The sequence below is a fragment of the Dicentrarchus labrax genome, unplaced genomic scaffold, assembly GCF_905237075.1.
Source record: "Dicentrarchus labrax unplaced genomic scaffold, dlabrax2021, whole genome shotgun sequence".
Taxonomy (NCBI): domain Eukaryota; kingdom Metazoa; phylum Chordata; class Actinopteri; family Moronidae; genus Dicentrarchus; species Dicentrarchus labrax.
Window position 1 is genome coordinate 8504694 of NW_026136724.1, and position 72089 is coordinate 8576782.

A 72089-nucleotide genomic window follows, 5' to 3' on the forward strand; every position below is an offset into this window, starting at 1 on the left:
GCTAGTGTCTGACTTTTATAGTAGGAGTTTTTCTTGTGCTTGTTTTTCATCCCTCTTCCTCCCCTCACATCACCTCAGATCATTTGTGCAGAACTAACACAGGACTCTGAATTCTGACATGAAAATATAATTTTTCCTTATCTTGAATTAATATCTAATATTAAAAATCAGTAGAGAAATTAGGAAAGTTGCATCACCATTACCGCATCTCAACACTTGGTGGCAGTCTTAGAACACAGCAGGGCTTGGACAGCTTAAGATGTTCATGTGCACACATACCTGCAGACATGTATGTGCTCACAATTGCTTGTAGCAGCAGTGACTTAGGAGATCCGTTGACTGGTTTGTGGATTTATACTTTTAGCTCATAAAACTGGGAATTATGAACTCCTACATATGCCATTTTTGACCATGTTCTGTATGGATGCACATATGGACCTTGTGTGTATGCTGCAGCTCCCAGGTTCTTTCTGAACATCGCCAGATCTGTCAAATGCAGCACCGATTGGTAACATTTAAAATGTATTTGGACCTAAATATTAACCTGAAATTGAAACAACTGTAATCAAGTTTGGAGGTTACTCCACCTCACATTCACTTTGGCCTGACTACCTTTAGAAGTTTATCTAGAAAAGGCTAGTGAGTGATCGGGGCTGAACATTTGCAGAACTATTTGAAATGAAAAGAGCTGAAGTGTCAATTTAAGCGTGAGGTGCTGACTGATGTGTTGAAAGCAGCTGAAGATTTAGTTGAAATTCAAGCACTGAACAGAGTTGAAATTTCAGGTGAAGTGTAAGTGACAAATGAGCTGGAAGGCTCAGTTGAAGTGGAAGTCCTAAAAGAAGTCAATGCCAGTTCAAGTGTATTTAAACTGAAAGATGTCTGTGGAAGTGTCCGCTGACGGGTAAGCTCTTAAAGCAGTTTGAACAATTTGCGTATTCAGTTGTCACTGAGAATTTTTTTTTTTTTTTGCACATGCGCAGTACCAACTGGGCAAAATATGAAGCCCTGGAACGTAAAATTGGCAATTAAACAATCAGTTTAACCCTGCCTGGACTTACAAGTATTTGTTTATTTTACCGCTACCTACAAACACCAAACCATTGTTTCATTTGCAATGAGTGCATTTCACTAGTTAAATAATATATATTCGGACACACCACATTAACAAACGGCAAACTTTCCAGACAACCCAAGGGATAAAGTACAACATTTGTACAACATTTATTGCATTTGTTTAAAATTTGCTATTACCAAAAGTTAAAAAAAATCTACCAATCTACATTTCCTGGCTTTAAAATCTGGGCCAATTGCACTAAAAAGCCCTGGTTTAAAGTGTCAGTAGAAGTGTAATCAATATATATAAAGGTTATACAATGAATAAAAGTACAAAGAGTAAAAAGTATCCCAAATACTAAAAACAATCCAATAACCTACAGTTTCTCAAGTGAGAACTAGGTGATTGGATAGTCCCTGTACCTCTTCTTTTGGGAATTGTTTATGGTCTAGTGACGCGGTGCCACACTGATCCAATTGTAACGGACTACAACTGTCCTCTCTGTCTCTTCTGCACTCATCTGTCCTCAACATTTTCTCTCTAAATGTAAGTTTCCTTGTGGTGAGGACAGGATTCATAAACAAACACACCTTCAGCATGTGTCCATCTCTGCACTGACCATCAGGTCATTCCGGGCAATTGGCTTCCCACCAGGTCTGAGGTTACCATAGCGACATGACGTGGGCGAAAGAGCGAGCGAGTGAACCAGCGAGTGTTGAAGATGAAGATGAAAGGAGGTAGAAGGCTGTAATCAGATTGTCTCCTTCGGTCACGCCTCGGATCCATCTTCTCCCCTCCACCGGCCCACGTCCTGCACCCCCGAACCGCACCACCACATAAATCACAATCGGCCACAAGTCACCTCTCATTGCTGCACCCAACCACAGATCCACAGAAGAAGGGAGAGCGAGGGTGGGAGAGAGAGGTTCCCTCCACTCTTGGCCATGCCCAGACTATGGTTTTGGGTTGGGGAATGTTTATTGGACCTAGCCCTCGCTCCACCCCATTTCCACAGTCAACTTCGAGAAGCTTCTTTACTGATATAGTTTCTTACAGCGCAGTCAAATGAAGATGGATTTGGGGTTAACGGTGTAATGATTCTGTTTTACAGGCAGCTCGCTGCCACTTTTTCTCGGTGGAGAGCTCTGCTGGGAAGACTGCAGTTGAGGGACGGCTGCTTCTCTCTGTCTCACTGTCTTTTGTCAGCTCTCTTTACTCTGCCCACGGTTTGGTTGTACTTTTCTTTCATTCTCTCATTTCTGAACTTCTCCAGTGGTTTTCTCATTGACATTATTCGGCCTCCCCCACCATTTTCCCTACTTTCCCTTCATCCTTTCAGTTTTTGTCCTCCGTCCTGCAGGCTATAAACTAAAATAAAAAAATAAAATGAAAGTTTCAGTGGTCGAGGCAGAACCACCGAAGTGCTTCATAATTAGAAAACGGCTCATAATTACAGCGTGGTCACAGGCTGTTAGCTCGCTCACTCAGCTACCCTGCGTGGGATGGCGGCCTCCTGCGATGTGTGTTTGTATGTGTGTGTGTTTGTGTGTCAGCTTCCCTCAGAGAGGTCAGGCTGAAGTTGAGAAGGATAGCAGATGCGCTACCCCATACTGCCTATACACCAGCTGGGATGCTCTGTCAAAATACAATTAGTCACAATCAAGGAAGCGAGAACATGTGCATTTCATAGCAGAAAACCATTCTGATGAATTCTTCTGTTCCTTTTTCTGCCATTCTGTTTAGCCTTGTAACATTGAGAAGTCTTGGGCCTTTGTAAGCCATCCAGTGATTAGATTTCACTTTTGTCAAAAGCAAAATGAACACAATCTCAATGTCTGGAGTTGTATTTGTTGCTGGGCAACGTTATTTCATTATCATTGTTTTAATAAACATATTGCGTGGGAGTTTCTAACATTCTGCTGGGACTAAAAGAAGGCAATTAGGGCTTCTGAGAAATCAGTTACAGTACAATGATGACCTTTTTTTTAATTTGAATAATCCAATGGCCTACTCATCCTCATTTATCAAGAGAATAGATTTTTAACAACAAATCACTTTTGCTGTATCCTAACCCTAAGATTAGGGCAATGGTGGGCGGTTTCTTGCCAAAAGATGAGACGATGGATACCACTCTCATATCTGTACTGTAAATATAAAGCAAGCTATTGAATTTGACTCCTGTTTGGCCTTTTTCAAATGTTGTGAAATATTTCGGGGTTGCAGCGATGTGAAGTGTTTACCTGGGTCACTTGCCAGGCGGATGCAGCCGGCCCTCTCTCAGTCTCCACGGCCAGCCCCAGACACGCTGGTTTCTGTGTCTGCCATTTGGCTTTCATCCCCTCCCGTGACACCAGAGCATGTTAGTGACAATGGCCACAGGAGTGGAAAGTGGACATCTGGTGTACCTGTCCAACACCACACACACTCATACACACCCTACAACATTCGCATCTGCCTTTTTCAGGGGGTGTACATTCGGTGTGTGATTTGGCGGTCATGCGTGGTGAAGCTCGGGATCACTGAGACCCGACTACTGGCCCACCAACCAACTGGCTGACCATATGGATGGAAATCTACACTTTGCTCTGCACTCCTTCTCTCCTCCTCTTCACCCCCACCCGTCTTTTACTCTCCCCACAACCCCCACCTGCCCAAGTATCCCTCCTCGCCATAGCACTCCTGCTGACTTGCTCGTTCTCTTTAATGAATCGTTGGGTTCACCTGCACCGGAGTGGAAATTCCACCCTCGTCATCCCCCATGTGTCACACTGGGTTTTATTTCCTGCTCCTGGTGGAGATTCCGAGGGACAGGCAGGCGCATGATGCATGGAAACTATAAAATGAGATTTAAATCATATCCTTGCTGAAAAGGGGCTGTTGCATTAACAAATGGTAATGAAGGGGAAATAAGAGTTTAATACATTTCATATTTCATATACCATTTCATATAAGAGGGGTCTGAAGAGCCAAAGTCCTAGCATCAGTCGCTAGCTGCTATTATGTTATCTTGTCTAACAAAGTCTGTCTCTCATTGAGGGTTTCTTGCATCTGTCTATTTGGAAAACAACAACTGGTTCCTTGCATTTAAACACATTTTGGGGACAGCATAACCTTTTATAATGTAAGGTTATATAAGTTGATATGGTATATGTGCATCAAACAGTTGCCTGGTTACACATCAAACAGATGCAGCATACAACATAAGCATTCATGTAGAGTCTATTAGAGTGCTTTTCTTTGAGAACGGCTGCTGCGGTGAAACTGTTTGTGGGCCGTCAAACCAAAACAATGAGCTGGGAGATGCTAAAACGCCCTGTAGACCTGAGGGGAATTGAGTCTGTGCTAATTCTGTGGGTTTTGTCACTACAAACGAAACCTCAGATACTTGTTGGCGCATTCTTAATATAAAATATTGATTAGTGCAGCTTTAATTTAACTATTTTCATTTTTATAAGCATAACGTTTTTGTACTTGTCCTCAGTAGTAGACACTAATAATCCAAAATGGGATGCACCTCAGCACATTCTTGCCCTTACATCTGTAAAAGCCCCAGTTTGTTTCTTATCAGGCGATGTGAACCTAAATGAACTAACTACATAAATATCACAGTATGTTTTTCTATGTTTCAAAAGAAAAATCAATCTGTATGAGTAATCGCACCTTTTTCCTCATCTGCCTGTACATAAAATCCCTTGACATTGTGGCTGTGTCTCTACAACACCTCTCCCAGTGATTCCTCTGCCCTCTTTATGACAAAAGTAACAATTAGTCTGAGTCCCATAGAAGTGCTGGCTTCATACTTTACTATCACATCACCCTGAACCTATTCCCAGGCTACACACAGGCGGCTTTGGCACAATGCTATTATCCAGGCCAGCCCATAGGAAATAGACTGAGAAGAGAGCTTATTGATTGTCTCAGTGTGAGAGCTGGTTGATTTTCTCTCTCACCTGTATCACCTCTCTCTCCTCCCTTCTTCACGTCTGTTGCTTTCTCTGTCTCCCCATTGCATTGCAATCCAAGGCTGCATCTCAGGGAAGAAAAGCGATCCACACAATCATGCAGAAACACACAAACCATACTTTTGTGGCCATCTTTTTTCTTTTCCTGGCTACAGTATTTCTGCTGCCCCTCTGCAGCAAATGTCAAAGCACGCACGGACACACACATGCATACTCATGTGCACTCAAGTGTGCATACTTCATCTTTTCAGGCTTGTAACCACATGTCAGCAGAGAGTAATGTTAGAGAGAAGGAATGTGTGTGTGTGTGTGTGTGTGTGTGTGTGTGTGTGTGTGTGTGTGTGTGTGTGTGTGTGTGTGTGTGCGCTGAAATGATGAGATCAAACCAGCACTATAACACTCCTTGTTGTCATTATTACCCCTTATTGACAGTGTGTGTTCATTTCTATTTGAGTATGCATGTATGTGTGTAGGAAGAGAGGGAAGGAGAAAAATCGAAGCCATTAGGCCTCTCCAACACTTTACTGTGCAGTACTCTCGCTGTAGCCTATCTGTTCGCGTGGGGAGAAGCTTCTTGGCATCGGCCGTGAAAATAGAGTCAATTTATTATCTGCCCTTTCCCACCTAATTCTGTTTCAGTGCTCACTAACACACCACTGTTTGATTTACAAGAGGCCATTTAATATTCATGTGTGCCTGGGAGACATCAGCCAAACTCTCCAGAGACAGCTGGAGATTTATTGGCTTTGTGTGCTTTTCTGGTTTCTGTCTATTTGCGATCGAATTTGGTGAAACTGCAACTTGTTTCATCTCATTCTCTAACTGTTGTCTTTTGCATCTCAATTATCTCTCTTTCTCATTGTCTTTTTTTTCTGCCTCCCTTCATCTTTTTCTCCCTTTCAGGTTCTCTTTACTCCTCCATTCCCGTTCCTTGAAGCTTCTCTGAGTCACAAATACAGAAATGTATCGCTGATGATGAGACGTGGGGTCCTTCCACATCTCCTGCAGGCGTCATGCCATATGCCCTGACTTTTAATGACCCACGCACTCCTTCAGGGAGTGCAGAGGAAGAGATTAGAAACCAAAGAACATCCAATATTTCTGAATGTCATCAGCACTAAATAGCAAAGTCCTTTACGCGCCCCAAAAGGAATGTATGTCAACACCAGCACATGCCACTGTGCGTGCATGATATTAAGGAAGGAGTGTGTGTTAGGCTAGAAGGGGAGAGATTATATGTCATGTTTGCATTCATATGTGTGTGTTTATACAACCTCCTCTCTGCATGAGGATTTATTAGTGTGCTGCTATGTATATGTGTGTGTGTGTGTGTGTGTGTGTGTGTGTGTGTGTGTGTGTGTTGTGTGTCAGGAAAAATGTGTGTGTTTCTCCTTAATATGTATGTGTCTCCAAGGTGAAGTGTATTCTAGATTGGCTGGTGGTTTGCGACCAGATCCTGCACCTCTTGTTTGCACTGGCATCAGACATAACCTTTTCCATGACGTATCCTCATCCACCCACCCACCCACTCACACTCGCATGCATACACACCCTTACCTACACACACGGGACTTGGAGGAGAAGCCAACTGTCAGCAACAAGAAATCATCAGTACTATCATCTGCACTCTCCCCTGGCCCTGTGTGTGTGTGTGTGTGTGTGTGTGTGTGTGTGTCTGAATCTGTCTGCATGTGTGTGTGAACATTTGTCTTTGAATCTTGGTGTGTGTGTGTGTGTGTGTCTGTGTGTGTGCGTGTGTGTGTGTGCGCTGTCTGGCTGTGTAGAGGGGCTGAGGTGAGTGATTGCCTTGTTTCTGTGGGCAGCAAGCTGTGGCGGTTTGCTCTCACTGTAAATTTAGAAGAATTCTTAATGGAACTCCAGACCTGTCAGACCTCAAAGTGTTGCAGCTTTTTTTTTTATTCAATGATAAGAGCGATTCTTAAATCTTCCATATACAACTTTATTTTTCAGTGTCATGAGAAGGAAGACATCAGCGGATGCATATGTGTTGGGAGACATACCATAGCGCTTTTAAAAACTGTTCCATAAAGAAGCGATCACTTCACTCTGATCAAGTCTTTGCCTGCATTTCTCATAAATTTCAAATTCTTTCAACAGTCTGACGTGTTCATGATCAGACAGTTTGAATGTGTGCAGAAGATCCACACTGAAGATATCATCAGCTCATTTGTTATGTGACCATTTTCACACCACATCACAAATGTTCCCAGAGCACTACATCTGCCTCTTACTCTACTCTCTACGCTGCAAAAAAAATCACCATCTGATCAAGTCTTCTTTCAGTCCATTTCTGTCTATCTCGAGTCCTGAATATGCCAGGCCAGTGAGATTTAAACTTTTGAATAGAAAACAGCTTGTTAGTGAAACAAAGAAGAAAAGCAGGTTGCTGCATTTAAGATGGATTTATGCGTGAAACAAGGGTTTAACTACAGTTACAATTCAGCATTGGATTAAATCTGTGGGTAGTGGAGAAGGAAGTATTAATATCTGTTACTCAAGTAAAAGTACCAATACAACTATATAAAAATACTCCATTACAAGTAAAAGTCATACAATTTAAAATAAATTAAAGTGTTATCACCAAATCAAAAGTACAAGTACAAATTGTACAGTAAAATTTCCCCTGTGACTGACTTAATATATGACATTATTAAATTATTATTACTGATGCACCAATGTTTTAAAAGCATTCAACTGGGATAGCTCACCCAGTAGAGCTGCTACCCCATGTACCACAGCTGAATCCTTGCTGCACCGACTCCATTCCTTTGCTGCGTGTCATCCCCTCTCTCTTCTAAGAGCTGCCACAATCGTTTGGTACATTGGTTCCCAACCTAGGGGTCGGGCACCTCCAAAGGGTCACAAACTAAATGAGTGGGGCATGAAATGACTAGGAAAATATTTTCTTTTATCAATTATAGAAATGAAAACATGTGAGAGGGGATAGGTTTCTTTGTTGGAACTGCTTCCACTCATCTGAAAGATGTCAAGGAGCCCCACCTACACATTTATTTTAGCAAGAGATCACAAATCAAAAGGTTTGGAAACCACTGGTTTAATATTTAATGTTTGTTTTTTTTACCTTGACCTGAAAAGTAACTAGTAACTATAATATTTCCTTCTGAAATGTAGTGGAGTAGAAGTATGAGGTAGCATAAAACAGAAATACTAAAGTAAAGTACAAGTCAATTTAAATTGGAACATTACAGTACTTAAATACAGTAAATGTACCTAGTTACTTTCCATTACATACTATAGATGTGACGCACATCATCAGGCCGTATCAAATTATATTCCCCACAGCAATCGTGTATATATTACTTCACCAACACTGTAATATAGAGTACCATTTGGTAGCTTTCAATATGAGACTGCTGCTGTGCAGTCACCATTTTTTCCTTTGTTTCATTGACATTGATAGAGAGTGACCAACACATATTCCCTCATTTGACATTTTGATAATGGTGCTGGAGAGTGCTGTCTAATACATCAGTCTAAAATTTCCCATAGGGTTGAGATCTGGTTACTTTGAAGGCCACAGCAAATGGTTCACATCAATTCACTGACCTCAAGTCCTGTACGGAAGCATCTGCATTCACTGTTCCTCCACTCATTTATTCAGGTTTTTTATTTTAATTTATTTCCCATCAGTACATGGCAATAGGAGCTGGAGGGCTTAATATCTCATTCAATTCAGGTGGCTGTACCCAGAGGGACCTACCAAAAAACGGTGGATGCACCATTTTCTCCCGCTTTGTAAATCAGCCACAGATCTGAAACATGTGAGCCAAAGACGATACTTTTGAGCGGTTACTGCGGGATGATGAAGGAAGGAAGGAGGGAACAGAGACATGACAGGCGATAAAAACATGGCAGCAGATTAGTTTTTGATAGTCTGCGTGGAGCAGGAAGGCGACAGCCAAGATGGATATTTGATTGGCTAATGCGATGAGGTGGGTAGCAGCAGAGGGCACCCCGTTCTGGCCCTGCTCTCTTTCTCTCTCTTCTCTCTCTCGCTCGTTTTCTCTCAGCCTTGACGGAACAAGACCACCCATTGGGGACGTCTCTGATCAATGCAGTCATTATTCTTGCTGCACACACACACACACACACACACGTACACACACGTAGGGGACAAATGAGGGAGAGATGTGCTATGACTAGGTCAGAGTGGTAGCAAATGTAAATGTGTCCGGTGAAATATGCTGGTGAATGTCGCACCATTAACCAGGCTGCAGAGCGAGCCGACTCTCTGGCCTCAGGTACAAAAACAAGTGGAGATTTAGGTTTTGTCACTGCCTTTCCCTTGGCTTGCTATCTTTGCCATTTTCCTTACTGTGTTTCTTCTCCTTCTGTTTTTTTTCTGTTCCTGATTCTTCCTGTCTCACTGTTCCCCTTTCATGTGCAGCCGAGGCAAAGCAGTAATAATACTCGCCGACAGATACTCACTTCCTGTGTGTACCTGTATGCAAGCATTGACATGTTTGTTTTTCATTAACCTGTGCACCAGTGTGATTTAAATCTGTATTTGTGTGTGTGTGTGTGTGTGTGTGTGTGTGTGTGTGCCCCATCTGTGGGTGTGTGGAGAGTGTGGAGGCTCAGTCCCAGTGGATCAGCAGCGATCTGAGTGGAACAGTGTAATGATTCCTGTCTGTTAGCTCTGCACCACCTGTACGTACACCAGTATTTGCAGACCCGACATGTCTGTTTGCTGTTTCTTAATGGCTTCCCCCCCAACGGCGATACTCCGGGCTTTCCTCAGTCATGCAACAAAGAGAGAGGAAGTGAGAAGAAGAGGAAAGATGTTGTTGTGGTAGAGAAGGAGGAAACAAATGAGATGAGCACAAGATGAAAGAGAGGTGGACTGGAAGTGCAGAAAAGATCCTGATGGGGGCACTGGAGGACCTGCTATCACTTAATTCTCCCAGAGAGCTCAGCTATTGGACATGGCTTCATCTCACAAGCTCAAAAGATCTATTTGTGAGATGGGATGAGTGAGTTTATGGCAAATACAAATTAAGTCTAATACTTGTTTCCTTGCATTCTGCATGCTGGCAGTTTGATGTTGTCAGTGTTATGAACACCTATCAAGGAGTACTCGGGTAGCATGAGAGCCTTGAATGCAGCTCAGGGAGCTAAAGTGATGCTCGGTGTTGATCGCTCCTTTGAGATGCACAATTTTGCTGTCAGAAGCAATGACCACCTGTATGAATAAGATGCTCAAGGAGGATGTAGTAAAGCTAAGAAACAGCTCAGCAGATAAGAAACTGCATACTTGAGCAGGATCTGTTTTCCACAGTGAAGGTTTGATCAAACCAGCAATTTAACGTGATGAGTGAAGGAACTATTTACATAGTGGCTTCTCTGGACACCTACACAAATGTAGGCTGATGTATCTATCTAGTGAAGAAGAAGGTGCTGTATTTCAAGAAAAGCAGAAGCTCTGTCCAGAATGATCTTGTTCTGATGGGTTTCTGTCGTTTATAACCTGGCTATGATCCTTACATGCCAGAGCTGCATATGTTGCTCTCTGCCCTCTTCTGGGCAGGATGGATGGATGGATGGATGGATGGATGGATGGATGGATGGAGTGGTCATCATTGTGGTCACCCTCTAAGCCAATATAGTAGAACTGAAATTGCAACCGTAGTTCTAGGAAAGCAGCTGGAGACGTCGAACACATCACCCTCATTCCACTCATGGGACTGAGGACTTGAGCCGTCTGCGTGCTTCAAACAAAGCAATTGTCGAAGTGTTGACACATCTGAAACTGTCCGAACTAAAGGGGATCCGACAATATTTGTAACTTGACAACCCAACATGCACAGCGACTCAATGCTTTAATTGGCTAGGTATGAGAAGGTGAAGCTGTATTTGAACGTCTTTCTTAGCCTTTGAGGAGAGACTGGCCGAAAGTGCCCTCCATTATCCCCATCGCCCTTCTCCTTGACGAGTTTTGACCTGGCCTTCGAGTGTAGCCTTTCTAAACAGCTCATAGACACCTTTGTTTAGACGTGTTAGAGCAACACATACAGACTAGTTTGTTTCAAGATAAATCCCTGGCCTTTATGGTGAGGGCTGACTGGAAGGGATCAAATTGTGCAACACCATTTCTTCCAGTTCTCACGGTGAGCTTGTCAAGGCTTGCAAGATAGCAGGGATTGTTAGCCAATGTTGAGTTAATAAGCAACCTATGACTTCCCTCATTGTGTCATCGTGGAGGCAAGCATTGTTATAGGAGTAATTCTAGAAAATACTAGTTAGTCCAAAACACCCTGGCCTGCCATTGCATTACGTGTACTTTTTCAGCTTTTTGGCAAGTCACTACAAAGCTCCCAGGTAAATTTTGCCCTCAAAGGCAAGAGTCGACCCTCCCTTTTTCTTGTGTCACTGGACAATCCTACCTCACCTGCTATCCCACAGTGCCTACAGAAGTGATTCACTTGGGTCCTTTAGAAAACTAATAGGGGCTAAATAAAGGACTCATGTACTGTAGTCTTATAGAAAGTTGCCCACTATAACCCTTCAATGGAATAACCATAACTGGCTAAGCACATACACACATATTCTTGTTGACAAGTGCACATGTAATGAGTATATACACTTGCAGATCCATATAGTTCATAGAACTGTTTTCTTTTCTAAATTTGTACAGTATAGTAGTATACATTGGTATTTGATACCAGCACTTTATTTCCTCTGGCGGGAGTTGAGACAATTCTTGTTTTTAAAAAAAAAACAGCGACTTTACAACACTGACTCTGGATGAAAATTCTGGATGAATAGTTGTAAAGAATTGCGAGCTTTGTACAAATTGTGCTCTTACTATTTATCATGATTTATAATCCCACTGGTAGGGAAACAAAGTGTGGATTTCTGGTGTGTTGTTGAGATGAAATGAAGTGACTTGTTGCAGCGGCTTGCAACAGGAACTCTGGCTTAGAGAGGCTGGATCTCACAACCTATTCACATGTTTTGGGAAGGCTTGAACACACACTTTCTGTTTGTCCAACTATGACAGCTCGGTTTCTCACACTGCCACAGATAAACATGACATGTAAACCAGTGACAGTACTAGAATATTCTGGATGATCTTACTACAGAGGGTCTTTTTCCCCCCGTCACTCCCCTTTCTTCTTTCTCCATGTCTCCCAGAGTTGGACAGCGATGGCTGGTTGCACAGTAAAGTAGGACGCCCTATGGTCCTGTCACTGCGGGTAAATCAGAAGGTCTTGTATCCGTTCTTACCCACGGCACATCTTTGCACCGACATATTGGCCTGTTTTTCTCCCCGACGCTGCCGAGATAAGATGTCTACCCCCAGGGAGAAGTCTAAGCACACACACACACGCACACACACACACAGACATCCACACTCATCCCCCAATGTCTGTTGAACCCCTCACAGAAGGTGACAGTTTTTGTTTGTCCATGTCCTGCTGCGTTCTCCCCTGGAGCAGGGCTGACACCAAGCAACGCGCCTCAATCATCCACAGTCATAAACAGAAAACAAGTCTGTGACATCAAATGGATAAGGAAGAAGAAGAAGCGGGGAGGAAGGAGGAGAGGCGTAGACACAGGAGAAAATGACTTAAACCAAATATCCCTCAGGGGGTTTGGAGACTTGGGTCGTAAGGGTGATTGGAGACTGGAGAGAGGAGGTATCAGTTAGAATTTTCTGGAGGGCAAACTGCCTTACAGCAGCAGTCATTTCAGTCACACTGGCTGAGGTGCATTAATATTGGATTGTGCTGCATCTCGCCTCGACACAGACCAAGAGACAGATGAAAGGAGCATTTCTATCCAGTGCTGCAAGAAGGCAATATGGACACCATTATGCCATGTTAAAGCCAAGGTTAAAAGTAATACAGAGGGCATTGAAGGTGACTTACCATGAGTCTTCCAGTTTACTTAAAGCCCCTGAAAACTTGCATATACTCTATAACATTGAATGTTTGTAACTAAATAAGCAAAGTTTCTTTATTTATTTATTAAGAGTTTACCAGTCTGTAACATCAGGGCTGTGTGGGTTTGTTTTGAACTGATTTGACTGTGCTGGCAACACAAACAGCTGTCAACACAATTTATTTAAAATTCTACTAAACTGGACTCTTCAAACCAGTGAGAAGAGCACAGACCAACAAACAAAACAAAATACAACTTTGTTCAAAATTTCATTTTGTGTTATTGAACAACCCCATCATTCAAAGATCAGGGACATTTTTGCATAATTTAATCAATGTCAATTGATAACACTTGGTTATTTGGTTAATAATGTACAGCAGCCCAGAACGGACAAACCAAACCCTGACTCTTAATATTAGGCCTTCAGTGTTTTTCGGCTGTTTCGTGGCCACTGTAGTTTCTCCCACACGCTTGGAAGCCTGAACAGTATTCAAATGGTTGCAATCTGCAACTTCATCACTAGATGCCACTAAATCCTACTCACTGGTCCTTTAATTAAACTGCAAAGCATGCGCCTCGGTAGCTGAATGGTTACAGCGCACTCCATATAACTGCAATATTGCTGGTTCAGTTCACGGGACCTTTGGGGGAGAGAGAAGGGTTATGATATGCAACGGTTTACTGTCTGCCTCTTCATTTTTAAACTGTATATTAAATGCACACAAAAGACCTGCAGCTCTGTGTGAAATACATTTGATGGGTTGTGTGGATTTTTTTTTATTATTCTATTTTATATGTTAAACTGTAAAGAGTGTATTAAAGTGATGCTGCAGTTTATCGTGAGGTATTGTAATATTGTGCAAGAAAAAAGGGATGGCACATTGCTAGAATAATAACCAATTCAAACGCATAACTGGTTCTTTTGATCGAAAGCAAAATCCACAATTGCTTGTCTCCCATTCACTTATTAGTATTTGAAAAACAGAAATGTAATGTGTCTGTAGCTCTTCGATTAAAAACTTCCTTGAACAATGCAGTGCCCTCTCTCTCACATACACTCACACAGCAGCTTAAACAAACAGATTATTAGTTATGTGCATTGTATTTGCTCCCACTGACCAACTACCCTCGTAAGCTGTTGGTGGAGCATGCCTCACATTCTCGCACAAGAAGAAGCGATTGCAGATGCATTCTGGCTAATGGAGTCATTTATGTGGAGAATGGTGTGTGTGCATGGTACTTCCGAGCTACCATGCTGAGGCTTGCTGGAGAGGACTAGACGGCGAGTAACATTACAGGGTGTAATTACTTCAAGCACCATTAGGAACACAATAACATCTGTGCTTAGCAGAAAATAAAGTCCGGCATGCTCGCTGAATGTGTTTGTGCATGTGCGACTCGGTTTATGTGTGTCTGCACAAACAGGTCCTCCTATTCAAGTGATTAACAAGTAATGAGTAGATTGCTCCAGCAACAGATTCCCTGTTTGCTAACAAAGCGCCAGCTGAGGTAATGACTTGTCACTACAAAGCACTCTGCAGTAGCCCGCTGGCAGAGGCCAAAGTGCCACTGTGGATTCAGCAGGTACTAGTCCAGTAGCACTTTGGGTCCTAACCCAACTTCAAAGCGAGGTGGTTGTGGCCAGTCTTGGGGGAAGTTACTTTTAAAAGAAACTAGTATTTATGTGGCGTGTCAGTTCATCTCATTTGATACTTACTGTAAGTGTATCAAGCCATGAGGATAATGTTTGAAAGCTGTCTGACATTCCCATTTAATATATGTGAATGGGACTTCACCGTTGCTACCAAAGGAAGTGAACACTTGCACAGCAAACATACATAATTACTTGAAAATGTAGCCTATGATTAGTTCCATGCTGCATATCCATCATTCTAAAGTGCCCCTGCTTCCTTTTCAAGTTATTAGACGTGTTTGCTGCCTAATAGTAGGGTTAGTTCAGTAGCTTGAGCGCAGAAGCTTGACAAAGCCCTTGAAATAGCAGTAACGTGTCATTTCCAAAGAAATGTCCTGGTTATTTCTCGGAAAGCAGCATACTGTACCTCCCTGCATGCAATTCACTGGAATCAGTTTTGAGTGTCACGGCAATCCCTGGACTATGTTACCTTCAATAAAAATAAGTTGGCTGCCCAATATGGCTGAATTAATGTAACTCATAGCAGAAACACTGTATTTTATACAGTAATGATATTGACAAACACACTGTATTTAATGTGGATCAGTCCTTTCACGGATGCAATTTTAATTGGGACTATTTCTTCTGTAAAAAGTAGCTCCAATAAAATCAGTTAACAGCAAGAGCTGTGTTCCCAATCCTTGCATACAAATTCTATACAGCGTGTGCTGCATACTAATCATCATAGTATATTCTTTTAGCAGGTAGTTCACAAAAAACAACATAGTTTACCACTAACAGGAAATGTAAAACCTAGGTGCAACATCTGCAACAGTCAAACTCAATTATTAATAATCAAACTTCACAAAGAGAAATGTTTTTCAACTTTTTGTTGTTGAAGTTGTTTCAACATTTGACAAGTTTATTTCTGTGAGCAGCTGCTCTATGTCCACTGTGCATTGCATTGTGGGAGAATACTATACATCGAAAACACTCAAACTGTCCGTATCTAGTATGCCTGCTATGTGGTTTGAGTATACTTCATTTAGTTGCATTTTCATTGTGAACACACTGTGTGGCGTGGCAACTGGTTGGACATGGGAACACACATTGAAATATGTGTGTCTAATCAGAGTCTTATCTGATTCCAAAAGTCACGTTTATGGCAGCAGTGATTTGTCAGACTCAGAAGCACCCATCCTCACTGACAGCTTGGTTTGTATTTTGATCATCTATAAATAATGGCAAACTGAAAAGTTTCATTTACCTGCATTCTTCTTAAGCAGCATGGCTTGTCAGACTCAGTAGTTTCCTACTGATTGGAAAAGTCATTAGTTTGTAATTGCCTTCTTTTTATTGTCTATTGATGAAGCACTTTAATGCTAATTATTATGAACCAACTTTTTAAATATTTGTCAAAAGCAATGACTGATTTTAAACAGTAAGATGAACAGAGGATTTTGACATTGTTACAAACATATCTAAATACATGTATAATTTATGTGCAGTGGTCGGCTCAGTTATATTCATAATCTTTTCCTGTGTAAATGCAACACTGAATACACGTCAGAAAACAAGCCCTCTCTGTGCTCCAACACTGCAATATTATAGTGTTTAATTATGTTGTCACTTGTCCACTCTCAACATGTTGATGTGTCTATGTTGGTCACTTTATAGACATTCTGACAGGCCTCCAGTGACTGGGAGCACTCATCGATATCATGCCAAGATGTCGTGGGCTGATTTTAAGGCACAGTGTTGCTGTTACAAAATAGAACTGTAGCAATATGTCATTTAATGTACAAATAATGCGAGGGGAAAACTCGACTCATTCAAAATGATGGCACCATAGGCGATACGTTTCACCCCCAGTGCACATTAGGCTAAACATCTTCTGAAGTGAATGCATTGTGGAGTAAATTACATATCACAGCGTTGCTTCAAGACCATTATTACGATTTGCAAGATTAAGAAGATGCTGGTTGTATAGCCTTGCTAATTGCTCTATTAATGCTGATTCAAGGGCCTCTCACTTTGAGTGTTGGCTTTTACTAGAAATTACCATAATAGGGACAAATGGTTTTCTGTAAAGGTGGAAAAAATATATATATTTACAGTGAGCTTTCACATGCAGCTCCTGAAACTGCTAACACAGAATTGTCATGACAGATTGGTGATAAGTGCTTAAATACCTGAGCAGACCTGTTTAATGTGCATTCACCTTTCCACATAGCTCACCATTGCTTAATTGTCCATTTTCCAAACCTACCTCATTATACCATTTGCATTTAGTTCCTGATTAACTGATGTGTCAAAGTGGCGGAGGACAACGCAAAACAAATCTGAATTTAAGATCACTTATTCTCTTTTTCCAGAACTCTCGACCATATTGCATAGTCTTCATCAGCAGATGGAGTTTGCTCAGTTGGCATGAAACTGAAAAGACAGGATGTAGAATACCTCTCACCCATGATGACTTCATTCTTGACTTTGGAAAATGAAGTCAACCAAACAATCTCAACTCAAGCTTTCTTGTTCCTGAATTTTCAACTGTATCAGCTGGAGTTTGCTCAGTGGCGCTGGAAGTGTAGATGTTCAAACCTTCGTCTATTCTTTGCACTTTTTGGACTTCTAATCCACATTAGACTAAAGGTTGAGCTGTATAATACTAGTAGTAGTTTATTGTAACCATGATAATGTAGGTCCCCTAATGATGTAGTCCCTGTAACAACAACCAAGATTTTTATAAACTTATCCAAGTATAAATTAAAACCATAATCTTTCCCTTAACCTAACCGAGTCAAAGCTTAACCAAAGTGTTGTTAGATCAGTCAACAGGGTCTGTAACACTGTTGGCAAACCATGTTGTCCTTGCAGGGGCGTCATTATAAAGCTTCTGTGCTGTTCTAGATGGCATGGACAATTTCGAGAGTCATTTAATTTGGAGGACTTGTTGGTGTAAGGAAATATAAAGATTATATATTTACCTATTACCTACAATAAACGTCTAACCACACTTATTGTTATGTTATTTGCTGACCTATTGAATTTCTCATTTTGTCCAAAACTCAAGGATTCATTTTACCAAAGTCTTCCCGTCACTTTGGTGATTGATTTAGTTGATCAAATCATCATTATCTAATAATTTCAGCTCTTGTTACAACTTATGAACAGTTTATTAAGAGCGGCTCATTCGCAGGCGGTACCAAGAAGTCATCATTAGGTCGGATAAATGTGTCAGATAAACAGGTATGAAGGTACGGAAGAGTAAAGAAAGTTCCTCCAACAGAGTTAAATGCAGAGTTTTGTTATTATCACACTACACTACAGAATTGCAACAATGATATTCATTAAAAAAACATCACATGGTTTTCAGCTTTGAGGTCTGGCCTCCATGTGTGAGTGCATTAGCCAGTTGAAATGTGCAAGTAAAGGTGAGTGTGGGTGAGAGACGAAGAGTGAGAGATAAGAGGCCGGTAGTGGCTCCTGACTGAGAAGATGGACTGTTATGGCCTTATTGATCTAAATCTCTCACAGGGAGCCCATTCCAATCAATACAGAGAGAGGTAGGCAACAGCACTGCTGCTGTTTGGACCACCACCCCTGCAATATCTGCTTTCTGTCCCTCTATCTCTGTTTCTCACTTACACCGCTTTCACACCACCCACCTAATTCCCCTTAGTCTCTTACACAAGCAAATACTTCTACTTCTGTTTGGCACTTGTTAGCCGACCTACTGAGGGAAAACAACAATTTTCCAGATTTGGCCGCTGTATTATTGGTGTCATGCAACCATGGCGAGTGTAACGCTGCCTGCCGCCAGCACCTTCACCTGACCTCACCTTTTCCTGCTTGCCACCACTGAAGAACAGCTTGTTTGTTTCTGCTGTTTGTGTGCAGCAGAAACTAGACAAATGTTAGGGGGGGAAAAAAACAATGTTGGTGATGTGCAAAAAAATCTGTCCTACTTAGCTCCTGGTTGGAGGAGCTGGCTGAAAAGGCCAAATCAGGCCGATAATAATGAGAATAGCCTTGAAGTAGGTTCATATCACACCTCACACACTCTCAGGAGACCTTGTGGCTGTATGTGTCGGCGCAAGGGAAGAAAATAAAAAAAAAGGATGAAAGTGTGTGTTTTTCTGTTATGTGTAAGTATGATTCTTTATGTGGGAGAGAAAAAGGAGACATGCTGATGCAAGTGTGAAAGTGTGTGTGTGTGTGTGTGTGTGAAGGTGAGAGAGGGACAGAGAGTGAATGAGAGTGTCCAGGGGATGCAACAGCACTGTCATCTCCTGTTAGGAACTCTTTGTTTGGGTAAAGACACTGGTGAATTGAGGACAGCCGCCACCTTGTGTGTGTGTTAGAGGGTGTTTGCCGCTGTTTCGTCTCACCTTGTGTCTCAGGTGGAATGTGGGAATGAGATAGCGGCTCTCGGGGGAGCTGCAGACAAGCAGATGGAAAATAAATCAATAAGGAAGTAGCAAAGCAAGAAAATGAGGGGGGACATTCCCTCTTGTCTTTGTGGTCATACTAAACCTCGTATTAGTATCGTATTGTATGGCCTTTTTGAGGACAGTCAGTCGCTTCATGACAGGTTACTCAACCAGGCAGCATGTGGTGGCAGGAGGTAACTTTTAAAATCTCCATGGATTAAAGGAACACAAGTGACAAGGATGAACTTTAAAGATCCTGTCATGTATATAAAAATAGTCTGCTTAGAAGAATAATGTGTGTCTGATATGTAAGTATATAATTTCCAAATTGAAAATCCTTAAAAAGGCATAAATTCCTTCTCCCTTTATAAAAAAATCCAGAACGTATAAATATGCAAATTTCGTTTATTCCTAAAGTTTTCCCGCTGGACACAAGATGTCTCCTACTTCACTGTAAAGTTAATTCTCATTGTATGTGCACTGGAGGGTTAAAGCTTCTACATCACATTTGCATAAATTGCAAATTGAATCTGGTTTGACTTCCAAACTATTTATGATGTCACAAATTATGCTTATAGGCCCCACCCCTTAAAATCAGATTTTAATTTAGCATAGAGAAACTTTCCACTTTCTGCACATGAATGTAAAAACAACATACATTATTCTGCACAGTGAAGCTCAAATATCCAAGTGTAGTAACAAGAAGATAAAATTATTTTTTAGTGGTGGGGGACTTCAAATTTCTAGCTTTGGAAAGTACAGCCATTAAACACAGTTAAGTTTTTGAATACTGTGTTCATTGCTCTATATACAGACACTGGTACAGCTCAATAAATCATACAAAACTGCATTATCATATTTTAATCATAAATATTTACACCAAAAAAAAAAACCCCACCAAAATAAAACCCACAAAAAAGAAAGTTTTTCAGTTTTGGTTGTTCTTTCTGTTGTGTTCGATTGGCCATTTTTGTGCTCACCCTGACTCACATAATCAATCAGTGTATACCTATTTCAGATGAACTGCTCCAGTGGCACACAATATGTGTTGCTTGTGCATTAGTTACCAGTGCATGGCCTGAAAAAGCTAATAAAAGGGCTGTGAGTTCAGTAGCCAAGTTATTTCCACAGAACAAACTCAGGCTCTAGACACATTTCAAATTGCTTTTTTATCACTTGCACATGGGCAGAAAATTTCAGCGGGCGTTTGATTTGACTTTGTGAAATCATTTATAGCTGACCAGGAGGTCTTTTGAACACAGACACTACACATTATTTCTAGAATAGCTACTGTAGATCCTTGCAATGGGCAAAAGGTGAATAATTCTTAGTAATTCTTAAGTACTTGCTAATGTGTAAATTTTGTGATCAACCTCATTGCATTGTCTATAACTTGAGGATTTGTCTGTTTATTTGGTTTCACTGTGACTGTAAAATTTCCAACCATTTACCAAATTCAGATTACCGGACTCTCTTCAACACTTTGGACTTGCTTTGTGGTATCAAAAGAGAAACAAGACCCAGACTGTGTGTAGAATGAGCCCAGTGTGAAATACCAGTCCATCTCAGCAGAGACCTTTGATGTCTGGTGTTCTTTAATGAAACATCTCACTCACATCAGAGAACCCTATTAAATTCCACTCATACAGGGAGGCAAGGAAACGGCGAAAGAGTGAGATTGAGAAAGCCAGAGCAAAAAAGCGCTGACCTTTGTGTGGGAGTGTGTGTGTGTGTGATGCAGTAAAGGAGGGAATGACACATGAGCGACATCAAGCGCACCATGAAGAACAAGCGAAGTGCATAAAAAGAACCACAATTCAAAAGCACTTTATTGAGCATTTTCGTAAAATAGATCGTGTATTTACTCACATCTCAGCTTATTTATGCATTTACTCAAATATGGAGAGCACAGCGAGAGTGAATAAAAACTGAAATTAGAATTCATTTTGCGGAGAAATCTGTACATTTGGAAGCTAGTTTTCCAGCTTCTAGTAACTGCAATATCTTGATGGTTGATATTTAGACCAAAATGAAGGTAATTCAAATGTTTGCATTGTGAGTCATAAATTGATAAATCTTTTAGCTTTTCAAATGTGTTTGGTCACCTGAAAACAATTCTTACTTCCAGTTTCTTTCTGCCTGTACATTTCTGTGTGTGTGTGTGTGCTCTTTGCTCATCCATAGGTGCTTGTGTTAGCAGTGCGTTGGCTGCAGTGAGAGAGCATCTGCAAAATGGCAGTCATGAGGCTAATTGTGATAGAGCTAACTCATCACATTGGCACCTTCACAAACACACACACACACACAACACACACACACACACAGACAGACAGCACACACACACACACACACACACACACACACACACTCCAATGATTGCACGTCCACGGGATTGTGGAAAACCCTTCACACACACAGACAATTCACCCTAACGTATTATTATTATTATTATTGTCTATGTGGTTTCATACAGTTTTATTGATGCAGAAGTAGCCAAAAAAAATAGCTAATCTCAAAAATAAAAGCTGCTGCGCTTCTTCTCGGACGGTTCACCTTGACCTACGGCTAAAAGGAAGTAATAAGGCTAATTTCAGAGCCCTACGATAGATACCTCTAATTAAGTTAACAATGTATAATTCTGGCTAATTCCAGGTGATGATTGAACTGGTAGTTTTTAGCCAGACAGGAGCAGAGCTCAGAGCCACAGGTGCGGCGCAGCAGTGCTGAGACACACCAAATCACTTAGCAACCACTTTGCCTTATTACCCAGAAGCCACCGGGGTCCTGTTAGTGTATTAGCAGGGTATTCAGCTCTTTTCATTAGTGCCCCTGGCTCATATCTGCTTTCACCTGGGTCACAGATGAAATGGGTTGGTTTTTTTGCCAAAAAGGGAGGATAAGATTGCATGTTTTTTCGGTGTAGCCCTGGCATTTGAAGTCTTTTCAGTTATCATTGTACTTCACAGGCATTTCTTTTCTTCATCCTCCTCACAAGGAAATACACACACAGCAGTATCTCCTCGGCTGCCTCTCTTTGCTACATAGAAAGAAATCCTATTACTGTTCTCCTTCATGCCAGTATAAAAACCTTCCCACAGTCTGAGTCCAGCTCAGTCCAGTTCAGTTCTGTTTCATCTGGTTGTGTGAACACCCAGGCTGCTTGAGATCCTCTGAGCTTCAGAATCTTAATTTTCCATAATGTACAAATAAAAAGCCCCTGCCCCCCTTCTCAAAACTGAAAGGTTTGAATGTGGCAGTGATAGCACCAGCAGCTGTAGCATATCATATTTTAGGTTAGTTAAAGCTGGCATGAGGCAATTTTACACATATCAGCTCTAAATTGCAACAAGGAGATAGCTGGATTTCATAGTCTTCAGTAACAAAACATCATGCGATGTAACTTCTGTTTGCACTTTAGACAGTTGGACAGTTTTTCCCCTCTTAATCGCTGGTGTTAGAAGCCTTTTCAGCTTCTTTTTACCACACCTTTTTTAGTTTCAGTCCATCACTTCTTGTGCATAGAGAGGACTTCCTGCCAGTTTCATTTAAGCAAACACACTAAAAAGGCATGGAACGCCAGCGTTTGGGGATTTACACTGATGTGATGTACACTGGTGTGTTTTCCAGGAAAATCTTGCCAAGTGCAACTTGGGTTTTTGTTTTCCAGCAGCTAAATGCTCCATCCAGCTTTCAGTCCACTGACTAGTGCGTGCTTGGCTCCAGGGCCCACAGAGTACAAGGGTCTTCAAACACACACTGCTGCTGCTGCTCCTCGATACCACGGGCAAACAGCCGGATCAACTGGCACTGGACACTGCAGAGAGGAAGAGTGTACACAGACAGACACACACACACACACACACACACACACACACACACACACACACACACACACACACACACACACACACACACACACACACACACACACACACACACACACACACACAACGCATCATTTAGCCTGAATAACAAACCATCAACTTAATGACTGTGCTCGTTTCAATGAGACTTTACTGTCCGTGTGGCAGATGTAAAAGCAATGGAACGGCACCCCTGTGTGCAGACTTGACACGCAAACTGGAAAGTGAGACAATCTTTGTGGCGTGTAAAGTATAAAGACCTTTAAAGAGACACATATAACAGATGTTATAATACAGATGGGGCTGGCGTACTTTAATGACACGCATAACAGAGCCTGATGAATACAAGGTAAAAGTATACGGACAGAAAAAGAAGCAGTGAACAGGCAAGATGGCTATTATGGTACACTACTTTTCTACCACCTCAATTACTGTCTAGGCCTTTGAATGATAAATGACACCTGTATTTTTACTGGAACACTTTGCTTGACGGCTTCATCAGTAGTTAATATAATGAAAGAGCACACTTACAATTTGCAACCCAGTATGAAGGCTTATTTCAAGAATCTTGCATAAAAAAAAAAATCAATACAATACATATAATAACTCTAAAATCAAGGAAGCACTAGCGTTATGATTATATGAGAGCTAGCTTGTTTGAATTGTTTGGTTCAATCATGGCACCACGAGTTTCACTCTTTCCAACTGTGTGTTTCTCACTTCTAAAGCAAAACTCTTTCTTTCCTACTTTTCCTTCAGTTTCGCCTGGGCTATTACCATTAATTATCCGAGCGGCACTCTGGCTGGCTCACTCCAAGAACGATTAGCGGAGAGGAAGAGGCAATAAAAGGACGGACTTCTGCTTTAATTAAAGGGGAGTAGCCTTTTAACATGGGGGAGGGCCGTTAAATTAGCAACATTACAGCGCCATGCATCATTGGCAAAGTACAATGGAGCATGAAATAAATGATGCGTCAAGCAATGCCACACCGGCTGTATAGAGATCTGATAGTGGGGGAAGCTGAAGTGTGGACAGGGCCGGAATAATGAAGGGGTGCTAATTCCATCGAGTTGCCAAGATTGTCCAGCAGGGAACAGTGAAAGAGACTCCTGACCAGACTGTTAGACACCAGCAGCGCTAATGGCACTGCCGCTCTCACTTCTGTCTGGCCAAGTCGGGGAACTGCTTTATTAGCAGCCACATGTAAGCATCAGGGTGACCTCCGCGACACATACTGACCCTTACATAAAAACAGACTTTAAACTTTTAACATGTTGACAATGCTACTAAGGTGATGTTTAGCAGGCATACTGTTTACCATGTTCACTATATCAATTTAGCGTGTTAGCATGCCGACATTTCCTAATTAGCCCTAAACATTTAGCACAGCTACTGACCGACCAACCACCGCTGCCATTTGGACTACAGCTAATGTGGCTTAAAATGTTATGTAAAATAGTTTGTGCGAGTTTTACTACATCGCACTGTGAATACGGAGCTGTCGAGCATATAGTACATGATACATTTCCACTTAGGCCTGATCCTCAGGAACATTTTGAAGCAATTTAAAGTTGAGATTATATCTGTAATAAGCAGAAAAAGAACAGCCTTTACTGTCAATGCCAGTACTGCGGTGATGCAATAGGTATGAGCTCTGCAAGTATTTCAATGCTTTTTCCATTAAACAGCTTCTACAATATTATATGGGCCGATTCAAAACCATTTGCCCGTCCTCATCTATGCCGAGAGCGATCCTGTCTGTCTTCATCGCCTCGCAAAGTTGCATTTCCCTCACAGGCTTCATAAAATGCAAAATAAGCTGGCACAGTGGAAAAGTGATTGAACCATGCCTGTCTTCAGCAGTCACGATGATTGTTTCAGTTTTACAGCATTAAAAAGTCATATACATACATATATATGGGCAAAACATTCTTTACTGGTTAATAACAATGCATTTTATTGTTTTTTTTGCCAGTACCGAGTCTAATGCACCTCAGGTTGACTTTCTTTATTTCTAGCAAAACAACTGAGAAGCCTGGATACGTTGCTTGGAATAACTACTACAGTAAGTCTGGAGTTTTATTGACAGGTGATTTGTGATTAGTTACCTGACTTGGATGGCAGTGTGAGGCAGGATCTCGCCGTCGCAGGTCCAGCTGCTGTGGGCGGTGCTGTAGTTGCAGGTTGTTTGGGCAGAGCATATGGGACTGAAGCCTGTCTTCTTTGGACTCTCGCTCAGGTCTTCTAGTGAAACCAGCTCATGGTGCCGCGGCTGGAAACGAAACTTGCTTACCCGGTGGACCTCCACAAATGAGTGGTCGAACTGGGGAGGGAGGCAGAGATGGATGAGAAACAGATGAAAGAGAGGAGGAGAGATAGAAGGATGGAGAGATGGATGGATGGATGGATGGATGAAGGAACAGATGTGGCCACAGATGGTGAAGAGGTCAAGACCGCCACTCTCCAGAGTCACTTGAAAAGTTTCATTTCAAAATGAGCAGTACAACAGGATGAGAGAGAACACCTTTCCACCTTTATTTTGCGCTTTGCAAAATTCAATTTTGTGTGAAATTGTGTTTTCAAGAAAATGTTCTCTAAAAGAAAATGACTCAAACTGCATTTGACTCTAAACATATTCCTATGATTACACTGTTGCCCACATTTTCACAAGGGTGCTTTAATCAAAGGGTCACAATTAATTAACAAACATCATGCAGAACATAATTAGGGATAAAGGCACATAATGAATGCTGAAGATTCAAGCTGTCTTTTGAGAAAATAGTTTTTTAGTGCCTCAGCAATAAGCTTCAGTACTTGACCTTCATCCATCTGGTGTTGATTTATTTCAATCTAACCAATTAATATGTTACAGGAACTAATCATTTCAAAGGGGCAACTGAAAACTCCATTTCTATCTCAATTTTTGAACCTTGACCAGCTCTGTGAGGCTTTACTTTGAGCTAAATGCTAACCACGGCATGCTAAAATGCTCACAATGACTATGCTAACACGCTGATGCTTAGCAAGTACATTGTGTTTAAAGTGCTAGCAGACCAACACACTAAACTAAAATGGTGAACATTGTAAACAAAGTACAGCTCAATGGGAATGTCATTAGTTTTGCGGGTGCTTGGTCTGCCCCCCCCCAAAAAAAATTACCTGTCACCAAAATTAGTCTTTGGTGGATAAGTCGACGTAGTTTCATTCAAGGGTTCATTCAAAACTCAGGTTTCCTTTTAGAAACAACAAACTTTTTGAACAACAAATGTCTCAAATTTAACATAAACTACTTTTTTTATACACAAAAGTGCAGAAAATCGATGAGGTTTCAGTCTGAAATATGATGATTATATTGGGTGGTGAAACGATTCTTGGCATGCAGTTCTTTTTTAGTCTACAGGCTGCAGGTGGGTGAGGTAAAAAAGTTAATTTCTCCTCTATTGTCTTTTTATGGACTCCTGCTGATTTGATAATGAAAAGCCAACTACATGTACAGTATGTACTTCCATTTACGAAAAAAGAAAATGGCAAACAGGAGATCAAATGCAAAATAAAGGGAGGAAGAGAAGGGTTCAGATAAAATGAAGGTACATAAAAACTATGTGAACGGCAGATGAGTGAAGAGGAGAAGAAAGAGAGAGATGAAAAGAAATTATATTGTCAAAATCCTCTTTCATCTCACTCAGTGCTGCAGAAAGGTTCAGCTCTGTCCAGCGCACCACTTTCTTCGTCTTCACGGGGTGCCACTTTCTTTCTATTCTCTTCTCGTTTCTTCTCCTCTTTTTCTTTACCCCTCGCTCTCCCTTCCTTTTCTCCCTTTTTCACCCTCTCTCATCCCAAAAGCGGAGTGACAGCCATTTATTTCACATCAGACCCACTTTATGACTGCAGCCGCTTTGCATTCATGCTGGACGGTCTGCCTAAAAGGCTTTCTGACAAGGCCATGAATACGCTTAGCGGCTTCTCACTCCTTGTTTCTCTCCGCTTGGCTGGACAGTGATGCTGATATTAAGTGAACTCTGATGCAAAGTCCCACTCACCCAACTCATACGACTACTTGTCTACCTTTCTGTGTTGCAAGTAAAGCAGCAAAGATGGCCTCAAGCTAAAGTTGCACCACATCTTGCCTTCTCACTGCCAACACCACACTCTGGGCACTGAGCTCGGTCATCATTAGACAACGGTTAATGAGGTTTCATTTGTTTTTTGCCAGTAAAGAGGTGTGACACATGACAAAAGCCAAAACCCACTGATGGTGGCACAATGCAAATTTTGCCCCCATTCGTTTTCTATGGGACATGAGCAAATCATGTTGCACAGAAAAACTTAATTACCATAAAATAATGTTTTACTTCTGGAAATGAGGTTGAGAAGATTGTACTCCCTTCTATGCCCCTGACCTCCAGCATTAGAGATACAAAGAAAAACAAAGTGCTGCTTGACAACTGGACGCTTGCAGCCGTGCAAGCAGCTGTGCTACTCGGACACAGCAATAATTTGAGCTAAATGCTGACTTTGGCGTGCTAACATGTGCACAATAACAATGTTAAGATGCTGATGTTTAGTAGGTATGTTTACAATGTTCACCACCTTAGTTTTAGCATATAAGCATGCTAATGTTTTCTAATTAGCACTAAACATAGCACAGCTGAGGCTGGTGAGAATATTATTAGCTTTGCAGATAGGTAGGTAGCAGTGCTTTCAGAGGGAAAATCATTAAGATCATCTTGAAATGCTGTCATGGCAATCCATCCAATTAGTTGCTGAGAAATAACACTGAACATCGTCAGCCGTAAAAATTCTAATTTTGTCTTCCAGTAAATGGACACTGTAACATCTTACTGGTTCTCTGCATTGGATTTTAGTATATTGGGAAAATTCTCTGTCATAAAATCATTTTGTAAGCTTCTCTGCATTAGCATCACCAGGGAATGTTGGTAATTAGATTTTTTCCCCACACACATCAGTAATTTCATTCAGTCATCTGGATGTAAAAATACTTTATTGGGACCGTGGCAGGGACACGCTTCATGTCACACAGAGCAGCAAAATCTTTCCTCAAGTTGTTAAATTTCACAGTAATAGCAGCAGCTTCTGTACTGCTGAAGCATATAAATTTTAAAGCTGCAAATACATAATATCCTAATCTAATCAAATCTTATTACGAGAGTAATATTGGTCCTTGTAATCCAAATACTGGGTTCACAAGTCAAAATGTTGATCTTAGAGTTAGACCTCGCCTCAGGATGTCAGTGTTGGCTCAAAACACAGTTTGCAATTTAACACTTTTACCAAGACAGCTACCGTAGATTAAATTACATACAAGATCCTTCTAAATGGGATAAACTTCCCGAGGTCCTTCCTGAGGTAATAATTACTAATCACCACTCTTCCCCTGGTAATACTTGTGCTATCCTGAGAGGGCATTAGTCTGGTATCAGCCTATTCTCCCATACAGCATATCCCTGATGCAGCGATTATCAGTGCCTCTCCGGACCAGGGTGGAGGTTATTTATGATACGTGGGAAGGCACAAGGGCTAAGGCATTTGAACTAAAGTGAACTACAGTTGGGAAATTGAGCTGAGTCAGCAAATGGAGGTGCTAGCACAGCAAGTGGGGGGGAAACTCTGCCTTCTGCTTGCTCGTTCACAGACTTCCACGCTCTCTATTTATCCGAGCACAGATCGAGCAACTCCTGATGTTTGAAACTGAATTCTGCTGCAAAGCGATTGACGGGTGGCTTTATGGGAAGGATGAAATTGTCTTATTTTGCGCTGTATTTTGGGGATTCCTTCACGGTTTAAAGGGGTTGCTTTTCTTATCCCTGTTGGGTCCAAGTTACATCAATTTCCCCAGCTCATTTCATGAAATATTCTGTACGCACACACACACACACACACACACACACACACACACTGATTAAGCACACTTACTGTTAAGTATTAGTTAAAAAAAAGAAGTATAAATTGGGTAGCACTCCCACTGGGTAATACCTTTTTAGAAAGTGCCTTGAAGTTAAATACATACTTGACTCCTACCTGGTCCTCTTTGTTGGTGTGTCGAAGAAGGTGTCTGAGGAAGTCCAGACGGGAACACTTCCTGACGAGGATGAGGTCTGTGGTGCCGTCAGCGAGGTGAGCGGAGGGCGACAGGCCCTTTGGACTGCGGGGACACGCGCAGCTCATACTGGCCCCATTAATCGCAATAAACTTTCCGCGGATCACACTCCAACCACTGCTGCCATCTGAAATAGAGAAGTCAAGAGCTGGAGTATGACCACACATACACTTTACTTAGTTATACGTTTTGTGCTGAGGGAACAAAACACTTTCTAAATAGTTCTTTGGTTACGAATGTCAAAATGCTCCAGTCACTCAACATGCTTTTAAGATTACTAAAAAGGAGTCAAAGCAATTATAGCACCAGCCTTTTTGATAAACTTGTTCATCCTGTTCCTGTCATTGGCAGTAATGCTGTTACCCTGACAAGTAAAAGCATAAAACAAAGCACTGCCTACAAAACTTTGACATTTGAAAACTTCTCTGAGGGAACAAACATCACTTTTGTGCTATGCACATATGTGAGAGTTACTGTGGGAAATGATGGCAGCTACAGAGGCATTCTCACATACACCAAGTGTATTGTAAATTTTATCCCGTACAATGACATTTTATTTATTCATTTATTATACCTACCTACTATATTAATTATTCATTTAATGCCAGGCAAAATAAAGAACATTTCAACAAAATACTACAAGTAAAGTTAATTTACCTGTGAATTAAGCTACTATTCCCACGGTCAATAATGAGCTTACACGCTCAAAGTAATGTTTTATTTAGCAATATCGATGTTGCAACTCTCTAATCAATGGCTTTAATCTGTCTTGTGTTTGATGTAATTCATATCTGGTTGCCAAACTTGAATTCCATTGTTCTCCACTGCACAACTGAACCACACTAAAGAAGTAAAGTGTTAATACTTTAAAACGTATTAAGTAGGGGCACCAAGCTGGCAGTTTTCTCCAAATTATTCAACTCTCTTTTATTGTTGTAAGTGTAACAGAATCAAATTTGGCATGTTCATTCAGGGAAAATGTTGAGTTTGCAACTAAACTCAAGTGCTACAGAACCTCGCTTACAACCTCCCAGCACATAATCACCTGCAATTGTAAAAAAAAAAAAAAAAAAGTTCAGGTGACTGGTTGGGTTTTCTACAAATGCCTTTTGGACTGTTTCAGGTTTACTCAACTCTCCTCATTTCACTGCAATGTTAAATTCCCTCCATCTGACATTGACACTGTAGTAAATGTTATGAACTTTAATTTAATTGCAATATTGTATTCAACAGCAGTTCTGCAGCATTTCCAAACGTGCCACATTTGATTTTGCTTGTATTATTCTGCCAGCTTTAAGTTAGGTACTTATACCTATCCCATATCTAACTTGTACAAGCTACACATTCGGATTCCCTTCAGCTATTTCCAGAAGTGCTGATGTTAAATTGAAACAAATAATCTGTGCACCATCAGGAATTCGGTTTTGGAAATGATATTGTGTATTTTGCAAGTTCTTTATGAGGTTAAGTTCCCTCCTTGTTACACAGCAGCAGTGATGCTGATGAGGGTCCATTAAGATCCAGATGTCTTGGCAGGAATTCTCAGAGCAGCTTTACCCTGATGATTGAGCCAAGATAGCAACTCTGACGCTGAAAGTAATATGCGTTACCCCTGTAGGAGAGCTAGATGTCTTATGTTTTCTAAAATGCAATTGAGTTCGGCCATGGAAGTGTTCACAGTACCATAAGAGGAAGTCATATAGATAGAAGACTGATTGGATTAACCTCAAGTTTGCCTGTTATGATTAAATGCACACTTGGCCTCCAAATCTCAAATGACAGACGTGATGGTTGCACTTCACAAATCACCGCTCTGTTCCTCGAAGATTAGCGACTGTTTACAAGTGATGGCGTATCAAAGACGCTAGTATCACCCACGGGACTGCCAGTGCCTGTCACCAGGGTGATAGTTATTGGAGTAAGCTGCAAAAAGTGATCACAGACGTCCAAACCTCAGAGGGAAACTCATGTGATCTCGAAAAGCAAAACGATTCATTACCTTTCCCCCTCATTTCACAAAACAAACTTACAGAGGGTGATAACGCGAACCAATGATAACAAGCCCACTGAGGCTACATAAAAACAACAATATCCTAATTGGGAAAGCAGTGATTAAAGCTAAATTAAAAAAAAAAAAAAAATCAAAAAACAACAACAAATCCAACTGTGGACTGTGGGCTCTGCATTAGGAGAATGCTTCCAAATGAGTATTTGCTTTCGGAGGAGAGGCTGGCTCATTTGCAGAGAGAGACTGTGTCGTGCCTCATTGATTTAGCAGTTGTCTGAGATTTCCCTCGCCAGGAAGGAAAAAATAAAAAAATCGCAGAAAACAAACGACAGCACTGGCGTGAGGCAAACCCCCTGTCAGAGCTGGCAGAACCAAATTTCTTCCTGATTAGTGGGAGTCTGGCACACATCATATGCACACAAACAGGTCATGCTTGCTTTCATATTTACACAGGGCAGAAAATGCACACACACTCCATAGGAAGCCACAGTACCCGATAGCCCACACGGAAAATCTTGAATTTAATATCACGACACTAATTAGAAAGGAAAACACACACACACAGCTCATCTGCAGCTCAGAGTACACACACAAAACACGCACCAGCGCGCACACGCAGGAGTCAGTATTTCATCTGCCTCCAGAGGTTTGTGCTGCTGTGTCTGTGGGTTGAGAGGACTGTAGATGATGAAGTGCGTGTGTGTGCACCGCGGTCTGGGAGAACAGACGAGGGAAAAGGAGGCGACGCTGCCCAACTCGAGGCTGAGTGGACAGACACCAGCCTCTTTGGGAGGTAGGGGGGCAACATGTAATCCCATCAAGCAGACGCAGGGGTGGATGCTGGAGATTTGGAAAATCGATGGGCAAAAAGAAGGCTCCGGCGGGGAGTTGCGCAGTGTCACTAAAAATCTGTTTATATTTTCTCGTCAATAACTCATCAAGAATCTCATCAAGAATTTTGCCATGCTGCAGGAGAAAAACAACCCAGACAGAAAATGGAGATAAAGTGAAATTTGAGAAGCAGAAGATGATGCTGTTATTTACACTCAGGTACTGCAGAATGTAAATCTCCACTGATTTGTGTGTGACTTCAAGGGAAAAGAAAGCTGGTGTGAGATTGTCTCACATCCCTTTGTTTTTTTTTGTGTGTGTGTGTCTTTTCTCTCAAACTACACCCTTTAGAAATACTTCTTCTCACACATCTGAGAAGCCTAGAAATGGTTTCAAAATAGACAAACAAGAAAATAACGAGGGAAAGAAACGAGAAGTAGACTTTTTGGTGTGATTAATTTGACATTTTTTGAGTAATAACCCCAAACTCGTACCTTTATCAGACTTTTCCTTCTCCTCTGACATCTCCCACTGCTTGTTGTCCTTTGATGAGGGCTTGTGCTGACAGACGCAGCACCTGAAATATCACATAACCTTGTTTCACATTCATCAAACCATCAGTATTGCTGTGACATTCAAGGTTTTAACAAGCTTAAATGATTCATTAGTCCATCAGTCCATTTAAAAATAGCTTGTACTGTATTTATTTCAATATTAGTAGCTTTTTGTTAGAGAAGCTCAAATAAGACTACAGCCAGAGAAGCCTTTTGTAGCAGTCATATCACTTTTTATGCTAAAATAAGTTGTCAGGAAACATGGCATTTTACAGATTAATGGTTTTTAGCTCCTTTTCAGTCCCCCATAACAAATGCAAACAATGTCTGCGCCCAGCATCTCAAAAACCAAAGTACTTAGTCAAGCGCTTTTTGGAATAGACTGAATGGGCTCTCGGTCTACAATAAATCAGATAGGCTTCCTGACAACGCAAACTACCCCATTTAAGCTCTGGCAGGTGCACTGCTACTATTGAACTGCATCAGATAAGTTAGCACATTGTAAAATAGTGCTGAAAAGCCGTCGGAACTGATATCTCTGATGCTTTATTTACCCGGACCGACACTGCAGCTTGTCCCTGGGGGTCCCCATGTTGTTCTCAGCAGGGAGGAAAGAGATGGTGCCTTCATAGTAGTTGTGGCTCAGAAAGGTTTTTACCCCTGGAACAAAAACACAGTGTGTGCCACAGAATGCATGCCAATGTGTTTTATTTGTTGTGTTTAATTTAAGTCTAATTATATCTGACAAGACAATTAAGAATAAAATTCTTAAAGCGACACACAACTAATTGGACCACTATTCTGTTTCTCTAGAGTCTGTTGTAGGTTTAACTAAGTAAAAGAAATGATTTAAACAAAGTTTTAAGGTAATACTATAGTACAGATAACACACAGCTGTATTTAAAACACTTGTGTTTGGTAGCTCTGGATGCAGCCCATAAGGTGGATGCATTTGTAAATATGTATTTGTAGCACCAGTGGGTAGAGAAATGGCATTGGTGAGTCCAACTACTGAGCTACACAAGAACTTGCACTGAATCCACAAGCTTGAGTCTCTGTAATAGATTGATATCTTTAATCCATCCAAGTCTGGACCTACAGCAGGACCAGCAAGCTCAGGGATAAACTCCAGGTTACGTCACATTAAAATAAGCTAGTGTGAGGTCAGTAAGCAAAAGGTAAAAGAGAAGAGAAGAGGTTTAAGTATAGCGCCTTCATACCTGACAGGTCATATCTAGCAGGACCCAGCCATCTCTTCCTCTCGCTGTCTGTCAGTAAATCACCATAGAAACCGTAGCCAAGCAACGAGACAGAGTATCTGAGAAAGACGTCGTCGTGATGAACTGAGCACACGTCCATCGGCTGGGAGTCACCTGTTAACATACAACCAGTGGAGTTTTAAACAGCCACTCCCTGCTTTGTTACCACAACATGCATGTAAACATGAAACTACAACCAGTTGCTGTAATAATCAGCAGTTGTTGTGGTTGCAGCTTTCTACACAAACACTGATACCATCTCAAAAACAGCATGCCACCCTAACACATGTGCAGCAAGTTCTCGCATGACCTTTACTCACCCACAATGATGTGTAAAGCTGAAGTGACTGGGTCATTGGTTCCTACTGTGGCAAAGCAGATACAATCAGTGGACCCTGTTGGATAAGAGACACACAGGTCGATGGTCAGCCATTGTGGTCCCAGTACATAGGCATGTTAGAGGACACCGCCACATTCCGTTGCACAAACACTATTTTACAAAATATATATGTATAGATACATTTTTATAGCAAACCTAAGCAGAAATTTTAAATGTGAGAACACAAACATCTGGATTGTGATAATTTTCTAAAAACAACAACTTATGCCACAAGAAAAACTTGAAAGATGACATAACCGGTATGCACAAAGTTTAACACTTCCTGGAAAACATTTTTGCAAATACCAACTGGCATACTGACATGCATGCACAAACAAGACTACGAGTCTACAGCCATGCTAGCCGCTTTATAGTGTAGCATATGAGAGTATATGCTTAGGTACAGTGGAGCTTTGAGCTTAATGCTAATATCAGCATGTCATCACGCCCGTGGATAACAGGATTGGAGACCAGAGGCAACCTTGGCGTACTCCCAACACCAAGTGAAAACATGTTTGACTGTCTGCCAAGAACCTGGACACAGCTCTCACTTTGGTTATACATGGATGCTCATAGCAACGGCCACAGCAACCCTCACAGGATTCTCTGGGTGACACGTTCGCAAGCCTTCTCCAAGTCCATAAAACATAAACTGGATAGTAACTCCCATGACCCGCAGCAACCCCCGCCAAGGTAAAGAGCTGCTCCACTGTTCCACGGCCAGGACAGAATCTGATCAAAGTCTCTTTTCCAGCACCCTGGAATAAACGTTCCAGAGGTGGCTGAGAAATGTGATACCCCAATAATTGGAACACACCCTCCAGTCCCCCTCTCGACTCTACTGGCAGGTAAATCTGCCAAGACGTAAATCAAATGTGTAAATCTCTTATTCACAGTTAAAATCGGTCATAAAATATTTAGTCCTTGGTTGTAGCTTTCAAAGACATGTAACTCTACCAAGTAAAAAGAATTCAGTTGAATGATTTTATTGGGCGGAAGTAGGGAGACGTTTCAGTCACAAAAGGATCTAATCGTATAGCTCCAGGCCCTGGGCTATCATCAGCTCTCTTCAGCCAACAAATGAAGGATAAGAGGCATCCCCTGCCTTCAGAGAAATGTTGAGTTTGATATTAAATCTTTCAACTTGAGAGGTAATAAGGCTCTATCTCTCTTTCTGCGCCACATGGCGTAATTTCAGACCTATCTGCCCTACTTTGATCATCTTCAAGTGGTGAAATGGACCTACTGTCACTGATAAAAGACAGAGAGAGCGAGGGAGAGAGGAGAGAAGAGAGTGAAATCTAACTAGTGATGTTTTGAGTTGGCTCACAGAAGCGTGACAGAGGAGATCGGGCCTGTCATTCTGCGGTGGACACACAGATGAGTATGAAGATGAGCTCCCTCTCTCGCTTTCTCTGACTCGCTCCTGCACTTTCTATGAATATCACTTATCTGGCCTTTGCTTCTTCTCCTCCGAGCTTCATAATCGGATCCGAACACTTTGCAATTGCTCCCGACAGTGCTGCACTACCTGCTCTCTTTTGCTGAGCGTAAAAAAACTGTGACATATGCTATTTGACTCTTCTAAAGCTACCCAGTAAAAGCCAACTGACTTTGAATGGATTCAAGTGGCGCACACAGATGTTCAATGATGTTCAGTCCTCAGATGTTCAATGTTTTATTCCCCTTAAGTTACTCAACCGCAGTAGCCTGTTGGCATATTTAGAGGAGAGAGCATAAACTGTCACAAGGCATATCCTCAGCGGGAAAGCTCCAGTTTTTATCTGCATTTTCTCCCAAAACTGTCTCGCCAGTAAGATCATCTTGGCAGTGAAATCATCTTTATCTCAGGGACAACAATGGAGTCTAGATGCTTTTTAGTACTGCCCCGAAAAGGATATTTTTGCTGTTTCAATCCTCAGCACATGAATGTATTTATAGCTGCACTTGTGACAGTATCTCATAACGACAGCAGCGAGCCCTTCTGCACTGAGGAAGTGGACCGCAGAACAACTTTTACTTCTTGTTTTTTCATCTAAATAATCCATCTAAATCAATCTCATCAATCTTAACTTCCAATGAGCCAGGGTTAACTGTCATTTACAGACATTACAAACAGACTAATGGCTAAAACCAGTCTAACAGGAGCATGTCAAAGAACGTGTGCGTGTGTATGTGTGTGTGACAGCTCGGTGACAAGGCCATAAATGAGTTCATGACTCTTAATCTGAACCTTGTTATAGAGGACTTTGATACCTTTCCAAGACAATTACCATAGCTTTGACAGCAATATTGATCATTACATTGATGAAATCATAAATCACCTATAGGTAGCAAAGATACGTTATCTCATAATGACGCAGAAGCACAGATCTACACAGCTCGTGGCTGCATAGCAGACCTTGGCTTTTGTAGCCAAAGCTCAATGTCAGCTATTATTCCCATTAAGCAAAAGAGTATGTGCCATGATGATGTTAAAGACACTTAACATAATCACCGTTATTTAATACATTAACGGCACTTTTAAAAAGAAAGTTACAAAGTGATTCACAATCAAGGGAGATGAATGACTGACATTATTAATTTATTTCATCATTATTCATGCCTTTATTAGAGTCAACAGTAGAAAGATGACAGAAAAATAGGAGAGAGAGAGAGAGAGAGAGAGATGGGGAATGATACACAACAAAAGTCCCCAGCCTTGACTTAAAATGGGGATGTTGTGTTTTATGGTCAGTGCCTATACTTTCTGACTTCCCTACTCCGTCTGTGACTCTCAGCCCATCGCCCTTTTATTCCTACCGAAGACGTAAATCTGTAAAAAGCTGGTTACAAACGTATACTTTGTGTATACTTTATGAGTTACATGAAATGGATGTGAACAAACGTGCAGGTTTGTTTGTGATTTTCACCCAGCATGGTGATGTTTGTTAGCCTGAGAACTAGATGAATCTGCTGAGCTCATTTTCCAGCTTTTGTTTGCTCTGGCAAATGCGTCTGGCCACCCCTTCATTCGAACTGAATACCGGAAAACGAAAATGAACTGAGAGGTTCCGAATTAGTCTGGGGATGTCAGGCTAGAGATTTGTTACTAGAATGTCGCTGCACCAACGGTGGACCAGCACTAAATAACTACTTATTTTTATATTACTGGTTTTGTCATTGTTGTTGCTCCTACTGTTATTCTGTCCTTCTTTAGCATTTCTACTTTATTTGTGACAGGGACTGCTAGAGAGAGACAAGAGGGGAGGACGACATGCATAAAAGGGCCTCAGGCTGGAATCGAACCCAGGCCACTGTTGTAAGGACACCCTTCTCAGAAGAAACTCTTGAAGGGGCCTTTTGTGAATTGAGCGACTGCCCATCGACATGCCTGTTCACATGTTCCATGTTCTTGAAGGGACGGCCACAACGTGCTTTACATTTAGAAAGTTAAAGGTTGGCCTTTTTAGTCATTTGAGGTTTTGTTTAGCTCAGTATCCCTATGTAAATAAACAACATACCAATGACATTTAAAAAACATCCTTGGAACGATTATTGACCTGACTTGAGAGCTTTCATCCCTGCAATCCTGGGTTTTCATTGACAGTGTGGTGACAAGATCTTAGACCTTTATACAGTTTAATGAAAAGATCAGACATTGCACAGCTAACATTTTATTTCATCTGTGATTGCTAAAGGATAAAGAATTTGAGTCAACACATCCAAATCATGGTTTTAATTGGCCTAAAAATCATTTATTGTCCCCAGCCGATTTTTAAACTCCTGTGCTATTACCATCAAGCTGTGCCCCGGATAGCCTCGTACAGCTGATCATGCACTGTATATCTATCCTCATGAAAATTGCAGTGATTTCAAAATGTCACACAGCACGTTTCCATTTATGGCACTTGGAATAATTGACCGTCGCAGGCCCCTATTGGGACCCCCTGCCCTGTTGCCATAGAGATTCTCATATGTAACTCAGCAAGGTTGAAGTTCACAAATTAAATCAACAGTTCTCTCAAGTGGGATTTTTATGCCAGAATAACTATATAAGTAGTTTTTGAAACTTAACTCTGTATGTTAAAGTATCTGCTCACGTATAATTACTGCAGCCCTCTGTCGCCGTACACTTTTGATTTGTGCCTGAAACACTGAGTGAGAAACAAAAGTCAAAGGCAGCTCGTAGAGAGAAGAGCAATCTTGTGAGCTTTACGTTTACGTTACACTACAACCAGAAGTTTACCTGTGAAGTTTTCTAAGTTTGTGTAGGACGTTATCCACCAAAAACAAACAAACAGTTATACGCCCAGAAATGCAAGCATTTCTAGACTGGAAATGTCCTTTATTATGTTTGTAATTCAGATATATTACATTTTCTTTCCTTTGTCTCAATCTTGTGTGACTGTTGCAGCCATAGGAGGACAGGCGTAACAAGTTTGAATTGCTAAAGTTCTCGCAACTTTAACTAATTTCATTTTGGTGTTTAGCTAATTTCATGAAAAACTAAAAAGAAATAGTTTGACATTTTGGGAAATATGCTTCCTTTCTTGCTGAGAGTTAGATGTGAATGTCAACAACACTCTCATATTTGTCAGTTAAACATTAAGGCTAAAACCTTAACACAGTAACATCAAATGTCCACACAAATGTGTGGTTGTTGTATAGAATAAACAGATATATCACATGAGCTTTAGAGGTGCTGGTATGCAGATTTTTAGACAGAGCCAGGCTAGCTGTTTCCCCCTTTTTGTCAGTCTTTATGATGCTGTCACCATCTGCTGTCTGTAGCTTCATGTTTATCATGCTTTTAGACATAAAAGTGGTATAAACCTGTTCTTTTTTTTTATTCATACTCCATATTTGTATGCTTATAATTTGTATCATTTGTGTGGTATTGATGTTCTCATCTAACTCTTAGAAAGCAAAACAAAATATTTCTTTAAAGCTTTTAACACCAAAGTTAAAAACACCCTGGATATGTTTTTATGTGATATAATGACCAAAGCTCACCTGCAGGAATGATCCCTATGTGTAGAGAACACGGCACCAACTCAGCATCTGGTTGGTTCTGGTCCACACCACTGTCTGTTTGGGTCCTGGTGACCAACCCATGCAAGATCTCACTGAACATCCCATCTCCACCCACACACACCACCCTGGACAGACAGATGATACAAAAGACAAACCATTTATACACAAGTTTGACATGGATTCTGTGTTGAGGATAGTGCCACATAATGAGGTCAACTACATGTAAATGTGTTTGCAATGAAACACAGATTTATGAGGAAAAAAAGCTACATAGCCAAAAAACCTTCACAATAACACAACTGGGCAGCAGATGTAACTCGAAAAACCCTTCAATAAATGAGAAAATCATGCTGTGCCACCGAGCATTACACCTTTTTAAAGTCTATATCAAAACCTTACAGAAATGGACCTATAAATAATATGAACTGCAGAGTAAGGGCATAATGGACTCTAACCCTGCTCTGCTGGACGGAATATCTGATGAATAGAAGCTGGAGACAGTGGGGCACTCAGCAGGAAAAACCTTTCATGTTATTGATGCCCTTCATATTCGATCAGCTGCATTTTACTCTTACATACTCCCTTTACTCAGCTGCAGCATCATGAACAATTTGTGTTGATAACATAAACCTATGTGACCTATCTGAGTGATTTATAGATTATTAATTTTAGTTATTGTAGGTGGTTCTAGGGAACAGAATCAGCTACATGCAAACAAATATTTAAAAAATATTAAAATTAATAAAATGAATTGACTGTCTAAAGCATTAGAGTAGACATATAGGGTAAAGTCGAAGATTGATTTTATGGGGCGTCCTGGTAGCTCACCTGGTGCCCCATGTACCAAGGCTGAGTCCTTGCAGCGGCAGACATGGGTTCGGCTCCGACCTGTCATCGCCCCTCTCTTCCCCTTTGCTGTCACTCTACAACTGTCTCCATCAATTAAAGGCAATAAAAGCCCCCCCCAAAATAAACAAATTTAAAAGAAGGAAAGGAAAGAACTATTTGAAAGGACATTTTGTGTGGCTACAGGGACTGTAAATCCTACATCCTATATCCTTCCATTTCATTGTGGAGCACCACCTGCTACCTTAAGATGAAATATTTCAAAAGCATCATCTCAGTTTCAATTTTATGCAGGTGGCTCTACTTGTTTTTGATTCAAATGATATCATGCAACTGGGACTGCAACACAAGGTCTGTGTTATAGAAGTTGTAATTTAGGAAACGATATCTTGTACAGACATTCATGGTTCCCAGATTATCAATACTGATCACCTCTTTTCCTTCTTGTGTTACCAAGAGGTTTACATTTGTTGTTTTGCTTGGAATGTCTCAACAACTATAGGACTGATTACCATGACATTTGGTACACACATCCACGTTTCCTTAAATTTGTCTAGCGTCATTATCGGGTGAGAATTTTACCTTAATCCGAGTATTCAGAAAGTGGCAATCCTATCGGCCTCAGCTGTACTTTGTATTAAATGCTAATTGACATTGTTAGCATGCTAACAAGCTAAACTAAAATGGTGAACATGGTAAACATTATACCTGCTCAACATCATCATGTTAGTATCTTTATTTTGAGCATGTAAGCATGCTGACAGCACTGCTCAAAATACAGCCTCAAAGAGCATAGCATGGCCATTATACTCTTGTTGTGATTTTACTGCATTTGTGATTTAACTTCATCTATTAATTTGCTAAAATAGCATATCTTGGTTTGTGTATTATTATTTTTTTTTTTACTATTATTATTAGTGAACTTTATTTGGAGCCACACTAAAATATGAGGTTGAAGTAAAAAGTCTCAACAAAACAGAAAGGATCCTGTCTGTCCGTCAATATCAGTAAACCAGCATGTTTACTGATATTGATCTGCCACATTTTGGGATATCCTGATCTAAATAGAGTAACACTGATCAAAATTCACAAAAGGAAATTCAAAAGAAATCCAACTTTGTACAAGAAAATGCAGGACAACATCTGTCATCACGATGACACCGGCTGTTAAGAATGAGAAATGACGGCGGTTTGTCTCTGTGATTACAGTTTGACAACACAGATTACAGGGCCTCATAACAAGCACCTAATATGCAATAGCTCATGGGAGAGTCTCTCAATGGCATTGTTACAACATGAACAGACGAGTCAACTTCATGTCACAGTGGAGAACCAATGTTGAAAGCCTGAAAGCAGCAGCTACCTAGCTTGAGTACTCACCCGTCATATTTATCTAGATTGGCCTCTGTTTTCAAGTGGTCTCTGGCATGATTGGCCCGCTCTGTAACTATGGAAACAAATGAAACGGCGAGCATTAGTACAAGTTCAGTGAAAGGGAATCTACAGACAAAATAACTAGACTCTTTGTGGCTTGACTACTGGCAACAAGCAAGCTATTACTGGCATTTTGAAATACAAGACAAGGAAAATTACTGCACTTTTGAAACATTCACGGCAACCTGTCGTGCAGATTAATGTTCAGAAAAAGCAAAGTCACAGTGGCACAAAACAACCTAATTCAACTATTGTATATTAGCCCGCAAAATGAGCCCTGGGCCCACACAAACAAAAACAATATTTCAACAGTAAATCTGTTTACCAGGCTTATAATATCAAGACAAATACAATCCTGCAACTTATAGCAGCTGTAGGAAGCCCGGAGTGAATAGTATTCACTCTGATGGACCATCAATACCCCAGACTATGTGTAGCTGTAGCAAACACTTATTGAATAATAGATGTGTTTGGATACCTAAGCTTATCAACTATCACAGCTTCCATTAAGGTGGTGGCGTGATTAATGGCACTATAAGCCAAATCATATCCTTGCAAGCCTCTTCGGTCCCTGCGAGAAGCCACAGCGGCAGTGGAGATCTATATGGCGACCATCGAGGCTCATTTTTTATTTAAATGTTAAAAAACACTACTGATAGGGACCCACCAATCACGTCCGCTGAAATGCAGGCACGGCGAAACAGTGGAGCCACCTTCTGCTTGTAAATACGCTTCCCGCGTCGCTTTCCCCCGTAGGGATTGATGTACACCAGAAGGCTCTTCGGTCGGTTGGCTGCAAAGTGAGGAAGGGGTATGAGATAGTCATTAAAAAGGCTCAGTGTTTACCTTTTTTATAAATGTGTAACTGGCAGCAGCTTGATGAAGTTTTCATTAACCAGAGACCTTTCTCAAAATGCTCAGTCAAATTGACTGGTGCCCAAAACACGCAGCTCAAGAAATAAATGGTGTGTCTACTGACTATGGGAGGAGTGTGAAGCAATTCAGGGGTGCTGCATCATTCAGTGATAAACCAACAAAGTGCTGCGATGGAGAATACTAAATGGCTTGTTTATTGCTGTTGTGGAAGACTGTGTTTAGGACAACAAACTGAGATACAGCAGCTGTTCGAATTGAAAATGAATGGATTGGGATCAAGTGTTAAATGAGCACAAAGAAATATAGGGTGCAATATTGTTTGGCAATAAGACAAAAGTTCCATTAGATTACATAAATGGATTGTCAATGGGTGATGGAAAGGTGTACTGTGGCGGAGACTAACACTATTGAACACACTAAGGCTTCATCTTCACAATGAATGTAGTTAATTTTCTTGAATTGATTCATCCTGCCAGGCAAATTGAGGCCAAGTAGACCATTTCAAATGGGTTAAACCTATCTTACACTCTAATTTCCACATGCTACATACATACTAAATCTTGTAGAACCACTTTGCAATCATATTCTAAGTGTAAAACACTGTGTTTTGCACCCAACTACGTCAAAAATGTAATAAAGCTCAATACGTTGTGACCGATGGCGTAATAATATTTTTATGATGATGTAATATGTTAATATATCATTGGAAAACCTATTAAATTCCTTACATCTGCAGGTTTATCATTCTTCCCCCTAATGTATGATGTAAACATTTTGATGGATGATGTGCTGTTATTAGAGCACATCTGGACAGTAAGCCAGTTACAGACTGACAGTCTCTAAGCAATGTTACAGACATCATCTTCATGCTTCACGTCTAGGGCAGCCAAAGGGCATTTTTATAGACAATAGACTCTTTTAATGTGTGAAATACAACCATTTATATGTTTTATCAGACTGTTGTGGCTACATCCATTCTGTATGTCTGTGCCTGTGTCTAGAAGAGAAATGCAGGAGGGTAACCTCTATGGTAGGTTTGCCTCTGGGCTCTCCCGAGGATACTGATACTACTGAAGAGAATGACATTTCTTTTTACAATAATGCACACTTTCTATACAGTCTGGTTGAAGGGTAGAGAAGCTCATTCAGCAATATCTCTTGAATAATAACTTTGTAAATTGTAAGGAATGTACTTAAATTGTTGTAATTTAAATGCTATTTTATACTTCTAGTCTACTACATGTTGGAACTTTGACCAATCTTACTGTGAGGACGGCTTGGTTTCATTATGCTAACCAGCATGTGGAGTTATGAATATGGCAATATGACATTAATATAGCTTAAACCTTTAATGATTTGCTCAAACATTTGATGAAGCTGGTGATATTTAGTTGTAAAGGTTATGTGTATTCTAAATAATCTTTTCTACATGAAAGTGAAATAAAAGACTAAATTCCAAAAAAACAGACCTCTCAACCATTTGCTTTGAAACAGAAATCTGAACTGAATAACAATAACCTAATCCCTCTTATTACAGGTTCCTGGTCTTTGTGATATGAATCTGTAAACTGTTAACTTATTTCTATTATTCCCTATTGGTTTGCCTCAAACACTGTTGATGTAGCCCACAATAAAAGCATCTGTTAAGGAATTTCAGCATGTGAAGTTACTGGAGGCAGTGTCATGTAGGTATAGTGAGTGAAGAGAAAAGTTGAGGTTATCCGTGGGCGCGACATTACAGTAACTTATGTTACATATTGTTTCGTGGTATCCCATTTAAGTAGTCCATAAACAACTCAGAAAAAGGATTGCATTGTATATCCCATGTGCACATTGCTGTCAGCGATTTCTGATAAATGTTAAAATTGCCTGAAAGCTGGTTCCCTCCATGCAGAACTATACTGTACAGCATCTTCCAGTCCACTCTCCCCATTAAAAAACAAAACAAAAACTAGTCTTAATGTTCGACATGTACCAAACATTCCCAGAATGTCCCTATGGGAGACAGTGTGTGTAATTCCCAGTATCAGCTTTATCAAGGGTGCTTCTTTCGCGTAACCAATATACTACTGATTGCACTTTTCTTATGGGCCATTATTGCCCTTTGGCTCTGTGCAGTGCAGACTGTATGTACTCTAATTATACATGTATTTGTGGAAGGACTCACTGAGCATGTGGCACTTTTATGGCACTTAGTCAATAAATGTATTCTGATTATGTTCTGATTATGTTCAAAGTACATACAGAACATCATTAAACAGCACGTACCGAGTAATGACAGTTGCTCATTGATAACTTGGATCCACTGTTGGCAGAGTCCCTGATTGGCACACTGGAAGGTGACATCACTACACCGCCACTGCTGCTGCCTTGTCCTTCTGACATAGGAAACTGGAGAGAAACAAAGCAGAAGGAAGAAAACGAGTGTGAGAAAAAGAAAAAAAAACATGCCTTGCCATTATGATTGTTTCTTTGTGTCATAGGTGTTCTCAGAGGTAATGTGAGAATGGAAAAAAAGTATCAGCAAAAGAAAGATGGTATCATCAAAACACAGAATTCCTCATCTGATTTCATGTGATAACACCAAATGTGCTAAATAAAGACTAACCTTCCCAGATAAGAATCACTGTGAAACACCCATCATAGTTTGTGACCTATAATAGTATTTTTGGGCTGTAGGTCATGTATTTTTACGTCAGCAGACAGGTATTTGTCCATTTATTAATTTTGCAGCGAGTACATACAGTACTACATGGCTACCACACAGACTTGGCCTGAGAATTAACCCAGGCTTTATGCTTACCAGCCAGAGATGAGAGATCAGTCAGATATGTGAATGAGTAAAGAAATGAGGGCATGTTGGAAAAGAAGTAGTAGTCGGTTAAGTAAAACACAGCTCTGCTGATAGTCAGACAAAAAATAGAAATGGAGTCACTAAATATCCTTCTAGGGAACATTACTGAAATATTTACATTAAGGACCAAAAATTCACTCACTAAGCACTTTGACAGCAGATTCACTCACTAAGCATTTCAAAGTCAAATTATCGCACTAAGCATTCTTTTCATCTGATAGAAAAGTTAACTTTCCAGGCAAGTTCTTCAGTCCAAATCGCTTACAGTACCTCGTACTTACAGTGGGGCAGGCAGGGAGACGTTCGGAGTGGGTGTAAAATCATCCTTTAATAAGTTACATAATCGGGATGTAAGTGATGGAACGTGTCTTTGAAGCCAAAGTTTCCACAGATTGTGGGAATGCAAGTCGAGTCAGGCTTGACACACTCTAATGCCAGTAAAAGCTCACATTAGTGAGGTAATTTTTAACATTTCCTGTGATAAATAATGTAAATCCGATCTTGTTTGGATATAATCTAATGGCTCAAAATTAAGCATTAGCCCATAAGTCACTGGCATGCTGCCATCTTAGACCCAGTAAGCTAAGCTGTGAGGGGCTCTCTTGTTAATGCATTACTTTCAGACTGTGGAGCTGTCTACAGGCTTATTTCTAGTGTCAGATAACTTCTGATTGGTGGAGTTCAACACAAGCTCTTGGCACACTTACCTAAAATGTAACTGTGATGTGGCTTTAACCTACTACAGTAAAATGAAAGTGACAGTGATGAAAACTGCCTTCAGGCATTGTTTTTAGAAGGAACAAAAGACACTGCATCTGTTTTCCTAAAGGAGCACTTCAGCGATGAAATACTGCACTTCTATAAAGATGGAGGACGTGTGAAAGACAAGTAAAAAAAGAATGATAAAAGCTGAAATATAATATAATGTCTTTTAGTCCCTTACATGGGTCAAGCGGCAAAAGTTACTTCCCATGATGCAGCTGGTCGTTATCTCCTCCATAGACATACGCAGAAGATATTATACATCTGTTTTCAGAGGCTGAGTAGTACTCACTGTAACAAGTAGACTGACTTTGACATGTAAAATCAGTGGAACGTCCTATAAGTGTGTGTATCAGTGTAGTTATACCTGTGAATGCATGGGGATACAGCGTGGAGAGCTGCTTTGCTTTTTTCTGTCTCCTCTCGGTGTCCGTGTTGTCTTGGCCATCATCTTCCATCTTGTGGACAGCCACTATCTCACACACCTGGACAGCATGGCTGTGTGCTGGAGAGACACAAAGAAATTAATATTTTACTCCACTGCATTACACAATAACCAAAGCATGATGCACTTTTGCTAACACAGTCTGTATAATAAATTCTTACATGTACATGGAGACACAATGATAAGCAAAGCAACTGTGGAATTGACTATAAGAAGTATTGGCAAATTGCGCTGTTCACAAAAGCATTCATCATTTTGTTAAGATCATTAAAGCTGCAATGGGTCACATGGCAATGTGTAATGTGAAAGGGGTCACTCAGAGAGACAAATCCACAAAGAATTATCACCTGACTCTGCAGTTCCCTAAGCTCCACAAAGCTTGTTTCAGATCATTGATTTGGTTTTATGGCCCACAACTTTACTGTTTATTGTTTAGGTTCAGTCTCGAGGCTCTCATCAGCCTAATTTCCAGATGTAACTGGCAGCCGTTTTAGTGAAAAAGCTCAGATACGCTTCCTGCCCAACACCAAATGGCACACAGACAAAGTTAGTCACATGCTGATAAAGAGCCAACCAAAACAGAGCTAAAAGTAGAGTGAATATCGGAGTAATATTAATTAAATGACACTTGCACTGTGTAACAAGTTGGCCTCACTTTAAAGGTGATAATATGGCAGTGTTGTGTTTGGAGCTTGTTTCCGCATGCCCTCAAGAAGCTAAAAAATGATTAGGGGAAGGTTTAAGAAAGTTTAGGTCCTATTAAACATCAGCTTCAGTTACAAAGGTATCTTGTGTTAAGATGACCTTAGAATGGCAGCCTATCATTGATTTAACAAACAGTAAAATCAATGGGAGAAATAACACCGCCATATCCCGAGAGAGCTGGTGAGTGTTTGGGAAGGAACTGCATCTTCTTGTTCTTCTTTCCCACGGGAATGGGATTCAAGCTGCCAGTTTAAAATGACTTTGGGATGAAAGACTTTGGCAGTGTTTGAATGGTCTGTTCATTAACAGAATTTGTCAAGTATGGTGTGATCTGGTACCTCCTGGCAGTGAAGAGATGGGGTGGGTCGCTGCCTTAAAGAGCTGCTAAGTGACATCAAAGAATTTAATAGGTATTAATTTACTAGAGAGATTAGAAAATTAAAGGGAATTGTCGGTAAATGTTTTTTTTTCTTCCACATCTAAACTCTTAAGTGAGGAAAAGTTTGTCCTACTATGAAACAGAGGGTGAATACAGATGAAGGCAATAAAATCATCAAAGAACACCTTACATACTCAAGATATGGACTGTAAAAACTCAATTCTAGGATGGCGATGCTATAGTATGATATAGCTTTCCCTCGTGAACCATTTCTATATTTAAATCCAGAAATCCTGAGCATTCGAGCACAAAAGATACCTACGTTGCTAATGGAAAACAAATTCAAAAGTGCACTTTGTACTAGGAAAGGACAATATTACTTGCAATGAGTTTAACTGACCTCTTCAACTGCATCACATACAGACATTCCAGTCTCTCCTACAAATGTATTCAGCTGATATGGTGAAATGGATGGGAGGGAGGCATGACATATTATTTCTCTCCTGGGAGTCTGAGGGAATAGGATTTCATTTCCTTCTCAAATAAAAATGATGCGCCATGCAGGCATGAATAACTTTATGGCCATCGATATTCACACTTTGACAAATAGGAAGAGTTATGGCCATGTGGGTAATGGCTTTATTTCAGGGAAAAAAAAAATAAAAATGAGGAGTTTCATTCCAACTATATGAAAAATGGCATCTAGTGCTCTGCCAAAGTGATTGTTGGTGTTGAATTAAAATATGTAATGGAAATACTGAAAGTTATTGTGACTTATAGATTCCATCCATTTTCTAAACAGCTCATCCTGTTAAGTCATGTAACAGTACACACAAGTAATATCTAGAGTTTTCAATTCACCTCACCGAGGGTGGAAATAAAAAAAAACCCCAGTACTGTAACTCTGAGGTTCTGGGTCACCAGCTCTGTTAAAGGTGCCTTTAAGAACCTCCAAAGCCTTCACACCCATACACCATATCTTCAGTAGAACACATTTAGAAATAGAAAATAAGACAAAACATTGTGTTTTGACAAGCAGCCAGCCTATTCTTTAGAAGTATTAACTTGCCATGTACAGTTAGCTTATCATTAGCCCCGGTGACTGCACGCAGCACAACTGAAGTCCTCACAGTGAAGCTGCTTAAACTCGAACTCTATACAAAACCCTGGTGATTCTTGAACAGTGGCTAACGTTAGCAAGCCAGCTATGAAGACACAACATGTAAAAAAGATACATTTGGAGTTGTCGGGAGTCTCATTCCTCCACTTTTGGTAGCCCAGTTTCTTTGTTAAGCTAACATGTACTGGACCAGTCTTTCCAAACTGACCTTCCATCAAACTCCTGATAAAAATGCAAAAAAGTCGACCCCCAAGCTCAATATATTGGGTAATCATATCACTGTAATGCGTTACAATGTATGTATTATTGCCTTTAACTGTTCGTAGGCAATAAAATGTAGCTTTGCTTAATCTATTAGAGTGAAGAGATTTGTGCTATAGCATTATAGCCCATTATAGCCCTAACCCTGGTATGACCAGTAGCTTATAGTGGCTAAGGTTAGCTAAGGTTAGCAACCTTCAGATAGATATTTTATATATACATACATATATACATATACTTTTGGACTTGTCATATTATGAAAAGCACAGGGCTTTCTAATAACATTAACAATAGCTCCGGTTCTATTCAGGTGTCCCAGTAAGCCATGCAAGTGTGACAGGGAACTAGGATAAGCAGTACCAGGACCATGAAGCTCATTCGGCTAAACACAACTAACGTGACGGTGCTTTTCCTACTGCCATATGTCAAAAAGTCTCATTATTGACAATGAGATTTAGGTAAATATATATCACACAGACCAACTACTGTGGATGTTTACAGTGGGTTTTAAGGGAGTATCTTACACAAACAGATCATTGGGGAAGTTCATGCTTTAAGATGTTGATTTAAGCACACCTTTTACGCACCTGCATGACATTTTGAAAAGTAAAACCCAGCCGGGAGATATTACTTTTACTGATGTTTCTGTTGGGCAACATGATATACTGATACAGACTTATCACTGAGATGTGCTGACAAAATGGACACAGTGTATTGAGGAGGATGGTCTAACATGTCAAAAATCATTTCATGCAAGTGTATACAGATAAGCAAAAGCAGATTATCTTAAGTGTTATGTGTTGATAGTGGCAATTATAGTTGTAGTGAACCCAAGATTACAACACATTATATTAGATTTGAGATAATTCAACAAGAAATCTTGCATTTGCTGTTTATTTCATATCTGAGCACCAAACTTGTACCCGAATTGTGCCAAAACACTCAGTGGAATATATTAGAATATCTTATCTTGTATCTTACATATTTACATGTCTGTTATCTTAAGCTCTCCGGTTTACGATGAACAAAATGAAAAATGCATGAAATATTTTCTCAATGTTAGCGTGGTAGGCAAATCTACTTCTGTCAAGGACAAAAAGCCCACATTCATCATTGAGTCAGCACAGGCGGCGTCTCCAGTCAGGTCTGTCCTTTGAACAACTTGGCCAAATTAACCCCGGAAACAAGCTCAAAGCCAACAATCCCAGTGAACTGTGTTAGGGAAGAAACTGGAAACAATAGCTGACATTCCCACATTCTAACACTGCTCCAATAACCCTGCCCCACACACACACACACACACACTCACACACTCACACACTCACACACACACACACACACACACACACACACACACACACTCATACTCATACTAATACTAATACTCATACTCATACTCATACAGGCATAAACATACACACAAGCTCAGATATGCACACACAAGTACACAATAATCCCACACATAGCCACACACAAATTCCCTACTTTTTAGCTCAGTGCAGTCCCTAAGCTACATGCTAAGCCCTTGGCCATACAAGGCAGATCCTCTCTGCTCTGCTCTGACATACTTTTCTTTGTGCTTGAAAAGAATCTTAGCACTGGTAGTCAGGCATTGTGTGTGCTGCCTATTCATACCACAGGGCTCAGTGAGTTAGTGTGAGCCGGAGAGGTCTGCTACCTGCGAAAAAGTCAGCTTTTTAGGAACTGGGGAGAAAAAGGGTTATTTTCTAATGTCTGGAGCTTCCTCTGCACTTGGAAGAAAGTGTTCAAATGTTTGTTTTGTTGCTGCAAAGCTAAGATGAAACCTAAGAACACTGATAAAGAGAACTGGTGTCATTTAGGGTAACGTAAAAGTCTATGTCTAGCTTCCATTTCTGCAATCATTTTTGAATGAGTAGCAATTATGCATTTAGCTTTTTTTTTAATCATTTACTTGTTTTTCATTACTGTAAGAATTCAAAGTCTGTGGCTTGGTACTTCACATTACTGCTGCTTCAGCTATCAGTCTAAGTTAAGGAAGACGGGCGCCAGCATCTCCAATCTGGCAACCCAGATTTATAGCACAAAATTAAAAACAAACATTAATATTGATGCTTCAACAATATTGAAGGCATAAGTGATTAAATTAGTGTGACCTCAAGTGTGGCACTTTGTGTTTGTGTTACTGACTCATGATTCCTAGCCGAGCCCAGTGTAAACACTTGAAATTGCCAGGAGATATTGATATCACTGTTTTCATTTTAAGTCACAGCCGAGTTCTTTATGCAAGTTTTGAATGAAAGATTAATCTCTGACGTATTGTTTATAAAGACGTAGGCTGAACGTGACTCCTGCTGGCGTGGTATTTTAACGCCTGAGGCCGCGTTGGCAGTATCAATGTGCTAATTTACTTATAATTGTAATCATAAAACTACTCCGTTACCGCTTTACAGCAGTGCAATGTTGCATAAGGTAGGCAGAGGAGAAGTACTGTCAGCAGTTTGGAGATATTTTAAGCAACTTTTACAACAACATTTAATTTGTGACAGTCAGAAAGTGAGGAACATCTGATGGAAATAAAACATTGTTGTTAGAACTGTAATGGTATAATTAAGTACTCATATCAGTATTCGGTATCAGCAGGTATCCTTGTGAAATAAAGTGGTATCAGTGCATCCCAACCAATAACTATCAAATGAACTATTAATATCCATTAAAGAGGGTTATCTTACATACAAGCTGGTTACCTACAGTAACCAGTATGATGTATGCCAAATGTGTGGCTACAGCCAGCAGCTGGTTAGCTTAGCATATAGACTGAAAAAAAACCAACAAACTCCGTCACAGCACCCAACCAAGATATAGTTTTGCATACTCTAAAACCACAATCTGCTGTTTTTACACTTCATATTTGACATGAATTAGACAAACAAGATGTTAGTACTAATTATTAAGCTTTACAGTTGCTAGTAGGTTAATTTTGTTTTTGACAGAACCAAGGCTAGCTGTTTTCCCTTTTCCAGAAAGTGAATAAGTGCATTCCTAAAATGTCAACTATTCCTATAACATTACAACCTTTGTACCTCTGGACTGAGATCCATTTGGTTCTAATGTTTATCGTTGTGAAATTCACAAAATAATTGTCCAACATCTGTATTAGATGCATTTTGGCACACGACTGTAAACAACATGACCCTCTCACATGAGGAAACTGAAACCTGAACTGAAACCTGGCAAGGTAAGTCCAAGTTCAGAGACACAATCACGTGAAATGAGGACAAGGAGCAACCCAAACAATGATTCGCTAACCCTGGCATGTGAAACTCTATCAATGTGCAAGACAGGGAATGGAGCTCAAATTTTGGCAATGGCAGTCCGTTCCTTTGCCCCGAGTGTGAATGTAATCCCTAACTCTGGCATTGTTAGGGCCTTTCTCTACTGAGCCAGAAACATCCAAGTCCTCAGGGCTCAGGGTGCTACTGGTTTCCATTCTAACCACATGAGATGGATTAACACCTGCGATGCGCCGTTGTAATCTGTTAAAGGGCCAGGACCAGTGTGCAGATTGTGAATTTTATCGCACATGATTGTACACACCAGTGGTTCCCATTCTTTTTGGCATGTGACTCCTTAAATTTAGGTTTGCATTATGTCAACAGACTGTGACCAGTTTAACCAAAGAGATTATTTCAGTGTCTCATCGAGGTGTATGATCTGGGAGACCCTGCCGTCTGCCAGAGAGCAGCCTATGCTAGTGTAGTGGTTTGCTTAAGTGTGTCATATTATGAGAAGAGCATAGACGTAAAGTTTAAAATCAATGAAGTGGCCCTTTAACTACCTAGAAGGCTAAAAATCCAGCAGTACTCGAGGAGGATAGAGAGCCACTGGTGTTTGCAATAATTGTATCCTATGATAATAGAAGGAAGAGGATCTTTGTGTTAACATAATGGAGCTTAAGAGGTCAGTTAAATTCAGCCCTTTTGGTAGAAATACTATCCACCATGTAATTCAAGAGCATGGTTCATAAGCTCTTGTTCACTCTGGCAGACACGCACACTCAGGAAAAGGTGGAGCCAAATTGTAACTTTTGGTGTACAAAAGGTTGTAGATTGGGGGGAACCTTATATGGTATGGATATGGTACCCTTCTTGCAAGGCAGGGGTAGACATTTTTGTATCTTTGCCTTTCATACTTTTAAAAGTACTACTATGTCCCCCAAGTGATAAACAATCCAACTGTTTTGTTAAACAGATACCTCACAGGCTTCCTACCACTGTATTTTGGTACACTGAAATTTATTTGGACTTCTTTGTGAAATGTTAGGCTCTGGAGGGTTTCAAGAGATAGTGTCTACTTGTAGGGTAAGTTGGGGAAGTACTGCAGCTGGTGGGCTTATGCTATCTAGACAGGGATGAGCTGGCGCTAGTAAGTCATGACAGCTGGTTCTCTGTACACAAGATTGTTGGCAAAACCGTGCTAACCTATTGAAAACCTTCCACCTCTCTTCACGCTGCCTCGTATCACTCTGCTAAGCTTCTCCCACCAAGCCCACAAGTTCAAACGTCAGCAGAAGGAGTCGCTTGCCCTGCCAAAACAAGAAGAACCTCTGAAATGACCTGGGATTGCCCTAAGTCTCCCATCACAAGCTAGAGTTTCTAAAACCTGAAAACAGAGCCAAGAGTAGGTGCAGGAGTTACAGTTTCACTCAGACAAGTATAATGTGCTGAGAGGTTATTATGGAATTTTTGTCCAGCTAAGAGAGAGAAACAAGGTTGATTGAACGGTCAGTCAACAAACTTGTTAGCTCTGTTGCTAACAGGACAATAAATTCACACAGTTAATTCAAAAGGCGTATTTGTTCTTGTTTATGTCCTATATCTTGGATCAGGCTCAAGGGTCAGGGCTGTCAAGCTTGCTTTTTGGTTGAGGTTCAAACGTGCGTGTCAAATTTCCCCAAAGCTGAACTCGACATGAAAAATGTGTCTGCACACAATTCGGCCATTTTAAATGCTGGTGTGAATGTGCCTTTGTGGAGTCTAGCCGGAAGCACCCCTGCTGAGGGTCAGTCTCTGTGGTGGTGGGTTCCCCTGTTACAATGTGTTAACAGCACCTTAAGTTCAGACTAAATTGGAACAAACTTGGGACACTATTTTGAACCTTTATGGTAGGTACCTGCGCCTATTATGACTGATCTAGGAAGAATGTTTTGATTAGATTCATGTTCCCGCTTATCCTGCTTCCTTATAACTGGGTGGCATCCCACCTGACAGGATTTCACTGAAAATACTGGTTTGCACCTCATTACCATTTCTGCATTCCTCGTCACACCCTCAACGTTTCGCACATTGGTGTTGAAGAAACCCCAGACGATCTCTCAGCCCATATGTAAAATGAGGAAGCGTGTGATAGATTGGGAGATGATCTTACAGTATTTGATTTTAACTCAGTATATCCTATATATTCATGTGTGTGTGCACAAGAGATTTTGTGTTTGTGTATATGTCTCTGACAGCACAGCACCGGGCCTCACCTTCCTTTAGTTCTGTGACAACAAGCTGTCATCATATTCATATTCTGCTGTTGTTCTCTGCACCTCTCCCTTTACACAGTGGATCAGTATGTAATCCCTTTATTGTTACTGTGGTTTGGCACTGACAATGTGTTAGAGGACCAGCCAGCACAAGCTTAAAGAAAAGCTTGCGTTCTTAGCTGTTTCCACACTATTTATGTTGGGTTTTTTTTGTCATTCCTGTTTTGCTTTTACAAATTGCATTCCAAGTGACATGCAACACGGGTGCAAGAGAGGGGATAAGATTTAACTGAGAGTGTGAAACTGATAAAACTGTTAATGTGGGGTGATGCAACCTAATGCTTAAACTTAAACTATTTTGCCCCGTGTTGGATATTTGTTGTATGCAAGTGTTGTGCTGCAATATTTCATTATCAAACAAGGTGGATGCCCTACCATGGGGAGGGTAGTTGTGCACTTCTTTGTCACTCAACCACATCATTCAGGTCACTGATTCATTGTGTAATTAGCTTTAGAGGTCCTACTCTTTACTCCTATTGACCCATGCCGCAGGTAAATAAACACAATCAATGTAATGAAAGGGCCTGTATTGCTGCCAGTAATGCGGTAGAAACCACAGTTTACCCAATCTCCAGCTGTCGTTTTCTGGCAGTGTTTATTCCTCTGTATCTCTCTCCCTCCCTCTGCAGCCGTCTCTCAATGTACAGACAGGACTGTGCATTGAGCACCAGCTTTAGATTACAAAGCGCAGATCTGCCTGGGTACACATGGCAGTGAGCTGTCAAACAAGACGTGGATTTCTCCCAGGCACAATGGGTTTGTAAAGCCAATGCTTAGGCAAACAGATGGAGAGGAAAGGACAGCAAAGGTGGAAGCTATAACAGGAGAACGGTCACTAGGGGTACAGTGATACTGCTAATTTACTAGCAATGCCAAAAGCACCAGTCAGTACAAGTTATTATTTTCAATATAAAATGCAAACTAACACTTTTTTGTAACCCTGTAACACAAAATGCACTGGATTTCAGTTTTCATGTGCTGCTAGCCACTCTAGCAGCATGGCAATGTCAGTTTGAGTAAAATATCTCAGCAAATGTTAGATAAATTGTAATTTAATTTGCTACAAACTTTCATAGTCACTAGAGGATGGCCCCAATGACTTTGGTGATGCCCTGACTTATCCCCCAGTGCCACCATGAGGTTGACGTTTTAGTTTTTTTAGTCAAATGTCAACTATTCATGGTCCCCAGGGGATGAAGCTCAATGACTTTGTGGATCTCCTGACTTTTCAACTAGAACTACCAAAGGGTCAAAATGTTAACTTATTCTGTGAAATATCTCTATAGCTACAGGATGGATAGGCACAACAATTTATCCAGACATTCATGGTCCCCAGACAATGAATCTCAGTTGGTTGCTTAAGGCACCTTTAAACTAATACTCGTGTTCCTCACAGGATGAATTATATAAATCATCGGGTCAAAATTTAAATTTGCCTATACTTTGGTTTAAGACTATGTGGCTGCAAAGCTAATGACATTCCAATCAGCTTTGTCTGTACTTTATGCTTGGTGCTAAATAGCAAATGTTAGCATGCTAACAGGCTAAACTAACTGATGCTTAGAATTCAGCTGCCAACCCTAACCTCACAGAGCTGCTAGCATGGCAGTAGTCTTCTTTTTCTAAAAACCTTTGAGACTTGCTTTAGTTCTGTGAGCGCCTGATGCACAAAGTGGTGTAGCTTTGTTTAGCTTCTTTACTTGTGGATTTTGCTATCAGATTTTATTACAGAGGAAATTCTGTGATGCTGATACCCTATTTCAGCCTGATTTCCAATACTTCCCATATTTCTATAAGTCAATCCCTGACGGTAACGCGTTGGATCTGTATCCAGCTCTGCCATATGGGAAAGCAAATATCTAAAACCCCCCTCTGGCCACGAGAGATATCCAGGCTTAGAGGGCCTGAGGAAGTACTACTCGCTAAGCATAGTGATTTGGAGGAAAGGGGAGACGCTCTCTAAAGCATATGCCATGATTTATTCTAGATTTTCCTCCAAGATGGGATCGTGCGTTGTATCAGAGGAGTGACTCAGGCATTATGTGGACATAAGATTTGCTCTAGGCTCAGAGGCCATGCCATCTCAGTGATTGGATTTTGTTTGTGTGTCTGTGAGAGTGAATCTGTGTGCAAACAAATAACAATCCTGGCTAGGATACCCTGTCTTGTTCTCTACTCAGCACATCTGACTGACGGATGCTCTGATTCGACCAAATCCACTCAAATGTCAAGCAGTTAGGTCCACTATTGTTGTCTGAAGCATCAAGATCAGAGTGATGTTTACCACTCATAACAATTCCTCTTGGCATTTATGGCACTTGTGCATCAGGTTGAAATATATTAGGCAAAGAAAATGGAGAATACGAGCAGAAGAAGACCTGTCAAATTTGAGTCACGCTGCATGATTTTCTGCTATCAGCTGGGATTAACTTTTTCTGTCTTCTCAGTGCTGCTGCAGATTCGCTGATTTTTCTTAACTTTCTAAATGTTACTTGATAGAAAATGTTTGATTTGTACCAACTAACATGTCACCGTCTATCTATTATATTTCCCCTGATATCCCAGCTTGTCACATTTTTATTTCATATTTTCAATAAACTGAATTGGGAAAAGTTGTAAGCGACAAAGAAAAATAATCCTACTCCTGACAGATTTAATTTGCATTACTTCTGCTGTCGCAGGCCCTTAACCTGTGACCATGCAGTTAAGTATTGAAACACCACACAACCCTGCCAACTCCAGAATAAATATCTCAAGGACATTTCACCAATTAGTCTCAGACAGCTACTAAATTGTACAGCCTCTTATGTACGGTAAACTCACAGAGAAAGAACTGCACGCAGAGGGAAGTGTGGAATGTGCATCTGCAGTCCATGATGTCATTTAACAACATGAAAAACACGAGTCCAGAAATAGAACATATTTTGCTTTTGGGGGCGGCTGAACAGCTCACCTGGTAGAGCTGGCACCCCATGTACAAAGGCTGAGCAGCTACAATGGATCAGATCCGACCTGTGGCCCTTTCAACCCTTCTCTCTCTACCCCCTGTCGGGTCTATCTTCAGCTGTCCTATAAAAGGAAAAAAGCACCTTTGGTAGGTGCAAAGACATTAGGGAAAATTCCTGCAGTCTTCTAGTCACTGATTAACTAGACTATATTGCTTACTAATGATAACCAAGCTCCACTCAAAGACTGGATAAGATAAATAAATATATTTATACGCTGGTGACCTGCTCTTGTCACAATGACCATGTGGGGGGGGGGATTCTGATGTAGCCGTGTTGAACATGGACTCAATAAATGAAAGTCTTTATGGGCATTTATTATAGGGCGCTTGATACCACTTCCAGGAAGGTCAATGGCCAGGTTTTAAACAGAAGTGTGCAGCGCTGGCTGTAATCACTCTACTTGATGCGGTACAGTAATTGCAGACCAGCGAACTCATCTAGATGAACAAACATTAGCCTCGGGAGGTTATAAGGACGCCTGGATTAAGTGGAAGTTGTCTGACGCAAGGGATGGAAAGGACCGAAATTTGGAGCAATGCTGACAACCACAGTTATCGTAAAGAGAATTTAAGTTACAGACCATTAAATCCAGTGCATGCTGGGATTCCAGCTCACTGTGACCCTGAGGGGTATTGCACAAAAGTAGAATAAAGAAATCCAGGATAATTGAGCAAGCGCGGCATGACCTAGTCTGCTCGCGCATCCTGGCTTAATTGGTTGCACGTTTGCCGATGAAAAGGCGTGGCTATGTTAAGCCAGGTGTGGATAGTCGGGATAAGTGCGTGTTCACAGCATACTGAAATAGACCTCGCGATCGCTCACAGAATCACCATCGCCATAAACCATCAGAATGGATAAGAGGCGCGCTTCATATTTCACGGCCGCTGAACAACAGCTCCTGATGGAGTTCTATGAAGAGGTGAAAGATATAAGAAAAAAAGGCAATACCAATGCCATAATTAAAGAAAGAGAGAAAGCCTGGTAGACAACAGCGGACCGGCTTAATGCTTAAGTAGTCCAAAACTGGACAATTAATAAACAGTGCTCCACTGGAACTGTCATAATTAGGCTACAATTAAAAGGACTAAAGGAGTTACTTTAAGTCCACTAATCAACTGTTGTACACTTTGCTTTAAATGTGGCAGGTAGAGGTGCATGTTACTTAAATGTAGAGTATGATTAAGTGCAAACAATTCATAAAGAACAAACTTGTCTGGCCATAAAAAGACCTGGCAGCGAGTTACATTAAAAATGTTAAAGTTAAATACAAGACCATTTTGAAGGCTGGTAAGTGACTATAAAGTAGATAACAGTGAACAAATGAGGTGAATAGATTAGGTGTCTGCTGACATGTTGAATGTCTGTATGATTGTAGCAGTTAAAAAAAAAGCCCATAGAACTGGCACAGGGGGCGGCCCACCAAGCCAGGATATGTGCGGCAAATGGTTCCTTTATTGAGGTTCTCTGCATCCCCAACAGAATAAAGGAAGCTCCCACTTGCAAAACATCTCAATGTAACACACACCATCTGTGGTACAGTGAGAGCATGGCTTCCTGCCGTCTGGTGCTGTATTTTTGGACCCAGCAGCCTACATAAATATCTTAGTCCATCACCTGAGAATCTGTATCTCTCAATGAGACAGTCATCTCCAACGGCCGATGGGTCTGACCTGTCACTGAAGACTCTTTCATGACTAAATGCTCGTCTGTGAATGGGAGTTGGATAGATAGATAGATAGATAGATAGATAGATAGATAGATAGATAGAGATAAAGCTTTTTTTGTCAAAATGTGTCGAATATATTCCATATTACCTCACTCTAAACATAATCAAGCAAGCCCAATGTTGTCAGGTCGCTAGCTAGCTCACTTAGATAGGCAGCAGTTACACCTGGAAGTTAGCAGGTGTCCACAAACAATAAGCAACATATTTGGAGAATATTCTGCTTATCAAACTCTCCTGGATAAACTAAAACTTTAGAGTGACCAAACTGAAAACAAGGTTAATTTTTAGCTCCTTTAAAAAAAAGACATTTTGTTAATTATTAAAGCTCACTGGGGCAGACACCCCCCCCTTTGTGAATGAGTTAATATAATGAATGCTGCTTTCTGGGTGACATATTAAATAACATTCAACCCGCTACTAGTGTTTGCTTGTTAGAAACACAGCTTTTCTTATTATCTCTGACTGAAGACACACCTGTGTGACCTGCTCTTGTCAGTGTACAGACCTCCACCACAGTAGCAGCACGACCCGGCTGTGTCTCCCCCAACATGTGCATGATCCTGATAAGGAGTGCGGAGTGGCAAGACAGCTGTTTCTGACTTTACTATGCATGGGGGGGACGATGGTTGCCATTTACTAGAGGGAAATATAGGTTTAAATACAACAACGTTGTTCAATTTATATATATTCCTGTGATGTTTTGGCCTTTTAGGATTTTTGTTTAAATATTCTATATGTTTCTTAAGTTTCAAGACATGAAACAAAAGCTGACACAGCAGTCAAACTCATTCAACCTCTCTGTGTTAGGACTTACCTGTTTCAGAAAGGCTGCTGCTTCCAGAGCTTCGTTTCTTGCTCTTCTCAGTTTCCTTCCACGCCAAAACACTGCGATTTAGAACAACTTCTACCTGTCTGTGCTTCTCGAAAAGCCTCGATGACAGCAATCTGCTTTGATTGTCCATTTCGTCGCACAGTCGTGTCATTGGTTGCGCTGTCGTCCGGTCATTCCTCATCCCAACTTTGTTACGGCCCGCGTTACAAAGCGCGCTGAGCGTCTGGACTGTGTGGAGGCAGTGAGCCGGTCGGTCCGAACTCCCAGCTGAGGACTACAAACCCAAGATCGTGTGTGAAGAAAGATGATTCACTTCACGGTGGAAATGAAACTGGCCTACTTTTCATCCTGGGCTGTCCCGCAACAAGCAAACAACGGAGATAATAGGCTTCATATAAATGAGATGTCTGCATTTATGAGGCAGAGCTGATCAGTATTATGCAACCTGAAAATGAATTACTGTCATTGAAAAGCTGTTTTTTTTTTAAATAAATCCTGAACCTAGTCATTATGGCAAGAAAACAATCCTTTGTAACCCTATTATCACATCAAAAACTGTACAAAACCAATAATAATAATAATAATAATAATAATAATGTATACAGCACTGTTTAAAACAAAGTTACAAAGTGCTTTACATTGTTAAATCTGGATTAAAACATCAAAATAATATAAAAATACAATGGAATACAATAAAGATAAAAACAATATAATAATAATAATAATAAGATATGCATTAATAAAATAAGTTTTCTTAAAGATAAGCAATAATGCCTAATGTATTTTTATACTAATTAAATAAAATTCACTGATGTATTACGGTTGGTTTATTGTCTCTTTTGGAACCCTCATCATAATTAAAAAGAAAAAGAGTCCCATTTTTCTAACTGTGTTATGAGTTTTGGGAAATGTTTACTTTAAGTAACTGAATCTTAAATGTGCTAACAAAACATGTCTGCAGAAGCTGGGCAAGTTTATTCTTCCTCAAACCCAAACCAATGCCCTATACAGCATCTGACGTGGCAGAAGTAGGAAATAGTGACAGAGTGAGAGCTCACGCCTTGCGTAGTCTGCTTCAGTCCTGTGGAACAAACACTGCATCAGCACTGTCAGTAAACACATACTCTCTAATGCATGACTCAGAGCAGTTAGGTGCTTCCACGCTGTTCCAGACTGAAGAGTTGAATAATTACTATAACCTCTCATAACCTTCAGACAGCAGTGAGGCAAACAACAACAACAACATTAACACAAATGATGACTAAACTGTGGTTTAAATGGGTTTGTCCTGCACAACATCCTTAACTCTGCTTTTACCTCAGTGGGAATTGGGCTGGTTTTAAGATGGAGTAAGTAATATATCAGTAATAGTTTATCCTGTTTCTTTCTGCACATACAGTATTTGCCTCTTTCTTTCTGTGTGTGACAGAGAGTGAGAGACAGATAATAAGAGAGGAATTAGAGGAGGTATTGTCAAAGTTAACCATCCGCTTCTAATATTGTATATACAGTGAATTTTCATGTTCAGGCCCCCGAAGGTTAATAACATTTTGTGCGTTTTGCTCATGTGCAGGCTAGAGAACTTTTTTAAACTTTAAACTTTGTATCATCTACTGTAGATAACAATGTAAATGACGTAACACCCTGACATGGTGAGAGGCACACTATTTGAACACTGCATGATGCTGAAATGAAGTCAAATAAACTTAAGAGAGGTAAATAATATAATATGGCCCATAGCTGGCCAGAACACATTTGTGTAAAAAAAATAAATATTCAAACATAAATAAAGCAGACTACAGTCTGTACTGAGTGAGTATCATCTCTATTCTGTCAGTGCAACACAGAACATATGTTCATATTTAAGGGTCAAATGAGGATTAACATGCTCTAACTCTGTTAATCCTCACTTACCAACAGGAAATATGACATCTCCCCTAGTAAGAAAATTGTCTAAATACATGTTATTCTTAATTTAATAAAAATAAACATATTTTAAAAATATAAGAATGTTCTCCACTGTGCCTGTGAAACTTTGGGCACTCTATGAACAATGCTTAAAAAACAGGCCCATGGTTAATCCTAACTGTTTATCCCTCCTATAAAGAGACAAACTCTTATTCAGTGTCTCTATATGACTATGCTACAGCACTTTACCACTACATTATACATTTCTGTAAGCTATAATTGTACATATTCATATTTATATGATGATCTAGTTCCTGACCTCCCACACCCCAGGGAGTGTGAATTGATGAATTGGCTTGCTGATGATTAGAAACATGGCAATTAAAACCTACGATCAGTAATAATCATTGCCTCAAACAATACAAACATATATTATTTTATATTATCTAAACATGGCATCTTTAAAAACTTGAGTCTGAGTAATAATGTATGTATACTATGGTATATAAACAATAGTAAACCTTACTAAACTGTAAATACATCAGCATATACTGTACCTATGAACTACTGATAATGCTCCTCTCCCTACCTGTGGTCCTGATGCTGACGGGCCCCTCTTTTGATTGACACACAGCTCGTAGTTTCTGCCAACACATCAAACACAGCGGACCATGACGTCAGTAGCTTCTCACGCCACCTAACGGCGGATCTCACTTGTGATTGGCTGACAACGAGGAAGCGTGAACGCAGCCAATCACAGCAGCGTTTGCTCGCCGATTAGGCAGTATCAACATGGCAGCTTTCTGAGTTTTGGAGGAGGGGACCTGGTGTAAATAAACACAAATTTCACATTTTACACACAACGACAGCGTTCGCGTGTTTGTGTTTCAGGAGTGGTGTGGCCGTAGAGGCAACATGTCGACGGACGGAAATAAAAAACAGTTTTGGAAAAGAAACACAGCGAAGGTTCCCGGCAGGTGAGTGACGTGTTCCCTCCTGTCGGCTAGCTCAGCGCAGCTAGCCTTACTCTACTGACCGCCTCTCTGTTGAGCTTCAAAACGCCACTTTGACTTTTCACTGACGGCCCTAAAGGCATGGCTCAAAGTCTGCCAACTTCACACCTCGACGTGCACCAGTGTCTGTGGTGAATGAGTCTCGCAGACACAGTGGCACCTTTTCTGCTGTTAGCTTGGTTGAGAGCTAATACGTTGCTAACGTCGGCTAACAGTTGAGCAATTTACCCACAGCGCAGTCACAGAGTTGTAACTCATATATACAGTGCGGATACAGTTACCGGTTTATATTACAGAGTAGCTATGGTCTTACAACAAGTTAAAGTCGTTTTTGCCACACTTAGTCGCAGTATGGTAGTTTTAACTAGTATTGTTTTGGGGTAATATGAAGCTAACGTGGCTAGCTTGACAGCTCATTCATTTACACTCTCTCTTCTTCACTTCCTCAGCATTCAGCATGTGTATGGCGCACAACACCCACCCTTTGACCCGCTCCTTCATGCTAAGTAAGTTAAATGTACTTAGTCATTGTACGTAAATCCTCTGTGATCTTGTTGGGGTAGTTTAAAAAGTGTTACACGGATGCTTATGTAAGTTCCTGTGTCGATGCTAACCGTTTGCCTCAGTTGCTAATCCACACGAAACACAATCTGAAGTTGACACTCATTCAGGACTTTCATTAACTGGTTCACTGGAGCTCTCGTAGTATTTATCCATCTCAATTCACCAGTGAGTGCCAGTAGAAAGGGATTTTTTTTTTTTGGCAGAGGACATTTAAACAACAAACAGCAGAACAAGTTACAGGGCGACGACCCAGCCACTCACAGGAGATAGAAATCAGACTGATACTGTGAGAACAGGTCATACTTTTAGTCACATCACAATCAGGAATTAGGAAGTGTTTGTTTGGCCTTTTGACAGCTGACCCCAGACACAGGCTGTGACATCATGGAGTGGGATGTGGTTATGATTGCAATATACTTAAATGTGTGGAAAGACACACACACACACACACACACACACACACACACACACACAGTATCTCAGGTCTATATATATGTCAGGTCTTGTAGTATAATTCTGGTATCCTTTCATTTGCACTCTATGGCCCGTCCTGTTGGGTCATTGGAAGTAAACCCACCAAAACTATAGTTGTTAGACGTCTGGGTGGGCAGCTTATAGGACATGAGGAATTCTTTCAGGTTTTTTTTGTATTTAAAAAACTTGTAATCATGTCCAGTACAAACAGATTAGTTATATGAAGACTGAAGAATTCAAACGGAAGAAAATTAAGTAATATTTCAGGAATACAGGATACCTGCACATGCCTGGAGCGTGTATAAATATGCAAATTAAAGTTTAATTTAATGAATTAATGAATTAATTAATAAGAAACGTATTTTGTGAATAGAAAAACTGTATAATTCTGTGTAAAGTATGTAGAAAACATTTTTCATTAACCATCATAGGAGGTATTTTTGACTTTTTAGACAATACCTGTTCCATTTTACACACGCACACCGATAGAGGAAAGCCTATTATTCTGTAATAATCCTTTTAATTCTTTTGACTGATATTTAATAATGTAGATTTCCACAGAGGGTTGAATTTAATTTGCTTGTTTTTTGTCAGTATATGTTCAGACTCTCTCTTTTCTTCTAAGTTATGATGGAAGTAAGCTAATATGGACAAGTCTCTCTCTTTATTATGGTAATCCTTGTCTTTGTAATAAATCAGAGCACCCCCCTCACCCCCTTCCCCGTTCCCCCCTCCCCCTCCCCTCCTTCCACCTTTCTTTTTCCGCATTGCATGATAAAATGGGAAAGGTTGAGTGTAATTGAATTCATGCTGAATGAAATGGTGTCCTTGCAGCACAAAGACTGCAACTCAGTAAAATTTAGTTCTTTTGAACATTTGCAGATTCAGTCTTGTTTTGGTGTTAGAGACCTGCTTTTGATTCAAAGGTTGTAAGATTAAAAGTCTGTGTGTAGTGGTGGTGACTCACACATCTATGTGTGCATCTGTGCACTATTTAATAATTTGTTTTTTTTTTTTTTTACGGAATTTGTTAAGGACAAATTTAATGGAATTCATTAATAGTTAAATGTTTTATCTCTTTCACATACCTAGTTTTCTTTTACTTCTTTGCCCACCTGTCGATGTCAAAATTTTTTACTTCTCATCTCTGTCCTTTTTTCTCTTATCCTCACAGTGGTATTTACTTTATCACCCTCTCCTTTCTTCTCCTTTCCGGCCTGTTTGCCACTTCTGCTTTTTTCCTTTTCCTACACCTCACCCCCACTTCTCCTCACCCTTTTTCTCAATTTCTATTTTCTTATCCTCTTGCCCTTGTCTTCTCTGTTTTTATGGCCCTGTCTTTGTCCTCCAGCCTGATTAAAGCAGGCAACAAGCCTCCTCCAACCACGCCAGGCAAACCCAAGAAGGCTACCACCTTCCAGGAGTTTGAGAGCATCACAAGTGACGCCTGGGATGTTGGGGATGATGACGACGAGTTGCTGGCCATGGCTGCACAGAACCTTAATATTGAGGTGGTCATGGAGACAGCCAACAAGGTGAACAACCAGATGTGGTGGCTTGCTGTAAAACAATTAAACCTTTCAATAAAAACATAGTCAGTCCATTAAAGATTTTCATGAGTCTTAGAACCTCTAAAACCGCTTCCTGTTCCACTACAGTTTCAACTGTATAGTGAGAAGTGTGTTTTCCTGACAGTATAATTGTAAACCGTTGCTACAAAATCTACTTTTTTCTTTTCTTTCTTTTCATAAAAATGACAGTACAGCGTTAAACATCTGTAAAATGCACTGCTTTACGATAGGGGTATACCAAAGTATTTTTCTAATAGTTGCTCATGTAGCATAAATGTTGAAGCTTAAAGAAAATTTTAAATGCAATTTGTATTTATCTTTAATAAATACACACATCTCAAGTTGCTAACTTAAATGAAAAATTACAGAAAGTGGCACACTGTAATATTTTATATGGAGTTTATTAGGTTCTGTCTGTCGTCAGCAAAACCTGAGGCTCACCGGTGACGCATCTTGTTTTTCTGTCAACTGAACAGGTGATCGAGAATCACAGCAAGCAGCAGGAGAGACAGAGGCAGGATGACACAACAGAGCTGGAGCAGAGAGAAGAGGACACGCAGGAGGAGGTGGCAGAGGACGAGGAGGAGGATGGGGAAGAGGAGGAGGACAGGGTGGGGGAAGGAGACGTGACCAGCCCAGAGGTGTCGTTTCCCTCCCAGAGCAGCCCTTACACTGATGGCCGCCTAGTGAAGTCCCACAGCGAAGCTCCAATTGGGTCACCTAAAGGTTAGTGGACACCATTGCTCTTTGTCCAAAAAGTTTTCTGGCTCACTTGCATACTAAAAGCTAGACTGCTTTTACTTTTGGTGCACCAGTGTCATGGAAAAGACCTGAAACCTATAGCTGGGGGACAAATCTCAACAATCACACTATACCTGCTTTTGAGTTTTAAGTTTTTGAGTTTGCAGTTGAGTTTGGTTATTTTTCTGTTTTGTTTGAGTATGTTTTTGTTTTTACTATTTACCAAAAACTAAATGTGGTGAAAAAAACTTTTAATGCTTACTATAAACTAAATTTAATTAATTAAATTAAATTAATGCTATGCCGTGGATAAAATAGAACATATTCAATATCAATATCAATTAACTCACTTTTACAAGTGCACAATTTACAGTGTTTTTTGTCTGCATCATGTTTTTTATGTATTTATTTACTCTGGCCACACAGCTGCTTTGTGTCACCACATTTAAATGGTATCAAGTTTCAACAGAACCAGAGAAAATATTTGGCAGATGTTCTCACTCTGTAGAGCGAGTGTTACTGATAGACTGCCAATGTTGTGTTTTGATTAGACTTGCTTGTGGTTTAGACTGAGTATACAGGGCTCAGCATTGACACAGTTTCAGAACACACAAAGATGAAAGCATTCATAACAATCACGGTCAGATTTTTGTTAAAAGATAGTAGGAAGTGTTGCAAGCCAGAATCCAGAATTAACACCCACCAAGCGTCAGATGTGGGTACATTTTGGGTTTGGTGAGGAAATAAATTGGGCTCACCGGTAAGTAATTTGCAATCACAGTGTAGGGCCGGATTTGCATAACTGTTTTTATATGTACCGGCTGAGAAAGCTTACTACTATTTGGTGCTTTCTACGCAATGTCTGTCTGTGTTTTTCCCGTAATCTACATTAGATGTAAGTACAGATGTGTCAACACATTCCTGCTGTTAAGCTACCAGAAAGAAAACATGAAGATGAAGGGAAAAGCCACAGAGGTTGGCGGTTTTGAACGACATGGGAGCCCCAAGATCCTGGCTAAAATATGAAGCTCAGAAGGTTCAGAAAGGCTCAAAACTTGAGATTATTATTTTTAGTCCAATAATAGTAATAATAAGTAATATGCAGTTTTATGGCCGGTAAAAATATATTTAAAAAAAGTTAATTTTGGACTAGCAAGAGTGATACTTATTTATGGATATTGGTGGGTAGTTATGTCAGACTACCCTGTTATCTCTCTCTGATAATGAAAACAGAAGCAAAGGAAGAGAAAAAATACACTGAGTTCTTCATAATAATGCCTCAGGCATCGGTTTCTACCCTTTCCTCTCCTCTTCCCCATCTCTACTTAAACAGCAGATGACAGTAGAAAGAGACACCTACCCTCATACTCCTCCTCTTCAGTTCGGGTCTGTGCTTCCTGAGCACATTGTTTTAACCCCGTAGTATGGAACAACTGCTCTGTCATGGCTCCTGTTGTTGCTGTGTCACTGTTCAAGACCTCTTCCAAAAGTGACTTAAAGGACCAGTGTGTAGGATTTAGTGGCATCTAGCGGTGAAGTTACAGATTGCAACCAGCTGAATACAGCTCAGCCTTCCAAGCGAGTAGAGTAGGAAAAACTACGGTGGCTGTGAAAAGGCCCTATCTAAAGCCAGTGTTTCCATTCTGGGCTACTGTAGAAACATGGCAATTCACCATGGGAGCCTCCGTGGAAGAGAACCCCCTCTCTCTGTAGGTAATGTCTCATTGTGAGTGTCATTTGCAGGTGGTTATACACTGATTAAACAAACATACCCATGAATATTATATTCCTTTTCCCCCAATACATCCTGGACCTTTTTTAAATGTTTACATTTTCTAACTTAAAACCAGGGCACAACAGCACTTTATCCTTCTGTTAACCAGCTTTATCCTCTTCCTTGTAAAAAAGATAGATGAAGAAATTTGTGAAGACATAGTTCTACTGTTGCTTTATAGATTGTAACATCAGCAGCAATAGCAGCAGACGCTGTACATTGCGAACGTCTGGCTGCCTAATGTCCCGTCTGCCTGGTTGTCTGCTGTTGCTGTGTTTAGATACAGATAACATAAGAATCCCGTCGCCTTCAGGCAATTCCTCTTATCTCCTCAGAGAAGCCGAAGCACAGGCTTGCATGCACTGCCACGTCATGTACAGGGATATGCAAGACGACACCTTTTCCACCTCTAATGAGCATATATACCAACTTCAATACATTTGCACTCGCTGTACATGGCATTAGGGTAAACAAATTGACATGCACAGTTACAGTAAGGCTGACAGCTGGTTTGCTTTGTCCTTTCGTTGTCGATTTGATTTCCCTCTACTTCTCTGCCCTTTTCTCTTCCCTTCTCATGTGTGCAAGATGACAGCGAAGAATAGCGTGAGCACACTTGGCCCAGTCTAATTAGGTAATGGCACACAGCATGGCTTTCATTAGTGAGGCCCAGACTTTCTTTTGTACAGTATATACTCATACTTGGCAATGTCCATCCCACTACCCTGCAGCTTAGAGAGAAAGCAACACACAAACATGCTCACACAAAGAAGCTGGTGTTCATTGGGCTCCTCTGATGGTGTCTTTTGATTTTTCAAACAAAAATACACACTGTGCCACTATAATAGCCTCTAATAGAGGTTGAAGAGGAGTACTCTTTTGGGTATTTCATGTATGTATTTTTTCCTTCCTTGTAATAATTACTGCAGCATATTGTGACTGACAAGTGAACATAACTATCTTCCTTTAACTTGGCTTTTTCTTTTATTGCCCCTTTTAAAAGTTATTAAATGGACTATAAAAAGGGCTTATTGTTAAAACCGTACAAAAGGTTCTACTACAAAGAAGCTTTAATAATCTTTTTTAATTTTTGTAAGTGCAAATAAAGCAGTTGAGAACAGATTTGTAGCTTTTTATTTGTTCTTGTAAAAACTGAAAAGGATATTAAAATAGGCAGCATTCCAGTTCTCTTAATTGCAATGGAGTGTTTGTGTGTGACTCCACACGCAGTAGATGGGGTTTGCTGTAGCAGGGAAATGTTGGCAGTGCGGTTCACAGGCGTCTTTATGAACTTTTGCTTAGTGTTCAGTGTGACAGAAGGAGCGTCCCTCTCCACACTGAAGTCCTGACCTGACCAGCTTGTTCATAACTTGTTCTGTGTGGTTGGCACTGTTTTGTTCTGTGTTCTGTCTTTTTTTTTTAGCACATCTGGTGGAACATGTGGCTTCACAGTTAATTCAGAAATTTTGCAACAAACATTGCTGCCAGCCTGGAGGCTCAAAGCAATACAAGCCACTAACACCCTGTGCTGCATCATCTGAAAGCCCTCCATTTGTGTGTGTGTGTGTGTGTGTGTGTGTGTGTGTGTGTGTGTGTGTGTGTGTGTGTGTGTGTGTGTGTGTGTGTGTGTGTGTGTGTGTGTGTGTGTGTGTGTGTGTGTGTGTGTGTGTGTGTGTGTGTGTGTGTGTGTGTGTGTGTGTGTGTGTGTGTGTGTGTGTGTGTCTGTGTTTATGTAATCCTTTGCCCTGTCTCAACTCTTTATCCTCCAACCAGATGCGGCAGGTGAGCATGCAGCCCTCCACAGACAACGGTCTCTGCCCCACCGGCCGCCCGTCATCCCGCTCGTGGCTCGCATGGCTGACCAGAACACATCTGGCACTCCGGCCATGACCGAGAGGGAAGCGTCCCGTCTGGATAAGTTCAAACAGTTGTTGGCTGGGCCCAACACAGATCTGGGTAAGAGATACTCATCCAAAAGTCTCCACTTATCTGTCAGTGTGTGTTACAATGTGCGGTCTTGCACAGTCCACTTGTCTCCCTATTGCTCCCGTCTCTCTCTACATTTTTCTCAGCTTTTGTCTAGTTTAGCTGTTTTCTTTTTGTTCTCTAAGCTCTTTCACTTTTTCATTTCCTTGCGCTCTTTTGCTTCTCACTCTTAGTTTGCTCACTCTGTCTGCCAGCTGTGCCGCGCTTTTAACGATGCTGCGAGTGGGAAAGTCATCCAGCCATCTGGACATGCAGATTACAAGGGGGAAAAAATACCACCAACAACAAAAGCAAATGACAGGCCTTTGTTCTAACCAAACGACAGGCCTTTATTGTTTATCCAACCCCAGAGACTGTTCGCTACCGCCGCCACCCCAGTGCCCATGAAATCCTTGCAGACCTCCCTCTTTACTGTTGACTTTTTGTCCTCTGAAACTAACTTTTTGCAACTGCTGCGCATCAACTTGTTGACAAGTAGATTAATTATATCAAAGTGGTTATCAGACGAGTTTGCGAATTGAGCCTGTCCGAGTGTACATGTTAAATGTCAAAATCACCAGTCTGTGTCTTACAGACAGCGTGTTATGTGATGATACGCTAATGCTCGATGTTAAAGAGCAGTAGCTGCCACGAATTTTCATAGCTTCTATATAGTTTTTTAAAGCTAAGGTTGCATGAAATGAATGTGGCAAAGCAATCATTTTAAAGTCTAAAGAAATATCACCCAGCAGCATCTGAAGTTACATCCAACACTGGGGGAGCATAGGTCAACCCTTTACACAGGATAAAAGGTATATAGATGGTGGCCTGCTAAAGTAGTCTGCTATAGTCACAGGTTTTCTTTAGGTGGTCAGTTAACATGTCCTTATAATAAGACATTTAATTCAAAAATAAAAAAATGTCGAAGTTAGATGCAGTTATGATAATAATGAAACTGCATCATAATCTATAGCAGTCTTGCCGTACCAGTCAAGGGTCTTGCTGATGTCTTGCTTGGCCTCGGGTCCCTGAATACTGAGGACAGAGGCTTTGTGCAGGCTGTGAAAATTTATGACTAGAAGAAAAATAGTGCTTTAAATTGAAGTTCGAAGTGTGTTCCCATGACCTCAGTCCATTTTGGCAAAAGCACAGAACCCGACTCATAAAAAATATTGGAGTTGTGTGGATTATTCGAGGAAGATGCACTGTCAGACTCTTGGTAAAATCTCTGTTAAAAGCCCCCTCAAGTTCAGATCTATTGTGATAACATAAAGGATGTACATCTGTTGTCCTTGAGTGGTTTTGGTGTGTTTATGCTGCATTTTGTGTATGTGTGTGTTGAGTGTGCCTGACACAAGGGGAGCATGAAGTGAGAATTTAAAAAGTGCATTACCTAGCAAGAGAATGGGTTATGTGCTTGTCTAAATACCCTAAATATGCTAAATACAAAAAGAGTGTGTCGGAGATATTTCAGTGCATAAATGACACAGTTTAAATACCGTATCCTCCATTCTCAAATGGTGGCTGTGGTCTTAATTTACCACAACTGAAGAGGCTACCAGGCATTCATTGGAGACAGGCTATTATTAGAAACACGCCTTTTTATTCAGACTTCTTTTGTTTTCTAAGTAAACTGTATCATATTTCTGTGAGAATATTCTCAGTTTTCTAATCTGCTCCTGTTTCTCCTGTTCACTGGGAATGCAAACTCAACACTTCCTCCATCTGTTGTACATTATAAGCTGTACAGTGTTTCAGAAGGCATAATCCTGTTACTTTTGTAATTTTGAGACATTTTCAGTATTGACTGACTGACTGATTCTGGATTTTTGAAGCAGATACAGAAATAGATATTTAAGAGGTTAAAAAATCTGGTAAGAATATATCATGTTATTTACTTACAAGGATCCCATTTTTTTCACAGTTGAAACATTAACAAGTGCATTCTGGTAGACAAATAATGTTGCTGAGACATGAGCCAATACTGCTATATTTCTAATAAGATAATATAAATATAATATATCAGCCGTCAAAATGTGTCCACATTCCCTTGAATGAAACAGAAGGCCTAAACATTTCCTCAGACATTCCTCAGTAAAGTTGGTATATTAATAATGATGAATGACTGCCACTAATACATTTTCTAGACATGTATGTTAACCTGTATCCACAAATCATATTCTGTCAACAGAGGTGTCTGATTGGTTTACAATTTGAATAAA

At 40.6% G+C, this 72089-nt stretch overlaps 2 protein-coding genes across 4 annotated transcripts in view; one reads left to right on the plus strand and one right to left on the minus strand.

The window, feature by feature from the left end:
* Positions 1 to 20822: 20822 nt before the first annotated feature.
* On the minus strand, positions 20823 to 60139 carry cerk (ceramide kinase). Of its 2 annotated transcripts, none has more exons than XM_051391872.1 (13): positions 59840 to 60139; positions 46180 to 46317; positions 44465 to 44587; positions 41988 to 42113; positions 41267 to 41333; positions 39020 to 39165; positions 33966 to 34040; positions 33607 to 33759; positions 32941 to 33046; positions 32327 to 32409; positions 28915 to 29120; positions 24984 to 25198; positions 20823 to 22825 (listed from the first exon to the last, which is right to left on the minus strand). In XM_051391872.1, exons 1-13 carry the CDS (start codon positions 60036 to 60038, stop codon positions 22714 to 22716), a joined length of 1749 nt encoding a protein of 582 aa, XP_051247832.1. In that variant the 5' UTR covers positions 60039 to 60139; the 3' UTR covers positions 20823 to 22713. The 2 variants fall into 2 exon arrangements, with proteins under 2 accessions (XP_051247832.1, XP_051247833.1); XM_051391873.1 differs by lacking the exon at positions 59840 to 60139 and adding an exon at positions 57245 to 57327.
* Positions 60140 to 62520: 2381 nt separating this feature from the next.
* Positions 62521 to 72089, plus strand: part of tbc1d22a (TBC1 domain family, member 22a) — a 112444-nt gene continuing 102875 nt past the window's right edge. The window contains exons 1-5 of one of the 2 annotated variants that reach the window (XM_051391882.1): positions 62521 to 62742; positions 63228 to 63284; positions 65168 to 65351; positions 65864 to 66113; positions 69676 to 69858. In XM_051391882.1, coding sequence (XP_051247842.1) covers positions 62681 to 62742; positions 63228 to 63284; positions 65168 to 65351; positions 65864 to 66113; positions 69676 to 69858 — 736 coding nt within the window. In that variant the 5' untranslated portion in view covers positions 62521 to 62680. The remainder of the gene's footprint in view (positions 62743 to 63227; positions 63285 to 65167; positions 65352 to 65863; positions 66114 to 69675; positions 69859 to 72089) is intronic. The other variant, XM_051391881.1, reaches the window with a different exon arrangement.

Excerpts from the sequence above, each read along its gene's own strand:
- cerk (XM_051391872.1), bottom strand. The coding sequence starts at position 60,038 with ATGAGGAATGACCGGACGACAGCGCAACCAATGACACGACTGTGCGAC. Across the intron at positions 46,318-59,839 it reads CAGCAGCCTTTCTGAAACAG|CACACAGCCATGCTGTCCAG; the intron begins GTAAGTCCTAAC and ends GTGTCTCTCCAG. Across the intron at positions 33,047-33,606 it reads TGCTAGATATGACCTGTCAG|GGGTAAAAACCTTTCTGAGC; the intron begins GTATGAAGGCGC and ends TTTTTGTTCCAG.